Genomic DNA, 72089 nt, shown 5'->3' with positions numbered 1-72089 from the left:
CGTTACTATTTATTAGTGTATTACCTATATATATATATATATATATATATATATATATATATATATATATATATATATATATAGATAGATAGATAGATAGATAGATATAGATATATACGTGGTTCTACTCTGTTGTGTTTTTCTCAAAAGAGGCACGTAACACTGAGTTGCAATAAACAACAAAAATCATATGAAGGTTTTCGAACTGGAATGCATGGTGGTTGTCTGGAAATAACGATTTGTACATTGAAAAGGTTCTTTCAGTTTCTACAGAAACCACCGGAGCATATTCGAAATAGACCATATCACTTATTCCTAGATCACTTTCTAATTTGGGCAGTACAAATTTTGTGCTTGAAAGAATGTCCACTATGGCACACAAAACATGTTAACCTGAGTTTTTTTTTTCCCAATACATCTGTCATTTTTCTTGACACTACCAGTCCTACTTCCCCAGGAATATTTTCTAATGCACTTACTGCATTTTTGATTGAGTCAATTGAAGTTGTCAACTTGTCTCCAGATTTCTCTAGGAAGTAATCACACCTGGTAGAAATCCAAACTTAGATTGAATGTACACAGCTTATCTTGAATTTCAGGATTGGCCAGTATATCTTGTGCAGTTCGAATCGCGGAAGCTTCGGAGGGGCCGACAGAGTCTATCGTTTACTTCGCAGCTTTGAAGTTTTGACAATAGTATTTACAGGCTTCTAGCCACATTCCCCACCTTATAAGAACGGGGCTAGGCGGTAGATGGAGTTCAGGATGCTCAAACTTAAAAGCAGCTACACGTAATGGGGCCTTACTGAACACTTTCTTTACACTTCCTATGAGTTTATCACCATCAGGAAACTGCACACGTATCTCTTCAGCCACTCTGTGGCAACCATGCTCGAGGCACGTAATGTGAATCATTTTCGAATATAGCGCCTGCAGTGAGTTCGCTGCTTTTACCATACGGTGCAGCATCGGTTACAAAGAGCAGCACGTTTTCGTAAAGGACGCCATTAGGCCATAAGAGATGTATTGATTTATCAAATAACTTACTGGTCGTGGAATAATTGACCTTTTCCAGAACTTCGCAATTCAAAAGAAATGTTTTACCCGGACCACCCCCTTGCATCACTCCAACAACAACATTCACTACATTTCGTCCCTCCGAATCACACGTTTCATCCATGGACGTCCATATTTTCTTTCCGTCCACTTCTTGTCTAATACACTGCATTGTTTTCTCGTAAAGTTTGTTCACGTAATTCTTCCTTAATGTCGAAGAATCGGGGAGGGATTTACAAGTGTATTTTCCCAAAAAGGCACGCAATGTCACGTTGTCCACTTTGTTCAACGGAATGTCAGCACAAATAAATGCTTCGCACAAATCTTTCGAAAAAACAGAATGATTTTTGGATGTACCATACTGCGGGAGAAGTTGTTGCGCGGCGTTTGCCTCTCGTTTCGCACGTAACTTACGTCCCCGTGTGTGCTTGTCCCTTGAAACATGCTGTTCAACGGTAAATTTTCTTTCGGCTGAAACTGCCGTATCACACACCTTGCAGTAGAGAACACTTCCATCTGTTGTAATTTTCACCTCCAAATTCACTCACAAATCGTTTAAGTTTGGAAGCAGTACTCTCTTATCTTCGGCATTTTAACCAGATAAACTGCAGAATTAGGCGTCTACCAACAGCTCACCAACAGCGCACCAGTCACATGCCTTCGCTTCATGTGACTAATCGCCAGTGACTGCAGTCTGCGTGAACTAGAATCGTGTAGAGCAATTCTCCTTGCATTTTATTTTGTGTAGGCGGAAGCATTCTGCTTTAATTTATTGTTTTTATAAGAAAAATGAGAATTATGCAGTTAAAAGTAAGAATAAATACTAAATATGCATGTAAAATGCCCAAAAACTGTAAAAAATGCACTTATATACAGAAATGGGCAAAAAATGCAAAAAAAATGCACAAACAAGTTTGTCTTAAATTACTTCTTTTTAATAAAACAGGATTTATAACACAACGAGCAATGTTTATACTAATCCAGAAAAAAGTTGCAAAGTCATCAAGATCCTAACCCTAGTTATCATCTTAGATGTGTATTGTATGGAAACCAAATGGGCCTCTATTTCAAAGTGACCAATAAACCAAAACGGTATTATGGCTATAATATCCAAAAAATGTGGCAAGTATTTGTTATATGATGCTGAATTGGGTAGAATTGTACCAACTTTTTCACAAAAGGGGCTGATGCCAGGTGGTACCAACGGGCCGATGAATGACAGAACGGGCTTAATTTGGTACAATTGTACCAAGTGTGGCAACACTGGGTGTCACTTCATGCCCAAGGTATGCTGGGAGACAGTGCACGTCCGCATTTCGACAGAAACAACAATTCCTAGCCAATGGCTGCAGTGGAAACAATGGTTGGAGATTGGCTTCGGTCACAGGCGGGTGACTTCTACGCAGGCCCGTATCCAAGGGGGGTCTAGGGGGCCGCCCCCCCTAAATTTTTGCTGGCTCCCTCTAAAATTTTCACGGTAGGCTTGCAAATGAACTATAATATTCTTGGATCGGGCCCCCTCTAACTTCAGCCGGGCCCCCCCTCTAAATTTTTGGGCTGGCTACCGGCCTGCTTCTACGACATAGGCATTCAAAACTTGTCAAACGCGATGATAAATGTTTAATCAAACATGGTAACTAGGCCTATGTAGAAAATAGTTTAATGTGTGCAGAAGTAAGAACCAAAAATGTATGGCACTATCTTTACTACTTTTATTTCTATTAACTATGAGACCTTACTTAAAAAATAGCCCTCCTATATACATACAAATTTGTTTCAAATAATTTTAATATTCTTATAACTCAGTTTGATTTAAGTAAAATTAAAATTTTATAAAGAAGCACTTCTCTATTTCCAACTCTCTTCCGGTTTAAATTTTTCAAAATGTTTTCTTAGCAAGCATCTATTAGTTAATAGTTACAACGTTGTCAAATTTTGATATCACTCGTCCAAAGAATAACCTATCTCAGATATCTGGACAGTGATAAATTAATTAGTTAATAAAAATAATGCCAGCACCAATTTTAACAAAGCTGCGCTTCTTTAAAAACATAATAAAAATTAAGGGTATGAATATACATGCAAGGCAACACATAAGTACTTACTTGTGTCCAGTGGCGTACACAGAATTTCATCAAGGCGATACCTCCTTTCAGGTCACGCATATTTTTTGTGTATACGTATAACTTAATATAGTAAATATTTATTTTTCCATAATAATTTGCTCAAGAGGGAAGTTAAACCCGAGAACCGAGGAGAGTTAAAATGAAATTGTATATGAATATGTGAGTTGTGTATTTGTAATATGGGCAAGAACTTCTTGGATTATAGGTACTAGACAAGTTGTCGAAGTAATCTACATTGTTGTTCGCTATTTTATTCATGTATTTATTTATTTATTTATGGTTGATAAAAGGAAAGGCGAGGTTGGAGTTCAACAAAGTAATGTAATAGTAATAGAAATCACCATTTTTCGCACATAAAGAAACTGAAAGGCTTATTTGAATCCCCCCTCTCTCTCACACACACACACATTGAATATATTTTTAAATCAAAGTAATATTATGAAAACATTAGGGCCGGATGAAGGTGGGGGCTCTAGTCCCGGGCCTCTAGGTGAACAGGGGTCTACATTCTGATCAAAATCAACTGGTTATCTAAAAAGAATCATACAGATGCAATCATCATATAATAAAAAATGACCAAAAATATGAAACATATTTCCTTAACTTTCCTACTGTACTTGCACAGAAATGTATTAGGTGAAGTCAGCAGAGGACATACATTTTGTCTAGCCCAGGGCATCCAGATGGGTTACTCCGCCCTGGAAAACACAGTTCAACGAAACACAGTTCAAACATCCTTTTTAAACGGTTCAGCTTTTTTATTCTGCAAAGACGATATGCGATCGACTTCATTTATAAATTGTCTCTTCTCTGTCTAATAATAATAATAATAATAATAATAATAATAATAATAATAATAATAATAATAATAATAATAATAATAATAATAATAATAATAATAATAACTAAATGCACGTGTTTAATAATTTTAAAAGAAAAGTTTATGTCCCTAATTTTATTGGATCCGAGAAATAAACACCTCCCTCAATATATATTAATCGCGCCAAGTGAACTTCGTGGTGGATAAACACCGTGTGCGGTGGGTTTTCTCGGAGTTCTCTCGTTTCCTCCCACTTTCTTCATTTTAACATTTCCTTCATTTCTTATCATCACCGTTTCCTCTAGCCTAGCCTGCATAACCGTGCGACGTACCGCAAATACGGGCGTAATTTTCACCCTCGCATAATTTTCGCATCCCAATTTTGAAGGGCATTTTCTGAATATTTTATTTTCCTCGCGTAATTTGCGCACGCGAGGATTTGACAGTGATTTCTAAGGTAAGAAACCACACGACTTCTTAATCAGTTTTTTAATGTTATTTTTCTACAAATTTAGAATTAGTTGTTTGTTGTCAATTCTTGCTACAAAGAAAATGTGTACCGGTATTTTCGTGTTATTTTGACTGGGGAAAAAATAGATGATGTTCGCTGATGTGGCTAATTTTTTTCCCGCATAATTTTTTACGCACCCTTGTTTCAAAACAACTTTTTTCGTCTAAAAAAGTGCGAAAATTACGCGAGTAAGTACGGTAAATCTTAAAGATTTCATTTCATTTTTTCAATATACATTAATAATTGCAGTCCCAGCTCTTTTTCTTCGTATGTCCTTCCCTTCGAGGTAAACTATTTTTCAAAATGCTGAAATATATTTTTAATTATTTTAAATTAATGGTCTGAATACGAAATTTCATGTTTCTAAGCGTAAAGCAGTCCAAGATTTGAGCATCTTAATATAATAATTGCAATCCTAACCATTTTTCCTCCTACCTCTTTTCTCCCTTTCTGCGTCAAATATTATAAAGAATACTGCATAACACTGAAATATGTGTTTGGCTATTTTTAATGGGAAGCCCAAATACCAAATTTTATGAGTCTAACTTTAAGAGATTCTGTAATAAAGGTAACTTATTATTATTATAATTACAATTCCTCTCCCATCTCCTTCCACGTCGAAATTCCAAAATCCTTCCTTAGTGGCACCTCACGTCACATCCCCAAATTTCAATTTTCTAGCTTAAACAGTTTGGTAGTTTGATCAGTCAAGTCTGTCAAGATTTCTTATTTTACACCTATATAGAGATTGAAAGTATGTTTAATACATGTAAAGAATTTAGATATCGCGTAATAAATTGATTGTGGTTTCAGCAGTGCTCCTAGGTTGTGAATATAAGGCTTTAAATCCATTGTTAACTTTGAGGGTCACATTACTGAAATTGGAGCATATTGGATTCTTGTAATCTTTAAAGGGATCGTTATTTTGGCTTTTTTTTGGGGGGTGGTAAATTATACTTTCAGTCAAGCAGCTACAGCATCATCACTATTTATCCTAGGATTATGCTTCGTACCTCATTCTCTTCAGAATAGAACATTCTTTCGTACCATTCACATTTCCCTATCATGTCCCTAAGGCGGGAAATTTTAAAGACAAATCTGGATTTTTCTGGGGAAAAATCACATTTTGAGCCAGTCTGGACCCCATTTGTTAATGCACAGATCTAAAAAAAAAAAATCAACTAAAAATACTAAGATGTGTACTAAATGTGTGTATAAAATTTCAAGCTTCTATCTTCAATAGTAAAGGCGGGAAAATGAGTTAAGTACATCCCCATAATTCCCCAGATAACCCCAAAAGACCCGGATGTAATATAAAAATTTCCCGAGAATCCCTATTTATCCTAAGGTCATGTTTTGTACATCATTCTCTTTACAATCCAATATCCTTGCAAACGGTACCACTCACATGAGCTTACCATGTCCCCAAGGAGGGAAATGGGGATTTTCGGTGAAAAATCTCTTTTTTTTTAAGTTTGGATCCTACTGGACCCTCTGTGTTAACACTCAGGTCTCAAAGTCAACTGAAAAACACTAAGGGGTATATTGAATGTGTGTACAAAATTTCAGACTTGTATCTTGAAAAGTAAGGGAGGAAAAAATATTTACTAATGTGCTAACAAGGGAGGGTTCCACAAGTTGTCGCTAAAACCTGATTCCCGCATAGCACATCTGATGAAGCACCATTAGAAATGAACATGAACAAAATTTAAGGTGATATGGACCAGAAGGATAGGAGCTACGGAGCTTCAAAATTTGAATATCCAATATATATATATATATATATATATATATATATATATATATATATATATATATATATATATATATATATATATATATATATATATATATATATATCATGAAATTTAGTACGTTTAAAGTAAATATCTTGAAAACTTTTAAGTCAATCAAAACAAAAGTGACACAACATATTGAGAACAAAATGCCCTATCGAAAACCACAAACATTGTTGACATAGGTGAAGCAGTGCTGCCAACTCAGCATAAAAATATTTTATTTGAAATAGCACCATATACAAGTGTGCACAGATTTAAAATACACTATTATCACTAAACATAACAGTGAAGTCTAGTGGTACAGTGTTGCACACTATTGGAGGTACATGTGCTAAAAATACAATGGAGAAGTCTGATATGTGGCAACAAAGGGTAAAAAAGGAATGCATTAGAAACAAGTGAGGATTTTATATTATACTTCTGTAGCCCCGATGAATAAGCAGACAGCTCGCGAAAACAAAATTATATACGCGAGGAAAGAAATACGTGTTTTCTAATTTTGTAAACTGGTTCTCGAGTATCTTGAAAACTGTTATCAATATTTGGAAGAGTAATTTCTTGGTTTCTGTCTTTCGTGTTGAGAGACATATTCTTTTATTTCCTCCCCTACATACCATATGACTATGTTTGTACACTGTAATATTACCATACTCACATTGGAAATGTTTTATTACTACCTCATTTCGCTTTTAGTCGGCCAGGATAGCCGTGCAGTCTAGAAGGCTAGGCAACCAACATATTAGGCATCGCGGGTTTCAGTCCCGCCTCGGACATGTTTTTGTTGTACTTTTCACCTTACATTTCATTGTAATCTTTCCCTTTCATAGTGATTCGGATCCCACTTTACACTCCTACATAGCTTCGGAGGCATCACTTCCTACACAGGGCATCACTTGATTTCGTTTTTCAAATACATCAATATTTTGTGACACTGCTGACATTTTGCAATGTTATACTGTCTGTGTTATGCATTTGAACTAAATTCATAGTATGAGACCCAGATTCTTTTATTCCCATCTGTTGCCACATATCAGACTTCTTCATTGTACACTTTCAGCCCACGTAGCTCCAATAGTGTGCAACACTGTACCACTACACTTCACTGTTTTGTTTAGTGATAATAATGCATTTTAAATCTGTTTACACTTGTATATGGTGCTATTTCAAATAAAATATTTTTATGCAGACTTGACAACACTGCTTCACTTACGTCAACAATGTTTGTGGTTTTCGATAGGGCATTTTGTTCTCATTATGTTGTGCAACTTTTGTTTTGATTGCTTTAACGGTTTTCAAGATATTTAAACGTACTAAATTTCATTATATATATATATATATATATATATATATTGGATATTCAAGTTTTGAAGCCCCATAGCTAATATCCTTCTGGTCCATATCACCTTAAATTTTGTTCATATTCATTTCTCATGATGCTCTATCAGATGTGCTTTATGGCAATCAAATTTTAGCGACAACTTGTGGGACCCTCCCGTGTAAGTATATCACCATAATACCACATAGGATCTCAGGTAAAAATTTACTGAGACATCTCTATGTATCCTATGATCATTGTTCGTAATCATTCTCTTCAGAATAGAACACCCTTTCAAATGGTACCATTCACATGTCTCCATAGTGTATCTGAGGCGGGAAAATCGCGAAAAATGGGATTTTTGTTAAAAATATCCCTTTTTCCTTTTGCCACTCTGGACCTCTCTGTGTTAACACGAAGATCTGAAACAAATTTGAAAAATACCAAGGGGTTACACTGAATGTGTGTGAAGAATCTTCTAGGTGCAAAAGTAAACCCGCCAGAAATGATAAAAAATAGCCCTAACAAAAATGTATTTTTTAAAAGTATGACATCATCACCCGCTATGTCTCGACGCAGAAAGGCGTGAAACCATACTTAACATGTTCTACAATGCCTCCAGGCTTGAAAAAAAAAACTAATAAAAAGGTTTATTAGTACCTTTTTAATCGAATAATGAGGATAGTAACATATCGTATAAGAATATACGATAAAATTTAAAAGGGTTAAAGTATGTGTCTCTCAAGATGCTTAAATCCTTTTGAATTCCACCGAGCCACGATTGGAATCATTGGGTCTACAATTTATGTCACACACGATCCTATTCGTTCAGTTTATACTACCTTTACAGTTCTTTTTGGATTCACATAGTTCCGGTTCTAGTTATGGTATAAGATCCTTTATAATTTGTTAATCAGTTTCTTTGCTGGTAATCTGTATAGATGTTCCATATGGTTGGTTCTTTGAGTGATATTTGGTATTTATTTATTTATTTATTTTATTATTATTATTATTACTTTTTTGAGACTGCGGTAATTCAGTGGTAGAGAGTTCACTTCTGACGTGTGAGGTTCCTGGTTCACCCCAGCTCCCGCCAAGTGTGCTTTATAGTGGACAAACATCGTGTACGTGGATTTTCTGTTTTGTCCCATTTTGTTATTTCACCGTTGTCATCTGTCTCATCTTCACCGTCTCCCTTAGCGTCGGTGCAATTTCGTAAGACGTTAAACTCGAAAAAAAACTTTTTTGTTAGCGTTTCTATAGCAACGTAAATAAATAATAATGATTAAATATGTTAGTTTAAAAGTCACCTCTTATGATGAATTCTCGTACATCGATTTATCAAAATGTAATTGCTGATATGATGAAAGCACTTAACACAGAGATAAGAACAGATTTAGTCGTGAAACACAAGATCCAAACTAATAGACTTCCCGTTGAATTTCTGCTTCCATGTTGCTATTAAAAGAATTAAATTCAATAAATGAATAATGAACTCGAGTATTTAGTTAAGATATATTCTTTAATTTGTATTTTTAATTTGCAAAAAAATATTATAGCTTTATTCTTAAAAATAGGCGCTCTTGTTCCATATTTCGATTATCATTTATCTATTTGAAGATATCACATAATTACTGTTAAATTAGCGGTATTTTAATTTTGCCGGGATGAGGCCTCTTAAGCTGGAAACTTGAAATTTGAACAGGGCATAGGATTTGTGATGTAAAAAATCACCAAGGAAGGATTTTTTTTTTTTGGAAATTCGACGAAGAAGCGTGGAAGAGAGGTGGCAATTATTAACTCAAAATGAGGACACGGTGGCTCACTGGTAGGGCGCTTACCTCTGGCGCGTGGGGTCTCTGGTTCGATCGCAGGCCAAGTACAGTTCTGGTGGACAACATCGTATCCATGGATTTCCTTGGGGTACTCCCGTTTCCACCCACTTTCTCATTCCACCAATTCTTCCATCATCATTCTCTTACTTTTATCATCTCCCTTAGCCTAAAGGGCATTAAAGTGAAATATTTCATTTCATTATCTTAAAATGTGAGATTTGGTATATGGCCTGATTTAAGATAATTAGATAAGTGTTTCAGCGCTTTTTGTCATTGGACCTAGGAGGAAAGAAAAGGGATGCGAAGAAAAAAGAGGTGGACATTACAATTATTATAATATGTCCATATCTCGGAATTTCTTCAAGTTAGAGACAAGAAATTCGGTATTTAAACTTTTCATTTAAAAGTAATTAGATGCGTTTTTAACCATTTTTTATATGAGACATAAAAATTTGGTATTTGGTTTTTACACTTAAAATAATTGAAGTTGTGTTAAAGCATTTTCTGATATTTCTCCTACAAGGGAAGAAAAAAGTTGTGTAGAAAAAAAAAGAGTTGGGGTTGATTTTTTTTTTTTTTTTTTTTTTTTTTTTTTAAAGGATGGCCATATCTCGGAATCCTAAAGTTAAGAAGCAGGGAAATGGTATTTAGGCTTTTAATTTAAAATAATCAAAGACGTGTTTCAGCATTTTTTAAAAATGTTTCTCTCAGAAACAAAGAAAAAACAACGGAAGAAAATTGGTTGGGGGGGGTTGCAAGTGTTACAATAAGATAATCATATCTCGAAATCTCTTGAGATTAGAGATATGCTAGTAATATGATATATGCGTAGCCGTAGGTTGAGCAAATGCGAGGGTCAGGGGGTGAAATCCCCAACTAGCCGAAGGCTAAAGTATTATACGAGTACATAGACAAATTAAATTTTAAAAAATAATGTATAACAGGATTTAGGATTTAGATTTCTGGGATTTCGGCATTTATGGCCATGGTAGCCCGTCACTTTTTCAGGAGTGACGTCATTCGGCGAGCACACTATCCGGGGAAAGGGAAGGAAGGAAGGATTGGTTAAAGAAGGAAGCGGCCTGGGACCTATAAGTGAGGTACCACCCCGACATTTGCCTAGTGTAAATGAGGAAAACCCAGCAAAACCTCATTCAGGATGGCTGCCTTGAAAAAGCTTTTTTCACTTTTTCGACCGAATGCTTCCACCGGAAATCGAACCCGAGACCGCTCGTACCGAAGGCGAGAGCGTTATCGACTATCCTGTGAGGAAAAATAAGAAAGATCTGTATCTGATTTGATTTTTAATGTAATTTTATAGTAAATTCTGAAAATGTATCCAATATGTTTTGTTTTAGAAATGCGAGATCGTCCTGAATGATTACTAATGATTACTATTAATACCGAAGAGCGAGTATCTTATTTCACATGCAGTGAAAGGTAATTCGTATGCATTGGAGAAGAAGAATATATTGTTTTTTCTTTCTTTCTTGTTGTTCTGATGTAGAGATGGCGGGTGGGGAAAAAGGAAATGAGAGGAAACAGAATTAAGGGGTTTCTTATTATCATTATAATCATTAAATAAATAATAATGATTAAATATGTTAGTTTAAAAGTCACCTCTTATGATGAATTCTCGTACATCGATTTATCAAAATGTAATTGCTGATATGATGAAAGCACTTAACACAGAGATAAGAACAGATTTAGTCGTGAAACACAAGATCCAAACTAATAGACTTCCCGTTGAATTTCTGCTTCCATGTTGCTATTAAAAGAATTAAATTCAATAAATGAATAATGAACTCGAGTATTTAGTTAAGATATATTCTTTAATTTGTATTTTTAATTTGCAAAAAATTATTATAGCTTTATTCTTAAAAATAGGCATTTACTTCTTAGGCTTGTTGTAGTTTCTATTCTACATGGGAGAAAGGTACAATATAGCAATGTAGTACTTGTTCAAAAAATTACCTTTTTGATTAATGGGAATTAATAGACCTGCCAGAGCCTTCGTCTCGTTGCACACTATAGATTAGAATCAAGCTTAATTAAGGTGGATCACCACACGGCAGTCAGTACATATTCAGCTCGTTCCCTTAACTACTGCGCAATGAAACGTTACATATTTTAAATATTGTGCTATAAGATAAAGTTATGTTTCAGCTACAATACAAGACACTGATTTATTTGATTGTGTCTTCTGATATCGAAAAAGATAACAAATTAAAAGAAAAATATTCAATTCGTTTTACAATGAGCACACAAGATGGCATTTGATGTTAGATCTTACAAGAAGTGCTCAATTTTATGAAATATTTATTTGAATGTGTAAAGTAATTTAAAGTAACGATCTTATTACAAAATAGATATATTGTTCGACCGTTTTTCGTGTTATGTTTCGCATTTTATTTAAATATTAATTTACATTTAAGGAAATAGATTGTGAGAAGAAACTTGCGCAGAACGCCGTAATGCGTTGTTACCAAATTTGTACGTTTAATTCCTGGATTCTAGCGTTGCAGTTTGAATTGAGGTAAGGGAACTTAGCTGTGAATTGAGGTAAGGGTCAAAAACTAATTTCTCCAGTAAGCATCCAAGCAGAATCCCATGATTACTTCTTTTATTACCTGGCACCACTAAACACTCGACACTACCTGGCAACCTGCTGCACTATTCAAGCAGTTTGTATCATAGCACCGAGAACAAATAGTGATCCACCTTAAAATCTCTAATTATTTATATTTAAGAATTTATTTATTTATTTCTAGTTTGCCCGCGAACCACCTCAAACTTCAGGTCACATTTATGCAATTATTGAACGACTTTCTCATACACACACAACAATGTGTTAATTTATATCATTTGAGTGGCGAGCCAGCTGCACAGCACAGCTAGCGATGTTATTGAGCGTGAGCCATCACAAGTGGTGAGACCTTTTACCATTACTGTTACTCACAGACTGAGAAGTTCCGCTTTTATAATTAGGATTGGCGGCAAATTGCGAGCATCGAGTTGTGTCTTGAAACTGGTGGAATTATTTCCTTTTGGCCCAAACGAAAAGGCAGGAATAACATTTAACATATTTATCTCCTACGATTGCTTACGAGACAACAGTTGAGGCTGTTTCATCTCGGAAAGGTATTATGAAAGTGATGTTTCGTACAGTAGTAGATATAACCCGTTACCGGGGGGTGCCTAGGCCCTCCCAGTTTTTTGAGTGACAAAAATAGTCTTCTACCAATAGAGGTTCACAGGACACTTCTTGGGTAACATTAATAGTGGTGGTTAATTACAATTTTTCACGATATAAGTCGCAGTGTCTTGTGACTAATCACCGTGCCTCTAAATGCCTACAATTTATTAATTGCTGACTAGTACTTCATATCTAACTATAACTGGTGAAAGAAATTATTCATTTTTTATTCCTAGTTCCTGTGAACGAATTATGTAAATGGATTTCAAATTAAAATGATTTGCGAAAACTCATGATATACCTATCATAGTCTGGATTCTGGCTGATCCCCTCAGTTTTATCTTCTAGAACCGCCACTGGTTTCGTCTCGAAATTCTTACAACGAGCACCTAAATTTCTTAGAATTGACAGCTGTTACGCGAACGGAATACCTTGACCAACTTGAACAATTCTTTTTCCTAAATCATTATTGGTTGAGTAAGATTCGACTAGAGCTATTACATTTAAATATTGACAAGTTAAGTAAGATCAAAAGTATCGTAGAAAAGTATTTTTTTCCAAATTCGGCTAATTTTAGAGCACATGCGCGACAGGAAGATATAAACCGATTGTATCTCTTTTTCACTCCTTTTCAGTCTCCTCAATTTGCAACTTTTCTGCGCTATTACGACTTGAAAAACAATTTTGCACTTTTTTCTGCCGGTAAACTTATTATCATCAAACATTGAATGATGTGGAGATGCTTTCAAAAGTTATGTTCGGAAACAATGAAAGTTGAGTTCTACAATGAGCTGAAACCATGTGATATGCCATCAGATAGGGCACATTTCAATTCAAGGAGATGGACTGCATTAAAAGTTCATTCTCGTATTTAATATAAATGTAACAAAGAGAGTTCTGTCGCTTTTTGTTGAGGTCTGTGTTCCATTGGCCCTTACACCGTGAGTTGAATGCAAAGGCGAAGGTCAGTTGTTGGTGTGCATATATTCAACATACAACCTGGTTGTAGCAGTTGAGCGTGCATAAGAACAGTGAATATGGGACCTCCACAGAGCGTCATAAGGGCATGTATGCTGTACGAGTTCAAACTGGGGTCAAACGCCGCTGCAGATGTGCCAGGCCTTTGGTGAGGGTGTCGTGACTACGCGGTGGTTTAACAAGTTTAAGGGCGATGATGAAACACTCGAAGACATATCACATGCCGGAAGACCAACACATGTACAATATGAAGATCTTCAGGCAGCAATTGAGGCGAACAGTGGCCAGACATGTGAGGAACTGGGACTACAATTCAGTGTGAGAGGAGAAACCATTGGGCAGCAACTCCATCAACTTGGAAAGTACTACAAGTTGGATCGGTGGGTCCCACATGATTTGACTCCGCACCAGAAGGCAACGCGAGCAAACATCTGTGTTTCTGTGCTATCTCGTCTGAGGAAGGAGCCACATCTGGACAGGGTGTTGACATGTGATGAAAAGTGGATCAGGTACGAAACTCCCCGGTGCCATCATCATTGGTTAGCATCCCATGAACAGGTTCTAAAACAGCCGAAACCAGCACTACACCAAAAGAAGTTTCTCCTGTGTGTTTGGTGGACTGCTCGTGGTATCGTGAATCGGAAACTGCTACCAGCTGGTTAGAGCATCAATGCAATTGTGTACTGTCAGTAGTTGAGACGTGTTCAAGAAAAACTTAAAACTCTGGAGCCAGCACTTCTGAATCGCAAAGGGCAACTCTAAGCCCTACGTGACTAGGATGACCCGGGACATCATTCTATACCTGGGAAACACTATTGCATCCGCAATACTCCCCGGACATTGTACCGTCCGATTATAACCTGTTCCATTCCTTGGACAATCACCTTAGAGAACGCCAAGTCAAATCCCTAGTAGAGTTGCAAAATGCGCTTGATACCTTCTTCGCTTTAGGGCCCACCAAGTTCTTCCGCGATGGAATCTATGGCCTTCCACAACGTTGACAGAAGGTCATTGGTGTTGATGGGGATTATTTTTGATCTTCCAGGTATGTCTTAGGTGACATATCGATATTCGAAGTTGGTGGGTGAAAAAGCGACAGAACTTTCTTGGTTACCTTTATAAATCTGTGCACTGTGATCTTTAATAAAGAAGCAAGCTTTAATAAACGTTTAATACTGGATTACTCTGGGAACTTACTGGATAGTACAGCAGAATTATAGGCTAATATATGGATAATTGAAGAACAAAGTGAATTCAAATATTAGTTTTTTCCGTTTGTTAGCATATAAAACTGGAATCCCCTTCTTTACGCTGTAGTCAAAAACAAAATGAAAAATAAAAAAGAAATCTTCAGTTTAACGTCTCTCGCTTATAATCTTTACATAAAATAATTAATATGATCAATACAAAATTAATTATGAAATGAATGATTAACTCAAGAGAGAAAATCTACGGATAGAATGTTATCAAATGACGCTTACATTGTCTAAAATCGATCCAGGGAGTCTTTTTACTAGAGATGGGCGCTCTATCATTGAATCAATGCACACCTCCTCCTTCCTTCCCTCAAGCTCTTCACTTTTCACTGAATCACAAGCACATGCGAAAAAATAATAACACTAATAACTGTCGGGCAAGAGTGACAGAATAGAGCAGTGGTTCTCAACCAATGTGTCGCGGCCCCTAAGGTGTGTCGCAAAATTATAGAATTTAAAAATCATGAAAAATTTAATAATAATTAGTTAAAAATCGAGACAGACTGTACCAGTCAACACCAATACGGGAGCAATAATGCTCAGTGCTCGTAGAATCATTATAAAAACTAATTGGTTTCACTATTTTTTTTAGTTTTACGTCCCACGTATATGCCGGCTAGGCTAAAGGAGACGGTGATGATGAAATAATGAATGAAATGGTAGGATGAAGAAAGTGGGAGAACTACGAGAAAACCCACGCACACGGTGTTTGTCCACCGCAAAATTTTCTTGGCGCGAGCTGGGATCGAACCAGGGACCCCAAGCACTAGAGGTGAACGCTCTACCAATAAGCCACTACTTCCCCCTTGGTTTCACTGTTATAATAATAATAATAATAATAATAATAATAATAATAATAATAATAATAATAATAATAATAATAATAATAATAATAATAATAATAATAATAATAATATCAAACAAGTGTGTCGCGATGACGTTCAATAAAGTGTGTCGTCAGTTAGAAAAGGTTGAGAACCACTGGAATAGAGCATCGGATACTGTGGATGCCCTTTAAACAAAGTGCAAAGTTAGTTACAAATATATAATTTATATATTGTATATCACCTCGTTGAAACAAGATTATGCTACTATGAAATTTGTAAACGTTAGGTATGAAAATGTGAATAATGGATATTTAACAAAAAAAAAAAAAATGTGAATTTGCATTTCACAAGATTCTTCCTTAGTAAACATCCTTACATTCATTATAAAATATTTTTATTAACAAAAAATGTACGTATGGAAATAATTAACTAAGAAGTTAATAATATATTAGGTAATAATAAGAACCTATTAGAAATTTTGAAAAGGAAGAAAGAAATTTTAAGAGACTCATAAATAGTAATTATCCTAAGGACTCAATGTTAATATTTTTCCTGAGTATCCTGACCACAGTGGATCACGTTTATAACAATGATGATAAAATCAACAAAAGGATGTCGAAACAAGGTTAGCCTTTTATGATATTCCATTTTCTTTCTTTCTTTCTTTTTCTTTTTCTTTTCTTTTTTTTATCTTCAAATTGCAAAATGAACAGAAATCATATTCTTGCACGAATGTACAGGGTTGAAGAGAAGAGGAGGAGATACCGGAAATGTGTAACACTGATAAGTCTTTTGTCTCCTTCTTCCCGGATAAGCAACCAGTGACATCAAGAATGCCTACACAACGCAAAGTTTTGTCCCGGTGCAGTTTTCTTTACGGAAATAACGAAACCGTATGTGTACGTGAAATAGACACTAATTTCATGCGGATGAATGCAATTTTATGCTTATTTTAGCACAACTACACCCAGTTTTTTTTAAAGTGTTGTTGTTATTGTGATATTAACGAACTTATTTTAATACTACTACTAGTATTATTATTTCTTTGTGAAATTGTAAAGAAAGTAGATTTGGTACTGCCAGTTACAACATGTTTCACATAGTAGAATACTATAAAACAGTATGGAGTTCGTTAAAATAAATAGATTTAGTTTTGTAATTTCTTCTCTCTTTTTTCCTTTCTTTTATTCTTCAAAACAACTTATCTTTAATAGTTGACATGTGGAAACAATGTTACGTAATTTGTTTTAAAAATGTTTGTTTTTAAAGGAAATTTTTTATTCCTTTTGCTGAATCATGTGAATTTTTCAACTAAAAAAAAAAAATTAAGTGTTATTATAATACTGTTTAAATGGAATGTGGAACCAATAGACCGTGCTATGATTTTCTCTTTCAATATCTACATGTACTTTTTCCGCTTTTCATTCTTTGAATTTACCTATACATGGCATATTTTACGAGCAAGTATTGTGTATGCACTGATACTTTTCTTTTTAAGTAGTCATTTTTTTAAAATGCTTTGGCTTTGAAATTAACGTGCCTCGTCATTGACAGAGAAATTTTATATAACCGATCTTTTTACTTTATTTAAGTCGGTTAGGTGTATAACAAGCATTCTGTTAGCAAGAGAAAAATTGGCGTTGCGAAGTTACTGCTATTTTTTTTATGGCATGGTTAAAAAAAAAAGTTTGGTGCAGCAGCAGCAGCACAAGTTAACTGATCCATGTAATAATAATGTTAGGAACAGCGTAAAAAGAAATGCGACGATATGTTACAACAAATGTTATGGAATAGATATTTATATTGTTCTGCTCCTCTTGTTACGAAGATAGACAGACGCAGTGAGGGAACTTCATTGTATAGACATGTATATATATATATATATATATATATATATATATATATATATATATATATATATATATATATATATAAGAACTTTAACAGAAAGAATCGACTTTCGCCTACAATAATTTGTGGCCGCCAAGAAAAAACTTTCACTGCTCAGAAAAAGGAAAAGGGAAGTATAAACGACTCTATCGATACGAACTGAATATACTTTTTTAAAAAGTATTTTTGAGCTTTTTTTTTGTCCTCGGTTTTAATATCGTTAATCTACGACCCCTCCCACAGCACCACCTTCCTGAAGGAAGAAACGAAAACAACAGCTTATAATTGAAGATGCGACAGACAGACTTAATTGGAAACGACACGTGACAACATAACCTTAAAGCCATTTCAATGCTTGTATATTTCCTTTCATTTTGCCTGACATGGTGCAATCTTTTTTATTTCTTATTTTTGCTTTAGTTTTTACTATTATAAATTTAGTTCATTGAAAATCTTTACACGCAATAAGTAAAATCTATCAGAGAATTGAAAGTTGAAGTACTTATTTTGACCCAGATATGGAAGGAAAAAAGTCCAGTGAATATATATTCATTTTGTATTTCATACATATTATTCTCCGAAAGCACAATCATTGATAATTCATTTTAATTGGTTACTTAGCTAATGCAAGTATTAAGTTTTAGTTATTTTCGAGGAAGTTGTTGAAAATAGTTAATTAGCATTGTCAATTACATATAAAAAGTAACTTTTCTTAACTACATACACAGTTATTATTTTATTACATATTCATTTTCAGATTAAATGTTTTGCATAAGAAAATGTCTACTTCATTATGTATAGTACTTTGCATAAGAAAATGTCTACTTCATTATGTATAGTACTATGTATGTATTTTAAAATGTATACAGATTTTTTTAATTGCACTTTGTTTTTACATTCAATATTGAACATCAAGTTCAACACCTACAGAGGTGTTATTTAAAGTCACAGATATAAATCCACGTCGACTACACAATTATTTAATTCTGTCAAATTGTATATCCATCTATCTATATTTTCTAACGCTCAATGTTCATTGTTTGTGAAAATCCTATAAAATGACTCCTGTATCCCCCCCCTCCCAAAAAAAAAAATAAAAACAAGAACAATCTGTATGCAGGTTCCTGACTTTTGGACATCTAGGACAAATATTTTGTTGCAACTCCATTGATTTTCTCTTTGTATCAAATTTTACTAATACCTCCAAGGCTTATCTTAAGATAATTTTTAAATACTGTTTATCGGCTTCGAACATGCACAAATCACACCGTCAACAACACGCTGTCGTTTTTTATCAATTACGTAGTTGGTAACTATTCCTTTTGTCGGCAATAGAAGTTTTTTCTGCCTTAATTTTATTGATCCATCTTCGAACTTCGCTCACGTTGAATACTGCCTCACTGTATACACATATCTCAGTGTCTGATCTGGTTCCATAAGTAATTTCTAGTTAGTAATACTTTTTTTTTTTACTATTATTACTTATAATTTGTTGTGTGTAAACCTTCTATAGGAATAAGAACAAAAGTTTGACAATAAGCATAGAAATAAAAGCATTGCAATAAAAATAAGGAAGTCAAAATAACCGTTAAAAGTTTTGTTTCTGCTACCGGTACTACGTACCTAGGTAAATTCTAATTACTTTTCTCATTTTCGTCTCCCTTCATGACCTACATGTATTCCTCTCAAGACCCCCTTGGGATTCCAACCCCCCATTGATTAACCCCGATTTAAGGTTTTAATACTGTTGTCTACTAAATATATATCAAATTTCAATATGCAACCAACCATGTACAGTACAAGGTCCAGGAGATTTTCGTAAATTACGTTTCAGATTGTAAAGGTACGATAGGCTTGAAGAATTGGCTGAATGTGAAAACATCTTACAACAAATAGTAAAAAATGCTATAATAAGCTTTAAAAATAATACAAATAATGTTTTCATAAAATGTACAAAGAAATATTATTTTATGGGTAAAATAAGGAATTGGGTCTAACTCTACAAAATTCTTAGGGACGATTTATTATAATGGATTATAGCTAGAGGTTTACTCGGATATCCGCATCGTTATAACTTTTTGCGGATATATTTTTAGTACCTGTGCGGATAGCAGACGAAAATGCAGGTATTTGCGAGAAACTATGAATTTTGATTATCATTCATCTAAAACAATATTAATTATTTACATCTTGTATTAAAGTATGATTACCCTTTCGAGACAAATAACCGCCAGAATAAAACTGAATTTCTTTAATTATTTTATCCTTTTCTCTGCTCTTAAACTTTTTTTTAATAACTATGAATTGCTAATATGATTGTTTTGCAGTTTGTCTGAGTTGGATTATTGTTCTTTCTGGAGGGTCTTTTAATCTCCATTTTACCTCTGCATTCAGAGAAAAGCTACTTATGCCTTATGAGTTAGGAAAAATAAATAAAAAGGATTTGCTCTAAACTCAATTTATTCATATAACCATCCAAAATCTCACATTTTTAAAAGTCCAGCTCTCCTTAGGTCAGGTTTCCAGATTTTTGAATGTCAACTTGTATAACCAACATAAGTCAGTTCCCGTCCTTAGAAGAATTACACAATGTTGTCCTACAACGAAAAAAAATTAGAAAATATTCCCATTAGAGAGAGGACCGTAGCCAGCCCAAAAATGTAGGGGGGGCCCGGCTGAAGTTAGGGGGGTCCGATCCAACCATATGATAGTTCATCACCATATTATAGTTCATTTGCAAGCCTACCTTGAAAATTTTAGAAGGGACAGGAAAAATTTAGGGGAGGGCGGCTCCCCAGACTTTCCTGGATACGGGCCTGGCTAGAGGGCCCGACTCTCCGATTCTCTGACTTTGGTGGGGAAAATTACTGTATTGCCAGTCCTGCATTTACGTGGCTGCCCAAAGCATATACTACTAACAAAATGGAGTTTCTTGGATCGGAGTTTAGCTTTCCTTTCACCACTGAGGCAATGTGAGATGTGGACTTACAGCAGAGTCGTGTTTAACATTTTTGACGTCCCCTCAATATCAATATACATCGGTATAGAAAATTTGGAATAGTAGAGGAATGAATAATCAACATTTAAATGGAATTAGAAGAAAGTAAGCTACATATAGAATAAATAAAATAATATATAACTTCCAGTTTTAGTTAGTAAAATTAGCCTACGGTTGATTTGATTATTCACCACTTCAAACTCCCAAGCTCAAAAATATCTAATAATGGAAGTTTATCTCAACAATGATGTGCTCGCAAATTTCTGAAATATTCAGAATTGGAGTATGCAAACACACTAGGCCGAGTAGAATCCAAATATCGTAATGTGTTCAATTTTTAAATCTCTCCCAAAAAAAAATCGAACCCTGTGCACTGTGCCCATAAAAAGTTCGTTGCTAAATTTCCTATGTCTCTCTGTGTGTGTGTTATCTGCGAATTTTACAATTTTGAGCCCTGCATTCGATAGAGCATCAAAAACTATTTAAAGAAGTGATGGAATTTCTCGCGTCACTCTTACCGTTCCCGAGATATTGGGCAAAAAAGTTCTGATTTTGGCAGATTTAAGGAGCCATATCTCGGGAACCGTAAGTCATAGAGAGATGACATTTGGCGATTTTTTAAAGTTTTGAGCATGTGATTTCGTAAAACAACATATCGCAGAACGTTTTAACAGAACTCGTAAACGAAACATATGGAGAGAAAAAATTAGTACTCAAGGAAATTATAAATGGATAGACATATTAGAGGAATTGCTTAATGAGTAAAATAATAAAATACATAGAACAATTGGTATAAAGCCTGCAGAATTTAATAAGAAAATTATTTAAAGTATCTATTGAAGCTTTCCTGGCGGCGTATTGTGAACAGCTCTTCTCGGGCTAGCAGCCAGGTAAATACTGTTATTAGTGTTATATCTTGCTTAGCAAGATATAACAGTATTTACCTGGCTGCTAGCCCGAAAAGACCTGTTCACAAAATTATTTAAGTTCGTTCTGGCAATGTTCTTGGAGCTTTCTTAACTGGTTTTTTTTTTTTTTTTTTTTTTTTTTTTTTAATCCATCTCAACCGAACATCTGTCTCTCTGCACTTCTAAATTAATCTTATACTTAATCAAATACTCCAGGGACTCGAACAGCGAAGCTTAAATATGCTCATGCCTTTTAGAGGAACTTGAACATCGATGTGTTCGGCACAGCCACTACAACAGCAGGGAGAGCAAGTTTCATTTCTGTTTCATGAGCGAGCTAAGTGGTAAAATTGAGTTAGATTATGCATCAAACATGCAGTTTACACTGAACTAAAATTGTCTACATCATAACTGCTGGTTAACCCATCAATCATAAGAATAAGTAGTAAAAAACAAATACTCTTACCATGAGAAAAGAGGTTTCCAACCAGTCATCAAATAGCAGAAGTATATTTACTCACTTAACGATATGAAAGTCATGTTTTGTGATTTATTATTAAGATGTTTTATTTGCACATTAAAGACACTTATTTTCGCTTATTTCTTTTTTTTTTTAAATTTACTCTTTTTTTAAGTTCTAATAAAACGTGTCACTTCACTTCGCAACTTTTCAGAGTTACTTGTTTCATTGTTTGTTTGTTTCTGCGGCACAAGAAAAGAAAATATCTCCATAACGTTTTCATTTCACGTGAGAAAATACAACTAAATCATATGTGTAAACAGAATGTATCCCACGGAAAATTAATCGTCATAATATGATGAATAATATACCTTGCTCTTAATAATTTCAGTGGTGTATCACAGAATATAAGAGGCTCGAATCTTGTACAAAACTGTAATCTGGTTTCATATTGTGTAAAGTCTTCGTACTTTTTTTTTAAAGAATGAATACTTGTAACTACCTAAGCATGGGCGCCCGAAGGGGAAAGCAGGGTGGGGCCCGAGCCCCCTTCCCTGGCTCACGAAAATATATTACATTCTTAAGATTTTCTTAATGCAAATAAAAAAAAAAAATACCAAACGTAATATAGCAACCAGGAATTTGAGCCCCCCCCCTAGAAAATTTTCTTCGGGCGCCCATCTACCTAAGTAAAGAAAAACTGTTTTCATCAATCCATTTAATAGACGCATATATATTGGAGTGAAGGAAAATCTGCTTCTTCTTATTTCTAACGGACTGAGTTTTCTGTGGATCTCCAAACGTGAGAGCCGATCCTGAGTGAACCCTCCGATTTTACTTGTGTTTCCAGGAAATGTACATATTTACTTGGATCGAGACTTGGACGTTAAAGTCCCCATCCTCAGAATTATACAAAAATCGGCGATACTGACTTCGAGCTACGATGGAAGACCACAATACAAACTGTCAGTTTGTATCGAAAATGTAAGAAAATATTTAATTTATAAAAAAGAGAAACCATGAATGAATAAATACTTTGGATGATGGTCTAAATTTGATCTGTACTAAATTAGTTAGCTTAAATCTAAGATCTCTTCATATTCCTCCAAGTGCCTGACAACTACCAAGCCAGAACTACTGTTACTCTTGAAAAAACTCCAATCTTTGTGTATCCCTTTATTATTATCTTTTCCGTATATCTCTTGTAGTTGTCTTATGTCAGTAATTTTCTTTGAACTCACATTCTATCCTAAATCATAATCTTAAATCATATTTCTTCATATCTTCATAAACTATCCATCATCTTAAATCACAATCATCTATAAACAAACTCTTTGATATCATATCTTTATTTGCACAGGCTGCTTCTAATTTTTTCTTGGTGACAGCACGCAAGGATCTTATAAAATAGAGGATCTGCCCTTACAACAAAATCTTGAAGCCATACGTCACAGTTTCGCCACCCCTACCCAGCCCACTCCGCCCAATGGGATCGCAATGTTTTGAGCTACCAATCATGGCGGAAACGAAAGTAGCCAATCAGACGATGGATAAACGAGAGTAGCCAATCAGACGTGCCGATTCTCGGTTGTTTTTTTTGGCTTCATTGATTTAATAGGATGAAGATAAATATGGGCAGATCCTCTATTTTATAAGATCCTTGACAGCACGTAACACATTTGTAAACACTTTTTGCTCAACTCGTCTTCCAACAGAAAAAGGATAGATCATGTATTGATTTCTGTAGACATCAGGTTTCCAATTTTTATTTACTTGGTATGATTAACGTTAGTTTTCCACGTACAGGGTGTTTCAAAACAATACCGACAACGTTTGGAAGGTGATTCCTGACACCAAGACAAAAAATATTTTTATACGAGGTGTGGCAATTAAATAACGAGACTGCACACCTCCTGTCGCGCAGGATCGTGGAAGGGAGGTAGCAAATGATGTGTTGTTGATCTTGAACCTTCATGAGCAGCCACTGTTTGTTTCATGATTCTGAAAGCTTTTCTTTTCTTTGCAGGCTTGCATGAAGAGGACAGAGTTCTGTAGTAGTGCCGGAATCATGATGAACAGTAAAGTTGAGCAGGCATTAACATCAAATTTCTGGTGAAATTTTAAAAAAAAAAAAAAACGACGGAATGTTGTGCAATGTTAAAAGAGGTGTATGGTGATAATACTATGTCACGTGCGCGAGTTTTCGAATTGCAAAAACTATTTTCAGAAGGTAGAGAGGAGGTTGAAGATGATGAATGACCCGGCCGCCCTTTGAATTCAAGAACGGACGAAAATGTTCAAAAAAGTAATGCACTTGTGCGGAAAGACAGACGTCTGAGCATTCCGATGATCGCAGACATGACGAACACTAACAAAGAGACAGTAAGACAAATTTTGCATGACAATTTAAACATTACAAAAGTTTGTGCAAAAATTGTCTCGAGAAACCTCTCTCAAGAACAAAAAGACATTCGAAAGATCATTTGCCATTTGCTGTGACGTCATGGAATGACTCAAAGCAGAACCAGACTTGCTAACACTTGTCATCGCATGTGATGAAACATTGATTTTCCAATATGACTCCGAGATTAAGCGTCAATCCATGCACCGGAAGACTTCCACATCGCCAAGAATGAAAAAGCACGAATGAGCAAGTCGAAAGTGAAGGCAATGCTCATCATTTTTTCGATATCAGGAGTATCATCATGACTGAATGGGTGCCTCAGGGTCAAACGGTAAAATCAGACCTATTACAAAGAAGTCCTAATCAAACTGAGGGAAAGAATAAGGAAGAAGAGACCGGATTTGTGGAAGAACGATGAATGGATCCTCCACCAAGACAATGCACCTGCCCGTAATGCCCTTTCTGTGAAGCAGTTTCTAGCATCCAAGTGCATTCCTGTGCTCGACCATCTTCTGTATTCCCAGACCTGGCTCCCTGTGACTTTTATCTATTCCCCAAAATGAAAAGTGCATTGAAGGGAACACATTTTCAGTCTGTGGAAGAGGTGAAACGAAAAACGGCAGAGTTGTTGAACAGTGTGACATCTGATGACACAGCATTGCTTTGAACAATAGAATACACGTATGCAGCGGTGTTGTATATATAGGGGAGGGGAGTATATTGAAGAGGATAACAGTCAATTGTAACTTTCTTTGCAATGCATCACATTTATGACACCAGTCTCCTTATTTAATTGCCACACCTCATAGACCAACATGAGTGCACAAATGCTTACTTTCGGAGTTATGGGCTGCCGAAAACATGAAAAAATGAACTTTTAAAGATCCATAGCTCCAGAACTATGGGACCTAACGTAGTCATGACAAGATTTCACTGAGGAAATTGTATGTGCCCTATCCAAATATCCAAGTTTCAGAATCCTAAAATACTCAAGCTACAATTTTTATAGGTGGAGTTTGGCATATAAGTTGAAGTACTCACAAACTACCTCTATAAAAATTGTTGTGGAAATTCCGCAGGATTCTGAAACGTGGAAATTTGGATAGGGCACATACCAGTTCCTAAGTGAAGTCTTGAGCCGACTACGGTATGTCCCATAGTATTGGAGCTATGGACCTTACAAATTCATTTTTTCATGTTTTCGCATCCTATAACTCCGAAAGGAAGCATTTGTGCACCCATGTTGGTCTGTAATTTTTGTCTTAACTTGGTGTTAGGAATCACCTTCCAAACATTGTCGGTGTTGTTTTGAAGCACCCTGTACATAATCAAACTGCTGAATACAGCAAATGATAAAGCAAAGAATTTAACATGTCTTTAATATTTGAAGAAGCAAAATATTCATAGAACGCGAAAATAAATAAATAAATAAAAGGAGCTATCTATAATTTTCTCCCATGCAAAATTTACGAAATGGCTCTTATGATGTTCTTCCCCTGCACTATTCATTTTTCATTTTTTCCCCTTTTTGTTGTGAAGGGCAGAATAACTTTCTATTCATCTTAAAATTAATGATAAACTAAACTTTCTAAATTAAATCAACTTCGGTAATTCCGGATCAAGCTCTTGCAATCTATGACAGTAAATTTATTAAATTATCCTTTTATTTTCATTATTGACAAGTTTCCAAACATTGCAGTCATAATAAGTGTTTTAAACTTTATTAAGATATAAGTCAAATCCAAACAACCTTGATTATGTTTTGCCATAATATTGAAATTTCAGTATTTCATCATTTTAGAGAGTATGAAAGGAAAAGGACAGACAAATAAATGTACCCTTTGTCTTCGTTGTTTAAGGAACCAAGCGTACGAGTAATTTGAGTATTTGTTCATTTTTTACTTCAGTGACATACTTCAAATGACTTCGTTTGAATCTATGCATCATGATTTTTGTGATTGAAACATATGAGGCAATATCAAGCAAACAGAATGGTTTCAGCATTTTAATGTTTAACTATAATAGGTATTATATAATGTTAAGTAAGCCTCCGTTCACGTTCAGTACGTTCGTAAAGTGAAAGATTGACAATGGCACTGAAATAACATTGCCAGCCTGTAGCCAGTAACAATTCTCCAATATAAAGTCCAATGTAAAGTATAAACACTGTAAAGAAGGTGCCAGTATAAAATTTAATAGGCACACAACTTCTTTCCCTAATAGCATTCCTGACTTTTAATTATCTTAGTCAAGCCTTCAAGGCGGTCTGTTGGCTTGCATAATCTTGCACCCTAACCAAGTCTATAGCAAGCTTGCTAATTCCTCGATTGCAACCTTGCTTCAGACTTACCAGTAATACAGGCGTAAAACTAACTTAAAATTAATATTCCTTTAAATTGACTCATCTGTCAAGCATGACTTAAAATTTACACATGACAAAGCCATACAAGAGAAAATCTTTGAGATTTAGTCTATCAAGGGAAACTAAGGGCAAACTTCGGCTTACCGTAGACGTGCTTGCTTACTAGGTTACGCTTTCTATTCTCATATTATCCTGATTTTTTTTTCATAAATTCAAATTTACGAAGATGTAAAGAAGATACAAGGTCAGCGTACTTATTTCTTCGACTGCAATTACTTACCGCATTCAAATCAACTCCGTTTATTATTTTCATAAATAATATTATTTTCACAAATTACCCTTTTTAAACTTTTCTGAAAGTAGTGAATAAAAAGAAACAAAATCGTTGAAGCCTTATTTGACAAGTTCTGGATTTTTTTGGCAGAAATGAATAATAATACATTGTTGAATAATAATATATTGATTTGTAAGTGTGATCAAGTTGATGAGGTTATTTTCAGAAAACTATATATTTCGATCTTTTCCCCTATTACTGTGGAAACAACTAACGAATCATAGTTCACGATCACAAGTTGTGCCTCATTTCCGCAGAAATATTAAACAACTAAGTTGTATTCATTTTAATAACTATCTGTAGATATTAAATTGACATACACCATCTCTGATACTTTTGTGCCATTGGAAAGTGTTTTATATTGAACCGAATCAAGATGCAATTCTGACAAGTTATTGCTGTGGAAATTCTTAGTTCGCTCAAAGTAAGATTTAAAATGAACTAAACTCCATAAGTATTGCAGTGCATCAACAGCTACGGGAGACTAGCTTGTATTTAATTGTGATATTTGGTGCATATCGCTTTCCATTGTCGTTTGTTTCAGGCTTTCAAGAATAGGAGTTTGATACGTCTTAATTCGAGGAAATTCCCCATTAGTCACAATGCTACATTAAGGCAAAAATCATATTAAATAAAACTACACTATTTGCAATACAATTGTTAAAAATATACAAGTCCACAATGATCTTAGCGCTATTGTACTTATGAACCGGAGGTCGGAAATAACAGGTTTCAAGAGTAATTTGCAGATATTTTTATAATTTGCCGCCTTACAATTAAAAGATTGCAAATTGTAAACAAATTACTCCACTCTGATCATTAAATTGATACTTTCCCAATAACTGACGAATGAAGTACTACTGTAAAAAAATAAATAAATAAATAAATAAATAAAATAAAATAAAATTAGCAGGAAGTCACATATGAGTGGATCATGAATCACAAATAGTGCTATGATTTTCAAAGAAGTCTGTGCTCAAAATAAAAATAAAAAAACCGTTAAGACAACTCAAGTAGGCCCTACACGTTACTGAAATGTCTATCTCATTTCATATACTTTTTACAAAGGTACAAATGTTGAGAACTTTCGAAAGAGTTAGAAAATAAACGCTACTAATTTGTAATTTGATTCGTAAATTACTTGGGTGTAAGAAAGTTCTCAGTGAGGAAAAATAAATAGGAAAATCAATAAATAGGAAAATAGTAATCAAGTTTAATAAAACAAATAAAAAATAAATTTACAAATTACAAATCTTGTTCGAATTGCCTTCCTTGATTGCACGCACTTCAATCGATGTCATGCCTTGCACGTAACCAGTTTCGTGGAACTGAAGCTTTATGGAGGTGGCACGATACCATGGCCGACGCAAAGTCCGGATTTAACTCTATGTGGGTTTAACATATAGGGTCACGTGAAGGATCTGGTAAATCACACACCGGTAGAATCCGTAGAAGAGTTGAGAGAGAGGACCTCGGCAGATATCCAGCACATAAAAGACGCATTCATCACAAGTGACAATGATTGAAGTACGTATTATGCTGCGTGTTTCTATAGGGACAATCAAGGGAGACAATTCAAACAAGATACATAATTTGTAAGTTTATTTTGATATGTTTCATTAAACTTCATTCCTTTGCATATTTCACATTAATTTTTCTACATTGACAACTTTCTCATGCTCAGGTGAATTTAAAAATCAAATTACAAATTAGGGGACTAGTTTGTTAACAATTTTCAGTTTTTGTTTCTAAGTTGGAAATTTTTTAAGAAAATAATCATAAAACTGCAAATTGCTCTGAAAGCACTGGTTCGGTTAAGGATATATCCCCGGTTCATAAGGACAAATTTGTTAAAATTAGTTGTAAAATAACCCTTTCAAGGAATAAGTCGAATTACCAATCACCCTGTGTGTAGATGATGATAAACTTACTTTCACTGAACACATTGCTGCTGTTACAGAAATCATCTGTGCGAATGTTAAGAAGGTTGTACAGATTTACAAAAATTCAAAATGTAAGAGCCCTGCCTAGTAACCAAGCACATGTCGGTAACTCTAAGTTGACCCTTAGTTTCCCTTAATAGACTTAACCTTAGGTATTCTCTCTATGTATGACTTTGTCAATGTCAATTTTAAATCAAACTTGACAGGTGTATACATTTAAAGGAATTTAAAGGAATTTTACGTATTATTGGCAAATCTGAAGCAAGCTTTCAATCGACAAAACTAGAAAGTTTGTTATAGCCTTGGCTAGGTAGCTTTGCAGTCGTGTAAATACAAGCTTCTACAAGCCTACAGACTTAGTCTTGAAGGCTTGAGTAAGACTATTAAAAATCTGGAATGCTACTATAGGGTAGCTACATACTATTCGTACAAGGTTTAGATTTCTCCTCTAGTGGAACATTGTTCGTCTACTTCGTCTATGGCCAGTTTCACACACCTTTCTAAGATAGACTCTGTTCTCAACTTCTTTTTAGCCACTGTTGGTCACACAGTAATAGAGCTTCGTAGGTTAAATTATAAATCTATCATAAGAACTCATGAGAACACTTAATAGAGAATCATATACCAGTATCACTTATTGGAGAAGAAAAAAGGTGATAGGGCCTATTCTGTTTCTTCAAAAAAAATAGTAAGTGGAAAATTAAACTAACACTTTGTTCTTCCTAAACTTAACGTCTGTGTAGTATTCCATTCACTACACGGAATACAAGTCAATTCTATGTTCCTAAATCTAGACTTGAAATTGTCCAGCAGTCTCTCATGTGCAGGGTTTCTTCTGCATTCAAGACTTCCACGTATCATATATCTTTACACCTGAAAGAATTTTCTGGTCCGCATTGTGTAAGATTAAGTTATAAATATTGTTATGTAAACATTTGTTAATGTTTTTTTTATATTTATATTCGCTTTTTTGCTATTATTATTTATTAATGTTAAACTGTATGTTTCAGTATAAAATAGCCATCAAACTGTTTCTGAAACTATATATATAAATAAATAAGATAATACCTCTGAGGAATGTAGCTAGGAAAGGTACCCATTCAGACTACTCAGCGAAAATAAAATTAATATTGCGTATCGTTACCTCAGTTTCAGTCTAAAATCCTTCCTGCTTGAACACGTATAATAAATAGACTTAGGTAAATAGATTATACGATCTTTTTTTTTTCAAGTAAAATATATTTAAAAGAGATAAAACTCCGGTACATTGTGCATGTCCAGTTAGAATAACGCTGAAATGAGGATAGAAATTTTAAACAATTCGCGTGCAATTGCGTGAATGTTTTAGTGGTGAAAATGAAATTTTAGCCTGCGTGTATGTAGTGTAGAGAGGCCGGGCGAACAATATTTGCATTCATTCGTAAGATAATGGCATTGGAAGAAGAGAATTTATCCGTTCCTCAGAGGTCAAGGCCCTTGTCTTCTTTCTCCGGAATATAATTTCTCCTGCAGAACAATTTCCCTTTCTTCCTCCTTTCCCCTCTCTCACTGACGGGATGACACAAATTCTAGATTCATTGAATCGCTCCTGGCTACATGAGATCTTGAACCTGATTTACGACTAGCCGCCGCTGCAATGAAAGGATTATTATTATGTACATGGTTGCCATATGATTACAATATCAACCAAATAAGTATGTTCCTTCTTTCAATAATGCAATTCTTCATTGATCTCAAATAGGAGTCTTAAGGTACGGATAGTGTTGTTTAAGAAGACCGTCACCTCCCTTTGAAAGATTATTTATTCGTAATCTCAAATGATGTATGTACTTTGGCATAAAATAAATACATGAAGTAACCAAAGACGTTTCACATTTATTTGATTTAGTTCTGTAATTCCCAACGTGAGGCGCACATCCAACTGGGAATTAATTCGAGAATTTTAGTACATAAACAGTGAGGACCAATTTAAAACGCTTGCGGGCCAAAGGAAAAACAAGGAACATACCTGGTGACCATTTTCCATCCCAGTGGGGCAATGTTAGCAGAATGTGCATAAATTATGCATTTTCTAAATCTTTGTTTTGTTTTACGTATCCTGCTTCTTGAGTTGAATTTCAGTTTAGCGTCCCTTTCAGCAGCGAGGCTATGTGGGATGTGGACCTACTGATTAACGTGGAATCCGAACCACATGAGCTCCCGCCGGGAATCGAACCCGGTATCCTGCTTCTTGTTCCGTATGTTTAGGCCAATTACAGCCGTCCTGGGCTGTGAACATTTTAAACAACTCTACCAAATCTACATTTTTTTCTAAAATAATAATAAATGGAAAATTGTAACACCGGATCCCATGTTAAGCTGGGAACGGGTGGCTCAGTGGTAGAGCGTTCACCTCTGGTGCGTAGGGTTGCTGGTTCGATCCCAGCTCACGCCAAAATGAATGAAATGGTGGAATGAAGAAAGTGGGAGGAAACAGCTTTGTGGTAGACAAACACCGGGTGCTGGGTTTCCTCGGGGTTCTGCCATTTTCTCGCACTTACTTCATTCCACCACTTCATCCTCATCACCGTCTGTCTCCCTTAGCCTACACAGCATAACCGTGGAACGTAAAACTGAAAGATTTCATTTCATTATTCCCCATGTTAAGCTTTACATCCAGTCTCACAGAACCTCGGTGTTGAAAAGGATGCTGATCTCCCAATTAATCAATTAAAACAATATATAACTGATATCGAATTAGAAAAAAAAAATCGGTTGTAAAATCATAAACAAGTCGTCTTTAACCTTCCTATACGCTCTTATTGATCAATGTTATAACATTTTAGTTGCTTTGAAAATGTACCTTGTTACAGCGTTAAGCATTTTTGTTTTATTATTATTATTATTATTATTATTATTATTATTATTATTATTATTATTATTATTATTATTATTATTATTATTATTATTATTTCCAGTTATTTCGATTAATATATTACCATATTTCCTTGTTCTTTTTGTTGTTTGATATATTGATATTTTTATTGTTACATTTTATTTCTTACATTTTGTATTGATCTGTTTTACTACAAACAATTTTAAAAAGAATACAAAAATCCAATCAATATTATAAAATTGAAAGTGACTATGTTTGTGTCTCTTAATCTCTTGAATCGCCCAAGCGGTTCTGGCCTGGGAGTATGTTTAGCTATTTACTTTGACGGTACAACTTAGGGGAGGGGGAGGAGGGGACAGAAAAAATAAATAAAACAATAACTCTTGAACTACCCGAACGATTTTGATCAAATTTTCAATGTAGATGAGGTTCAGGACTGGAATGACTTGTATCATTTCACTTTGACGGAGCAACGTAGGGAAAGGGATGGAGGGGGAGATATACAAAAATCAATAAATATAAAAATAAGAGTGACTATGTTCGTGAATTACTTACTTTTGAACCACCCGATCGATCTCAATCAAATGTTCAACATATATGAAGTTCAAACCTGGAAAGTTTCTTTTAATCATTTCATTTTGACAGTAGATCTTAGCTGATGGGAGGGGAGCAAGGGAAATATATGAAAATAAATATAACTTATTAACTCTTGAACCACCCTACCAATCTCAATCAAACTTTCAACATAGATAAGGTTCGGACCTGGGATGTTTTCTTCACTCCACTTTAACAATGCAACGAAGGGGAGGGGAAGGGGGAAGATATATATGTCAAAAAAAGTAAAAATAAAAGTGACTGCCCTTGTGACTTCCTCACGTTTAAACCACCAGACCGATCTTAATCAAATTTTGAACATAGATAAGGTTTAGATATGAGGTGGTTTTTATCATATCACTTTAACTGTAGAACTTAGGGGAGGGGGAGGCGAGGGGAGAAATCTATAAAAATAAATAAAACTTAATAACTCTTGTGACTCTTAATCTCTTGAACCGCCCGACCGATCACGATCAAATTTACAACGTAGATGTGGTTCTGGCCTGGGGGTGTTTTTAGCTATTTACTTTGACGGTACAACTTAGGGGAGGGGGAGGGGGGACAGAAAAAAATAAATAAAACAATAACTCTTACCCACCCGACCTATCTCGATCAAACTTCCAACATAGATAAGGTTCGGGCCTGGGATGTTTTCTGCATTTCACTTTTACAGTGCAACGAAGGGGAGGGGGAGGGGAGATATATATTTTTAGAAAAAGTAAAAATAAAAGTGACTGTCTTTGTGACTTCATCACGCTGAAACCACCCCCAACGATCTTTAAACAATTTTCAACATGCATGAGGTTCGGACCATCTAAGGTGGTATTTATCATATGACTTTAACGGTAGAACTTAGGGGAGGGGAGAAATCTATAAAAATAAATGAAACTTAATAACTCTTGAGCCATCAGACCTATCTTGATCAAATGTCAACAGAGATACAGTTCGGGACTGGGATGTTTTCGTTATTTCACTTTTACGGTGGAACCTAGGGGAAGGGAAGGGGAAGGAGGATATATATATATATATATATATATATATATATATATATATATATATATATATATATATATATATATATATATATATATATATATATATATATATATATGTAAGAAGTAGGAAGAAGAAGAACACAACTAATCGATGATTTGAACAATAGAAGAAATCATTGGGAGTTAAAAAAGAAATCTGAAGACCGAGAAACATAGAAAAAACATTTCCAGACCTAAACCTAAGAAAGAAAAAAAAATTCAATAGTTTCAGGACCTGTCGACAGACAGAAAAAATGAAATGAAATGAAATCTTTGAGTTTTACGTCCCACGGTTATGCCGGTTAGACTAAAGGAGACGGTGATTATGAGAAATGAGTGAAATGGTGGAATGAAGACAGTGGGAGGAAACGGGAGAACCCCGAGAAAACCCACGAGCACGGTGTTTGTCCACCACAAAGTCCACACGGCGCCAGTTGGGATTGAACCAGGGACCCCAAGCACCGGAGGTGAACGCTCTATCACTAAGCCACCGTGCCCCCTGTCGACAGACAGAATACTTAATAATAATAATAATAATAATAATAATAATAATAATAATAATAATAATAATACCAACTAGTACGCATGACTGTGTGAACCAGGGGCGTCATTTGAGACTTCGCTTGGGAGGGGCAAGAGCACCACTGACATAAGAATCTCACGTTTTGTACTAGTGTATTAGTAGACAATCTATTAAAGCATATGTATTCCTCAAACTCTTGGGGGGGGACAATTGTCCCCTCCTGCCCTCCCCTGTGCTGAGTCCCCATAGTTCGAAAGTTTACTGAAGTTACTGAATCGTTTCCCAACTGACTTACAAGGGGCAATGAAACATTTCTCGGAATTTCGTTGTAACTATTTATTGCCACAATATAGGTACACATTCAATTAATCGCTTTCAAAATAAAATCCTTGAGAACATCATGGCTACCAACTGTACGGGTTTTACCCGTATTGTATGGGTTTAACAATTCAGATACGGGTATACGGGTTGCTATTCAAAATGTACGGGTGAACTAATAATCTTGACACTGGTTTACTTTTATTGGTTAGAAGCAACAATTCGATCATTATTATTATTTAGCAAAATAAATAACTAAATTAAAATAAAAAGTTTTATTTGCCTATCCTACTGTGATCAGAATCACAAAGTACCGGTAAGATACGAACCAAGTGGTAACTTTGTATAAGCTCAATAGAATTATCTAGCTTCCATGCAACCAGCAATTTTGTTTTCCGATGTTCAGTTAATTGGCGCCACGGTAGCTATTTCTAGCATGACATTTCCCCGTGTGCAGCCTACATAGGGTACTCCTCTGTTATATAGCTAAACATAGATGTAGAAAAACAAAAACAAAAATCATACATGGATGTGTTTAACTAAAATAAGTTTCTAATTTAACGAAATTGGAGGACCCAAGCTGTGAATGTACTGGTGAGCGGGTTTGAAAAGTTGGCAACCCTGGAGAACATACATACTTGTTCCACCACTCTTGCCATTGGTGCAAACAACGCTGAAAGACCTGTTTCGATATGCTCGGAAGTTCAACCGTCGCGTTGGTTTGGATCAGTAGCGTCATTTCAGATTTGGCTTGGTGGTGGTGGGGGGGGGGGGGGACAAGACTCCTTGATATACGTAAAAGTTCGCGTTTTTCACTGACTTACTACTATTCTATTGATAAAATCTATATAAATCTCACTCAATGGGGGCAATTGCCCCTCCCTGACACCCCTAAATGACGCCGCTGTTTCTGTTAGTGCATAACATAACTAATTGGATATATTCCGTATATTATGTTTCTTCTGGTGCTCTATTTTTATACATTAATATCGGATTTCATTCACACCTCATATTTTGCCCCACTTATCTTAATTACAAAGCTTTGCATTACCTTCCCCAATAACAAATTGAGTTATCATCGTCATATTTATTTTCCAATTATTGACAAGTCTCTTGCCGCAAACTGAGAAGCTTCCATGCAACATCGTCCTCAGCTACAAACAAACTGACAAGCTTCAATGCGCGACGATCCTTACCTACAAATTGGTAAGTTCCCATGGATCGTCTCCAGCTGAAGCTGAGAAGTTTCCATGCGCGACGGTTCTCAGCTACAAACTGAGAAAGTCTTCATCCCGGCGAAATGAATATACCGCTAATTTTACAGTAATTATGTGATACTTCAAATAGATAAAAGATAATCGAAATGTGGAACAAGAGCGCCCTAGACAATATTATTTTACATGAGAAACCGTTATCACGACTCACTTATTTGCTTTCGATTTCGAGCCCATTTTGAAAATCGGCATTTATTTTCGCGTTTCTAAACGGCTGAAAACGGAAAGCTACTAGGTGACTTGTGGTAACGGTACCTCATGCAAAATAATATTGTTTAGGGCGCTTTTGTTCCATATTTCAATTATCTTTTATCTATTTGAAGATATCACATAATTACTGTAAAATTAGCGGTATTTTAATTTAGCCGGGATGAAGACTCTTAACTACAAACTGAGAAGCTTCAATGTGCTATGGTTTCAGCTACAATTTTATTTGAAAAGTTTCCGTGCATTACGGTCTTCAGCTACAACCTAAGAAGCTTCCATGCATCACTGTCTTCAACTACAAACTAAGAATTATCCATACACTACAGTCTTCAGCTATTCCTTTGTCTTGTTCACACTTAGTGTCTTAATACACAAAATACTACCTAGCTATACATAAAAAAAAGTACTAATTTACATTTTTGAGCTTCAAAAATCGCATATATTAAAATTACAAGCTAAATACAATTTTTATTAAGAGTAAAACCGTCAAAATGGCATTAGCGGGCGTCAAGCGTGCACCCAGAAACTTATTGGGAGGAGTCCAATACTACGCGCCACTACGTCTTTGTAGTATTGAACGGGTATTATTCTACGCTCGAAAAGACGACAGGTAATTGTAAAATACTTGCACCTATATTTTCAGAAAAAGTGATAGAACTAGAATGTTTTTATAATGGAAAGAGTACAGATTGAAGTATAAGATCAATTTTCATGCTACATCAATCATTTCCCTGTTAAACAACTATATAGTTTTATTGAGAAAGTGTACAAATAGCTATGTGTTGGGTTAGGATTTTTTTTTGGGGGGGGGGGAGGGTCCGGTTCTGGTGGACTCCCCTGGCCTTTCTGGCAGACACATAAGAACTATAAAAGAGTCGATTATCGCGATCATTACAAAGAGTTAGCTTCTTTGTATTGTCACTAGAAGACACAGCTGAGATTGATCTGTGCTTTCCTAGCATTATGTTACCCTTACATTCGGCCTGCGAGGAGAAAATTTGATTTCGTTTGTTCGCACAATATAATGATATTGTTGGTATACAGTTCGTTTTGTTCTGATTATGTCCCCACCCCCCTTAAATATATATATATCTTAAGAAACTTTTAAAGGAAATTAATATCATGGATATCACTGATCAATCATTATCCTGTTTATTAATTTCAAAGAAGCATAGCTTACCGAAACCTCATTATATATCATACAGCGTGTTCGGGAAGTCTCCATACACTTGATTCGTGACATATTCAAAGCCACAAAGAAAAATATTTTATGTGAAGTTTGCAGCATTGCTTTGTTACCGCCTCGAGTGGAGTTTCTTCCTGCAATCCGGTCGGCCAGGTGACCTTGAAGTGATTATAGATTATATTATGTGTTTCTTTTTTTCTTTTTCTTTCGAAAGGATTTAACTGAACTCACGCTGGTGCATAGAGACTTTCCGAACGCCCTGTATTTACTCCAAACACACAAATAACATCAATTTTGGCCATGAATCGATTTTGTTAATGGCGGTGATCCATCCAGTTAATTCCAAGACGTAGACAAACACCCCATGTATTTCTTTGGGAACAATTATGAAAATCATCCTTGGTTGATAGACTATCCGCAATGCTGTTGAGATTACCGTGTTAATATAATGTTCAGGATGTAAAATACTAATCTGTCCGTGGAATACAACGCTAAAATGAAACTAAACGACATTGAACCAAACTCTTTGGTGTACACTTGACACTACTACATATTATTTAAAGTTACGATGATATGGGAAATATCTGTCATCCAAACTGTTTCAAATATATTCTATAACATTCAGCGTTTAAATGTGAACAATATAATAACCTACAAGGGGATGTTATTGTGATATATAGAATGAACAGTTGCTCACATCTTGTATCCAAACGTATATCTCCCCCCCCCCCTTTTCAAAAATATCTATATTATATTTGTCTTCCCACGGGATGTTTCACTTCTTTTAATGCTCAAATATTTTAAGCTATTAGTCCACTACTGGGACAGGTTGCAGTATCCGTTCCCCTTCCCTCTTCAACAAAACACATCTTTTCTTTCAAAAGCCTATTAAATTTAACAAAATTTGCCTTTTCAGCGATGAAGATACGGAATGTCTTTTTTTAAAAAAAACTCTTTTATTGGCAGTTTTTTCCAGAAAGAAACAGCATGTAAACATATGTGAGAGTGTCACAAAGAATAAAAGGAAAATATTCCCCCCTATTTTTTAAAATCGTATATTTTTGTCTCTTCGTTTTGAAAAAAAAATAGAGGGCGGAATGCTCTTCTAGAGAGCGTCTTGACAAGCATTCTGCCTGGTATGAAAACGCCTAAAGTTATTCATATTTCATATGTGTGGAGAGAGGAAAATGTTGAAGGAATCTGTAATACATAGTTTCTTTTCCATACTGGGAACAACAGATAGCAGGGGATGACTAGTATCGTTATGGAAAGAGAGAGAGACTTTTCTGGAAAGTAGGAGAAGGGTGCGGGTAGGCTTATGTATATGCATGCATATGTGAATGACTGTCTATGTATTTGTGTGTGTGTGGGGGGGGGGATGCTTGTAAGGGTGCAGACAAGCAAATGAAGGAACGACGAGGACAGGATAGCAAAGGAAGTATGTTCCTCTTTCTTTTTTGTTAACTTTTTTGCTAACTTTTTTTAAAAAGGAATTAACCACTCGGGTCTGTTTATCATAAAACTAGGGAAATTGAATATATATGTAGAAACAAGCCGGAAGTTTAAGAGATAATTATAATTGGCAAGTCCCGGGATTTTATGCGTCGTTCTATTTTTTTTTTTTCTCTCTGTTTCTAGATATAGGGACAAGGCTGTAACAACTTCCTAAGTCAATTTTCATATCTTATTTCTATCTTTTTTTTTCTCTCTATGCTCATATTCGACCTTCGTTTTTTTTTTTTTTTTTTTTTTTCTGATCTAAATTGCACTTTGCAGCTTCTGACAGAATGAGGGAACATTCGTTTGAGACTTTCATATGCTTCACTCATTTTTTTTAAAGTTCCGCTTTTACTTTTAACTTCCAGTTGCTACTTTTTGTCTTTTTGTCATCTACTATTTTAGTCCTTTTCTTCTAAGCTTATTTTCTTCTTTATCTTTTAGCAGCGAGAAAGGCTAAGAGGAAAGATTCTTCCGAAGTTACCGATTCTATTAGCGTGAAAACAAGGAAGAAATCGCTTAAGTATGATAGCGGTATATTTTTTTCCCTTCGGTTTCTTAAGTAACGATATAGGCCTGCAATCACTGAGCCTTGATGGTCGAACTTCAAATGGTAAAGTAAACAAATATCGCCTCGCTCCCTTTCGGGACAGATCTCGAAAGCCCAAAGGCTGAGTGTGAGGTAAGATTCCCTCACTTCCGCAATTTCGGCAAGTATTGGAAGTGGTGATTAGCACCACCCTTACCCAGGTACCCATTTTGTAGATACTGGGGAACCCCTGACCTGGAATGGAACAATTAAACGAGAAAATTTCATGACCTCACCGGAAATCAAACCCTGGTCATCCAGTTGATAGGCAGATACCTTATTGGCAACGCTACCGTCCCTCTGAGAAACCCTAGGCAACCCTCATAAATGTTGTAGTACTAGTAGTCGCCGGGAGATACGGTACTTGTGGTTCCACTTTGATAGCCAGTGCAGGAAAGTTTACATTCTGTTCCAACTTCCAATAAGCATAACATCATACCCACTACTCATAGGCGTAGCAAGAACTTTATATTTGGGTGTGCACAAATAAAACCAATTAGGTCTTGTGCCTTTTTAATATCTTTGTAGCTTTGCAATACAATCACTTGGTTCTTTAACTGCACTAACGTTTTTAAAGGAATATAAATTCACTAAATGACATTGTTGAAAATTTCTGGATGTAACTATGTAGTAGGAAGAATCAAATTGCATAGAAAATTACACAAAATTTCATAAATGTTCCAAACAAATACACAAAAATGCACATAAAATATAACAAGAGACCTGTGTCAAAAGACACAATGTTCTTAAATTCATCAATAACTTTATCTACATCAAGAGATAAAGCTCTTTCCTGTTTCACAAACAACAAGAGCAGAGTTTCCAATCTATCCTGCTTCTGAGTTGCTCCTAATTTACTTTTAGCTTGAGTAAGCTTAGGGAAAGCTCTCTCAAACGTGGAGCTTGGGACAGGTATAGAAGACAAGCGCTGTGTTACATAATAGAATGCAGTAAATATATTCTTTCTCCAACCACTGAAACCACTCCTGTAGCATAACAGAATATTCCTTAAGTACAGATTATTTTCCTTTCAAAAGTCTTTCTTCACCCTTCAAGTCAACCAGATTTCCCACGGTACTGATGAACCCAATAGTTTCTTGACTAAATCTCTCATCAATACCAAAAAAAAAAAAAAAACTGAAAATCTTTGAGTTTTACGTCCCACGGTTATGCCGGTTAGGCTAAAGGAGACGGTAATGATGAGTAATGAATGAAATGGTGGAATGAAGAAAGTGGGAGGGAACGGGAGAACCCCGTTAAAACCCACGCACACGGTGTTTGTCCACCACAAAGTTCATTTGCGGGGGCTGGGATCGAACCCGGGACCCCAAGCACCAGAGGTGAACGCTCTACCACTAAGCTACCGCTGCCCCTCACAAAAAACTGAGTCTAAAAGAGAATAATAACAAGAAATTCTCATCTCCTCTTCCTTTGTTTCGTACAAATACTGCGAGCTGACTGATTTGTCAAAAACTCTGCAATTTTGCGCCTCTTCATTGGAGGAATTGATATCTCCAAACTACAGTATTACAGATCTTAATAGATTCGTTGTAAAGTCCCATGAATTAAGATGAGTTTCTCATGTATTGCACAGCATTATGAAGCGATCTCACACTAGATACAGACGAAAGTAGATTTACATCTGGACTTTAGACTAACTTGCTAATTTTCACGATCATTTGGACTAGATATAGCATTATGAGACAAAACACGAATTCAAACGATCTGACTTGTTTTAGTCCATTCCCTTTAAATCTCACATCACCCTGATGACTATTTTGAGTAACTAATTCTAAAGCCAAAATAATTGCAGAATAGGTGTCCTTGTCACAATAGAAACATCTTCAGTACGGGATGGTCATCTCGTTGTTGAAAAAGATTTCATTGTTTTCAAACTTAGACCAATTTCCTGGCATACACGTTCAAAAACTACATGTTTTTACAAACTACCTTCAATGATAGAATAAAAGAATTGAATTGTTTCAAAAAAAATGAAAGTAATTATTTTGGGGTTGCGAGCTGCATATTTTCGAAATACACTGAACTCTAGCCAGAAGGCATTGTGAACGGGGTTACGAGTCATGACCTACATATAGCACAAAGTAAACTCCAGCTGTTTTCGGCCCTGGTAGCCGAGTGTGCTAGCGCAATATACTAGTAAGGAAAATCGTTGCTGTCGTGGGTTCAAATCCTGCGTTAGGAAAGTTTTTCTTACTATTTTTATTTTTTTTATAATACTTCTTTCGTTAAAATAAGATTAAAATAATATTCAAAAAGTGATTTAACGATTATTTTCTAAATTTTCATTAAAATTCTTTCATTAAAATAAGTTTGCCCTTGTACTTATACAGATCCATAGCAAAAGTAATAATAATAATAATAATAATAATAATAATAATAATAATAATAATAATAATAATAATAATAATAATAATAATAATAATAATAATAATAATAATAATAGGAACGGGTTAGAATGCAATTCAGTATTCGTTTCCGTGCGATGTTGCCAAACCTAATGCCTTCTGGCTAGGGCTGAGTGTATTTCGAAAATATGCTTGCGAGCTACATGAGTCCATAAGTACAAGATTTAAACAATGAGAATAGCAATGAACGCACATTATTGAACTGTTCTTTCTCTTACACTTTATTTGCACCCCAGAAAATGTCCCAGACATTGTTGAGGCTCCATCGAAGCAAACTGAAAAAAACATTTTCCCAATCAACACCGAACTCTGACACTACTAGTGGTAACGTATTCATAAATGTGCATCTACAGAAGATAACGAAATGCCACTAAATTTTCAACAGGTTTATTGGCAGCAAAAAGTCCAAAAATTATAGATATTAATTCATGACCACAATCATTCGTTTCATCAGTAATAGTGGACACGTTTGTACCAAGTAATTAAATTTTCAACTTCCTTACAGGTACATTTTTCAAGCTCCAAATTATATGATTCTAAATTTTGGGGCTTGAGAAACTACAATTTTTTGGCCTGTTAATTAAGTGTTCCTTCAAAACGGGGTCATATTTGGAAATGAAATCAAATACATCTAGAAACAACCTCCTATCGTATGCTTCTTTATTCTCAGTATGGCCTCCTTTTGTACGACAAAGAATTATGTTTATTAGCCTCTCCATGTTCCTCGATTTTACAGTCTTTTTTGTTCTTGCTTGTAAATAAACTCATCTAATTGGACGTTAATTGGTTTATTTTTATTGTAGTTTGACGAAGAGCTTAAACTTTGCTGGTGTCTTAGATTTTTCATGATTTCGAAAGCATTAGTTTGCTTTATGCCAATTTCTAAAACCTCGTGTAATGAATGAATGCTTGATTAATATATATATATATATATATATATATATATATATATATATATATATATATATATATATATATATATATATATATATATATATATATATATATATATATATATATATATATATAAACTTTCTTTCCCATCTATTCTACTTCTAGAGAGAACGATCAGGTTTGGTTGGTACGGTCTTAATTTCACTCTTACATCAAATTCTGTTCTGTTATGTGGTAATGCACTTACAGGATTACAAGCATCCGCTGATATGTCAACAGGCTTACCGGTGTTTGTTCAACGTCAGGAGCATCGAAACAGGATGGTTTGTTATTTACAAGTTCACTGATACCACTGGCGTTTGAATTTTCAACTGTCTGCTTTCGATCGTGATCACGTTCGTTTTTTTTTTTTTTTTTTTTTTTTTCACAACAAAACGGTCCATTTTCTTTTAAAGTATAAATTCACTATTTAAAGGGAAAAGTACGGTAAGTCTACACGAACGAAATATCACATCCAACAAGAGGCAATATTCATTAAATAATGGCTCCTTCGATCATTCCGAGATATGAACTTGCAACAGAATACAAAAACACAATACAAGGAACTAAACTAGTAAATAAAGAGATTAAAATACAAGCCACCTTCGACATCCATAAATAACTTCCAAATATAGGGCATTATCAAAATGTTCACTGATAAGCTTTCTGTTCCACAGGAAAAAAAAAAAAACAATAATTAGTTGTTTTTAACAATGGAGGAGAAGGTGATTGTTGGCAGCAAATATGTTACTGTAAGCATTGTTGTTATTGTTATATGTATTGTTTCACTGTATTATATTAGTTTTTTATTTCGAGTGTTTAGGAAAGAAACAACCAGTTTCCACAATTCTACAAATATATGTAAGTTTCAAACCAACATTGAAGAAAGGAGGTGGAATTCGGAGGTATACTCAACGAATTCAGCATTTTCAATAATCTGTACTTTTAGTAATTTTGCCCCGGAAAAAGAAAGATGCCGCTTATATTTCTCTTACTGAAATATCTGCTTAATTCTCTTTGATAAAGCAGCTCATTAGGGTGTGCCCTGCACAAGCCGTGGCTAGGCCTATGCCACTACTACCAATTGGAATATTAGAATAAATAGACGATGAACTTGAGAATTTCGAGATGTGCCACTCATAATACTGTATATATTGTCTGTTTCGATTAAAATTTCTACTCTTAAAATAACAGTCAGCATTTATACCACTGAGATTTCTTTCCATTAAAAGCGCTTGACAATTCTTGATAAACTTCAGTATTGCATGTTTTCTCATGTGTGTGAACCTGGCAGAACCCATTTTCGGAAATTGAAAATAAAACATGTAGATCGTTTGTTCATCGTTTGTTCACGATTGTTCACATAAAATTTTCGTTTGTTCACAATTTATAAACATTTTATACGAAAAACAAAATGGGCGGTGCCAACTTCACGCAGCAGAACCCATTTTCAGAAATCGAAAATAAACCATGCAGATCGTTTGTTCATCGTTTGTTCACGATTGTTCACATAAAATTTTCGTTTGTTCACGATTTCTAAACAATTTATACGAAAAACAAAATGGGCGGTGCCAACTTCACGCAGCAGAACCCATTTTCAGAAATCGAAAATAAACCATGCAGATCGTTTGTTCATCGTTTGTTCACGATTGTTCACATAAAATTTTCGTTTGTTCACGATTTATAAACAATTTATACGAAAAACAAAATGGGCGGTGCCAACTTCACGCAGCAGAACCCATTTTCAGAAATCGAAAATAAACCATGCAGATCGTTTGTTCATCGTTTGTTCACGATTGTTCACATAAAATTTTCGTTTGTTAACGATTTATAAACAATTTATACGAAAAACAAAATGGGCGGTGCCAACTTCACGCAGCAGAACCCATTTTCAGAAATCGAAAATATACCATGCAGATCGTTTGTTCATCGTTTGTTCACGATTGTTCACATAAAATTTTCGTTTGATCACGATTTATAAACAATTTATACGAAAAACAAAATGGGCGGTGCCAACTTCACGTACCTGAAAATTATTGCAAATCGAAAATTAACCATGCAGATCGTTTGTTCATCGTTTGTTCACGATTGTTCACTAAAAATTTTTGTTTGTTCACGATTTATAAACAATTTATACGAAAAACAAAATGGGCGGTGCCAACTTCACGCAGCAGAACCCATTTTCAGAAATCGAAAATAAACCATGCAGATCGTTTGTTCATCGTTTGTTCACGATTGTTCACATAAAATTTTCGTTTGTTCACGATTTATAAACAATTTATACGAAAAACAAAATGGGCGGTGCCAACTTCACGTACCTGAAAATTATTGGAAATCGAAAACTAACCGTGCAGATCGTTTGTTCATCGTTTGTTCACGATTGTTCACTAAAAATTTTCGTTTGTTCACGATTTATAAACAATTTATACGAAAAACAAAATGGGCGGTGCCAACTTCACGCAGCAGAACCCATTTTCAGAAATCGAAAATAAACCATGCAGATCGTTTGTTCATCGTTTGTTCACGATTGTTCACATAAAATTTTCGTTTGTTCACGATTTATAAACAATTTATACGAAAAACAAAATGGGCGGTGCCAACTTCACGCAGCAGAACCCATTTTCAGAAATCGAAAATAAACCATGCAGATCGTTTGTTCATCGTTTGTTCACGATTGTTCACATAAAATTTTCGTTTGTTCACGATTTATAAACAATTTATACGAAAAACAAAATGGGCGGTGCCAACTTCACGCAGCAGAACCCATTTTCAGAAATCGAAAATAAACCATGCAGATCGTTTGTTCATCGTTTGTTCACGATTGTTCACATAAAATTTTCGTTTGATCACGATTTATAAACAATTTATACGAAAAACAAAATGGGCGGTGCCAACTTCACGTACCTGAAAATTATTGGAAATCGAAAATTAACCATGCAGATCGTTTGTTCATCGTTTGTTCACGATTGTTCACATAAAATTTTCGTTTGTTCACGATTTATAAACAATTTATACGAAAAACAAAATGGGCGGTGCCAACTTCACGCAGCAGAACCCATTTTCAGAAATCGAAAATAAACCATGCAGATCGTTTGTTCATCGTTTGTTCACGATTGTTCACATAAAATTTTCGTTTGTTCACGATTTATAAACAATTTATACGAAAAACAAAATGGGCGGTGCCAACTTCACGTACCTGAAAATTATTGCAAATCGAAAATTAACCATGCAGATCGTTTGTTCATCGTTTGTTCACGATTGTTCACTAAAAATTTTCGTTTGTTCACGATTTATAAACAATTTATACGAAAAACAAAATGGGCGGTGCCAACTTCACGCAGCAGAACCCATTTTCAGAAATCGAAAATAAACCATGCAGATCGTTTGTTCATCGTTTGTTCACGATTGTTCACATAAAATTTTCGTTTGTTCACGATTTATAAACAATTTATACGAAAAACAAAATGGGCGGTGCCAACTTCACGTACCTGAAAATTATTGGAAATCGAAAATTAACCATGCAGATCGTTTGTTCATCGTTTGTTCACGATTGTTCACTAAAAATTTTCGTTTGTTCACGATTTATAAACAATTTATACGAAAAACAAAATGGGCGGTGCCAACTTCACGCAGCAGAACCCATTTTCAGAAATCGAAAATAAACCATGCAGATCGTTTGTTCATCGTTTGTTCACGATTGTTCACATAAAATTTTCGTTTGTTCACGATTTATAAACAATTTATACGAAAAACAAAATGGGCGGTGCCAACTTCACGTACCTGAAAATTATTGCAAATCGAAAATTAACCATGCAGATCGTTTGTTCATCGTTTGTTCACGATTGTTCACTAAAAATTTTCGTTTGTTCACGATTTATAAACAATTTATACGAAAAACAAAATGGGCGGTGCCAACTTCACGCAGCAGAACCCATTTTCAGAAATCGAAAATAAACCATGCAGATCGTTTGTTCATCGTTTGTTCACGATTGTTCACATAAAATTTTCGTTTGTTCACGATTTATAAACAATTTATACGAAAAACAAAATGGGCGGTGCCAACTTCACGTACCTGAAAATTATTGCAAATCGAAAATTAACCATGCAGATCGTTTGTTCATCGTTTGTTCACGATTGTTCACTAAAAATTTTTGTTTGTTCACGATTTATAAACAATTTATACGAAAAACAAAATGGGCGGTGCCAACTTCACGCAGCAGAACCCATTTTCAGAAATCGAAAATAAACCATGCAGATCGTTTGTTCATCGTTTGTTCACGATTGTTCACATAAAATTTTCGTTTGTTCACGATTTATAAACAATTTATACGAAAAACAAAATGGGCGGTGCCAACTTCACGTACCTGAAAATTATTGGAAATCGAAAATTAACCGTGCAGATCGTTTGTTCATCGTTTGTTCACGATTGTTCACTAAAAATTTTCGTTTGTTCACGATTTATAAACAATTTATACGAAAAACAAAATGGGCGGTGCCAACTTCACGCAGCAGAACCCATTTTCAGAAATCGAAAATAAACCATGCAGATCGTTTGTTCATCGTTTGTTCACGATTGTTCACATAAAATTTTCGTTTGTTCACGATTTATAAACAATTTATACGAAAAACAAAATGGGCGGTGCCAACTTCACGCAGCAGAACCCATTTTCAGAAATCGAAAATAAACCATGCAGATCGTTTGTTCATCGTTTGTTCACGATTGTTCACATAAAATTTTCGTTTGTTCACGATTTATAAACAATTTATACGAAAAACAAAATGGGCGGTGCCAACTTCACGCAGCAGAACCCATTTTCAGAAATCGAAAATAAACCATGCAGATCGTTTGTTCATCGTTTGTTCACGATTGTTCACATAAAATTTTCGTTTGATCACGATTTATAAACAATTTATACGAAAAACAAAATGGGCGGTGCCAACTTCACGTACCTGAAAATTATTGGAAATCGAAAATTAACCATGCAGATCGTTTGTTCATCGTTTGTTCACGATTGTTCACATAAAATTTTCGTTTGATCACGATTTATAAACAATTTATACGAAAAACAAAATGGGCGGTGCCAACTTCACGCAGCAGAACCCATTTTCAGAAATCGAAAATAAACCATGCAGATCGTTTGTTCATCGTTTGTTCACGATTGTTCACATAAAATTTTCGTTTGTTCACGATTTATAAACAATTTATACGAAAAACAAAATGGGCGGTGCCAACTTCACGTACCTGAAAATTATTGCAAATCGAAAATTAACCATGCAGATCGTTTGTTCATCGTTTGTTCACGATTGTTCACTAAAAATTTTCGTTTGTTCACGATTTATAAACAATTTATACGAAAAACAAAATGGGCGGTGCGAACTTCACGCAGCAGAACCCATTTTCAGAAATCGAAAATAAACCATGCAGATCGTTTGTTCATCGTTTGTTCACGATTGTTCACATAAAATTTTCGTTTGTTCACGATTTATAAACAATTTATACGAAAAACAAAATGGGCGGTGCCAACTTCACGTACCTGAAAATTATTGGAAATCGAAAATTAACCATGCAGATCGTTTGTTCATCGTTTGTTCACGATTGTTCACATAAAATTTTCGTTTGTTCACGATTTATAAACAATTTATACGAAAAACAAAATGGGCGGTGCCAACTTCACGCAGCAGAACCCATTTTCAGAAATCGAAAATAAACCATGCAGATCGTTTGTTCATCGTTTGTTCACGATTGTTCACATAAAATTTTCGTTTGTTCACGATTTATAAACAATTTATACGAAAAACAAAATGGGCGGTGCCAACTTCACGTACCTGAAAATTATTGCAAATCGAAAATTAACCATGCAGATCGTTTGTTCATCGTTTGTTCACGATTGTTCACTAAAAATTTTCGTTTGTTCACGATTTATAAACAATTTATACGAAAAACAAAATGGGCGGTGCGAACTTCACGCAGCAGAACCCATTTTCAGAAATCGAAAATAAACCATGCAGATCGTTTGTTCATCGTTTGTTCACGATTGTTCACATAAAATTTTCGTTTGTTCACGATTTATAAACAATTTATACGAAAAACAAAATGGGCGGTGCCAACTTCACGTACCTGAAAATTATTGGAAATCGAAAATTAACCATGCAGATCGTTTGTTCATCGTTTGTTCACGATTGTTCACATAAAATTTTCGTTTGTTCACGATTTATAAACAATTTATACGAAAAACAAAATGGGCGGTGCCAACTTCACGCAGCAGAACCCATTTTCAGAAATCGAAAATAAACCATGCAGATCGTTTGTTCATCGTTTGTTCACGATTGTTCACATAAAATTTTCGTTTGTTCACGATTTATAAACAATTTATACGAAAAACAAAATGGGCGGTGCCAACTTCACGTACCTGAAAATTATTGCAAATCGAAAATTAACCATGCAGATCGTTTGTTCATCGTTTGTTCACGATTGTTCACTAAAAATTTTCGTTTGTTCACAATTTATAAACATTTTATACGAAAAACAAAATGGGCGGTGCCAACTTCATGCAACAGAACCCATTTTCAGAAATCGAAAATAAACCATGCAGATCGTTTGTTCATCGTTTGTTCACGATTGTTCACATAAAATTTTCGTTTGTTCACGATTTATAAACAATTTATACGAAAAACAAAATGGGCGGTGCCAACTTCACGTACCTGAAAATTATTGAAAATCGAAAATTAACCATGCAGATCGTTTGTTCGTCGTTTGTTCACGATTGTTCACAAAAATTGTTCGTTTGTTCACGATTTATAAACAATTTATACGAAAATCAAAATGGGCAATGCCAACTTCACGTAACTGAAAATTATTGGAAATCGAAAATAAACCATGTAGATCGCTTGTTTATCGTTTGTTCAAGATTGTTAACTTAAAGTTCTTTTTTTGTAGGGAAATTTTCTATGAGCGAAATTCACTCAGCAAACTTTACGTACGGGGTATAGGCATAGTTGTTTGTCCTCGAAGCAGGCCCGGAACTAGACGGAGGGCTAGGAGGAGCCTGGCCCAGACCTAAACTTTGGCTGCAACACGTAAGAATGATATTAGCTTAAATCACTTATACAATGCCTTATCTTTAATTTGGCAGCAGAACGAAGTTTGTATCTCAGTTCCGTGATGAGATATTACCGCATAAGCATAAGTAGTCGTAGTTGCGTGGCCGCCATATTGATGACGTAATTTCAGGCGGTTGCCCACGTGGGACTTTTTAGGACTTTTGTGTGGAGTATCAGGGGAGTCCATAGAATGTGCTGAAATGAAAATTTGATTTCTAATTTTTTTTCCGTCTCCAGCCCTAATTTTCCTACACTATAACGGATTTTGTACCTCAAGAATTTCTGTAGCCCACTGTACACAGAACCTATCTACATAAGGCTAATTTTCTTTGAAATTTTACTCCATTTCTCTAAGATTTCCTGACCAAAATATTTATTATTCATGACTGAAAATCACAATAATTATTTTATTAATAGCTATATCTCAGTTCATGTTCAGTAAGGACCAGTAAAAAATTTAACTTACGTCAAGTTGGCGACCACACTTGTAGCCACCACACTAATATTAACAAATCTTTTTGTGCTCAATTTGTGCTAATTTATGCTGCAGTTATCAGAATTTGTGCTACAATAGTTACGGAACTAAGTGAAAAAGAAAGTTGGTCGCCAATTTGATGTCAAGATAGCGACCACATTGTGAAAAACAATTCATACCATAGAGATATTAACAAATTATTTTGTGCTCAATTTGTGCTGATTCATCCAGCAGTTATTAACATTTTTTTGCTGCAATAATTACAAAAGGAACAAAAAACAAAACAGGTTGGTCGCCAAACTGACGACCAGTTAGCTACCACATCGCGGAAAAACAATCCCAAACGCACTATACCAACAACTTATTTCGTGCTCAATTTGTGCTAATATATCTGCAAATTTTCGAATGTGTCCCGCAATAGTTACACAATAAAATAGAAAAGAAAGTTGGTGGCCAAATTGACGTCAAGTTAGCGACCACATTGTGAAAACCAACCCCTACAATACAGATATTAACAAAAAAATTTTGTGCCCAATTTATGCTGATTTATGCTGCAGTTATTAGAAGTTTTTGCTGCAATAATTACAGAATGAAGAAAAAACGAAACCGGTCGGACACCAAGATGACGTCCGGCTAGGAAGGGAAATATTAAAATTTCAGCACCACCCATTCTACACTTGAAAGATGAAATTAATGCTTCCGATGGAAGTGTCTCCCGATGCTTGTATTTGTGCAGCACAAAGCAGAATTTGTGCTCGCACAGTTAATTAGATACAAGGTATTAATAAAAAGTAGAGGGAATTATTAAAATTTCAGCGACCACCCTTTCTACACTTGAAAGAGGAAATTAATCCTTCCGATGTAAGTGTCTCCCGATGCTTGTATTTGTGCAGCACAAAGCAGAATTTGTGCTCGCACAGTTAATTAGATACAACGCATTAATAAAAAGTAGAGGGAAGTATACAATTTCTGCGACCACCTTTCTACACTTGAAAAAGGAAATTAATGCTTGCGATGGAAGTGTCTCTCGATGCTTGTATTTGTGAAGCACAAAGCAGAATTTGTGCTCGCACAGTTAATTAGATACAAGGCATTAATTAAAAGTAGAGGGAAATATTATAATTAAGCGACCGCCTTTTCTACACTTGAAAGAGGAAATTAATGCTTGAGATGGAAGTGTCTCTCGATGCTTGTATTTGTGCAGCACAAAGCAGAATTTGTGCTCGCACAGTTAATTAGATACAAGGTATTAATAAAAAGTAGAGGGAAATATTAAAATTTCAGCGACCACCCTTTCTACACTTGAAAGAGGAAATTAATGCTTGCGATGTAAGTGTCTTCCGATGCTTGTATTTGTGCAGCACAAAGCAGAATTTGAGCTCGCAAAGTTAATTAGATACAAAGCATTAATAAAAATAGAATGAAATATTAAAATTTCTGCGACCACCTTTCTACACTTGAAAGAGAAAATTAATGCTTGCGATGGAAGTGTCTTCCGATGCTTGTATTTGTGCAGCACTAAGCTGAATTTGTGCTCGCACAGTTAATTAGATACAAGGCATTAATAAAAAGTAGAGGGAAATATTAAAATTTAAGCGACCACCCTTTCTACACTTGGAGGAAATTAATGCTTGCGATGCATCGAGAAACACTTCCATCACAGTGGCGACCAACCTGTTTTGTTTTTTCTTCATTTTGTAATTATTGCAGCAAAAAATGTTCATAACTGAAGTCTCATATAGCTTCGATGCTGAAACTAAAATATATTAGTATCCCCTAAAAATTATTTTAATTTGATTTGAGTTCAGCATCCCTTTCAGCATCGAAGCTATATGAGACTTGGATCTACAGCTTAGTGTGGGATCCCAACCACATAAGCTCCCGCCGGCAATCGAACCCGGGTCTCCCACGCCAAAGTCGCATATACTAACCGAATAGCCACGAGGAGCTCCAGAAAAAGGCGAATGTGTATTGTATTGAATTGTCAATAATACTCAAATATAATCTTGTTCGCTTTCTTTTACTGCGGAGCTCCCTCGTGGCTAAGCGGTAAGCGTACGTGCCTTTTGCATGGGAGACCCGTGTTCAATTTCCGGCGGTAGCTCATGTAGTTCGGATCCCACGTAAAGCCACAGGTCCAAATCTCACGTAGCCTCGCTGCTGAAAAGGATGCTGAACTCAAATCAAATTAAAATAATTTTTAGGGGATACTAATATATTTTCATTATTGCTATTATTATTTCGAATATAACTTCCAGTAGACCCGTGTAGCGTAGCCACTAATGCTCTCGTCTTCGATGCGTGGGGTCCCAGGTTCGATTCCTGGTGAGGCACTCGGTAGAAAAAGCTTTTCCAGGCCAGCAATTCACAATGAGGGTTTCCTGGGTTTTCCCATTCACACCAGGCAAACGCCGGGGTAGTCCTATCTTACAGATTCCTTTCTTCCTTCCCTTTCTCCGGATAGTGTGCTCGTCGAGGGACGTCATCCTTCTTACGTAATGAGCTAAATGGCCAAAGCCCAGAAATCTAAATCCTACATCCCTAAATATAACTTCCCTTTTCCACTTCGAAATCCAATGAGAAGTTAGTTATCTTACAGTGCAATTAGAATTCTAACCGAATTCTTGCACAAAGAACGTAAGAATCTGCACTGGGTAATATTTTCCTTCTCTTTTTGTGTTACATTGTTTTTTTGTATGTATTGTCATCGGTGATTTCAAATTTGAAATCCGTTTTCCTGTAATGCTACAGTTTTCATGCAATTTCAAACTTGTAATCTTTCCGGAGAAACTTTGGCATGTTGCGTAAATGTTTTTACTTCTGTGTCAGTAGTTTATCAATTTGTACTGTAATCTGAAGTAATCCTGTCATTGCTCTCAACAGCCAAAACCAACAACTACTAGTAGTAGTACTATAATAATAATAATAATAATAATAATAATAATAATAATAATAATAATAATAATAATAATAATAATAATAATAATAATATCAACAATGGTTAAAGTAATTTATTGACGTTAACTAGGAAGAATAATCTTTTAAGACGTGCCTGAAGTTGGCCCCCTCACTTCTCCCAAATTACACCAAACGTCGCACCAAACAAACTTGGCCTCCCAAAAGGTTTCTATTTGTAACACGTACACTAATGAAGAATTAACTTTAGTCGTTGATGCACTAAGAAGCACTAACGATTCACTAACGATTGACATTAAATTATCGTTAGTGCATCATGTGGGGGCCAAGTTCGTGGACGTCGTTAATACTTCATTAGTGTAGGTGCTACCAGTGAAAATCTTTTGTGGGAACAATTTCACGCTGGCCCAGCCTCTTAAAGCACTAACGAAAAAATTAGTGCCATTCGTTAATGCATCGTTAGTGCTCCTAGATATCACTAGCAGTTTTGATAGTGCTTCACTATTAATGCAGTTATGGCCAATTACATATTATGAAACTCACAAAAGAAATTTATGGGATATTTTTCATTGCGCAAATTTCCGCCAAATTCAAAAGCACTAATGACCTCTTCTAGTGCAATCGTTAGTGCATCGTTAGTACTTCTTTGTGCACAAACTCCTAACGTTAGTGCTTTATTAGTGTAGGTGCTACAAGGAAAATATCTTTGGTAGTCAGCGTGAACCCGATCCCCACTTCAAGCATTCACGAAACAATTAATGCTATTCATTAGTATAAAAAATTAGTGCTATTATACATCGTTAGTACTTGTAGAAAACACTAACAGTTTGTATGAAATTTGATATTTCTGAAGTTGTACCCCAACCAAAAATCTTGAATAAATCCCAAAATGTGATAACACTAACGTTAGTGCTTACTGCGTGTACTAACGATGAAATAACGGTTGCTGTTAACCCCAAGCTCCTACGTATATTTGTATGGAATGTGATATTTCATATCCCTCCTCCAAATCTTAAATAAATCCCAAAATATGGTAACAAAAACGTTAGTGCTTAGTGCGTTTAAGTGCACAAATGATACACTGGCGGTTGCCGTTAACTCCATGTTTCTACGTTAATTTGTATGGAATGTGATATTTCATATCCCTCACTCCAAATCTTAAATACATCCCAAAATATGGTAACAATAACGTTAGTGCTTAGTGCGTTTTAGTATAATAATGATGCACTAACGATGTGATAGGTTTGGTGCAGATCTGTCTGCATATTGATGGGTATTCAATCTTAAATAAAAAAAACTCTGCAATAACTCGTAAAGTGCGATAGCACTAATGATAGTTCTTGCACTAACGTCCATTAACGATACACTAACGATGTGCGACATTTGGCGTAGTTTGAGAGAAGTGGGGAGGCCAACTTCAGAGCCCCGTGAAGTTAGCGACCAAAAGTTTAATAAATCGATATTTTTTTTACAGTTCTGAGTAGCACTCAAAGAGTTCTAGAGTTCTTGCTAGGTCAGACCAATAGTTCTGGGTAAATAAAGATTTTATAGCGATTTTAAAGTTTCGCTGCTAACTTCACGGAAAACCAAAAATCTTAAAATATAAATATATACATACATTTTTTTTAGAGTTCTGAATAGCAAAGAGTTCTTGCTAGGTCAGACCAATAGTTCTGGGTAAATAAAGATTTTATAGCGATTTTCAAGTTTAGGTGCTAACTTCACGGAAAACCAAAAATCTTAAAATATCTATATATTTTTAAAGTTCTGAGTAGCACTCAAAGAGTTCTAGAGTTCTTGCTAGGTTAGACCAATAGTTCTGGGTAAATAAAGATTTTATACCGATTTTAAAGTTTCGCTGGCAACTTCACGGAAAACCAAAAATCTTAAAATATAAATATATACATACATTTTTTTAGAGTTCTAAATAGCAAAGAGTTCTTGCTAGGTTAGACCAATAGTTCTGGGTAAATAAAGACTTTATAGCGATTTTAAAGTTTCGGTGCTAACTTCACGCAACACCAAAAATCTTAAAATGTCTAAATTTTTTTAGAGTTCTGAGTAGCACTCAAAGAGTTCTAGAGTTCTTGCTAGGTTAGACCAATAGTTCAGCGTAAATAAAGATTTTATAGCGATTTTAAAGTTTCGGTGCTAACTTCACGCAAAACCGAAAATCTTAAAATGTCTATATAAGAGAGTATAAAAAGTTAACGGACTGATTTCATTTTGTTAGAATAAAAAATAATTAAATTTTCATTGGGCTTAATTCAACCATTCTTCAGTGTAGTATGTAAAAATATTTTTAGACAACACTACTTGCATTTAATATGCGATAATTTTGTATAAAAATAATAATTGTACCTTTTACTAGAATGAGATAATTTCTAAGGCGGAACTATGTGGACCACTTGATGGTCACCTTAAGCTACTACTTCCGCTACGTATACAATTTCAGCTGAAAACAATTTATTTTATTATATTCTCAATGTAAATTTCATTTTTTTATATAAAAGGAATAAACAATAAACTGAAACAATATATATATATAGTATTTTTTATGGTATTTGCTGCAGAGTTCTTGTTGACATTGTTAAACACAAGGATTATTGTTGACATTGTTAACAAAAAAAGTCGGGCGGAAAAATTTCTTTTTTAAAATTATAAACAGGTCACAAAATATACGATAATGCCCATTAGTCAATACTCGAAGATTATGCTGTTTCCTATCCGGGAATGGTTAACTTTTTATTTTATAGCAACTTAAATCAACAACTGAGGAGCTTGTTTCTAAAATGTACTATATCACAGTTAGGAATTTTTAAAGGAAATAGAAAAAACAAATATGATCATTAAATTTTGCTGTAGAATGGTGATTCAGTTTCATGTAGGTAGAATATTTTACAATTTATTTTATGATACATAATTCGGTGAATACATGTAATTAGTAATACTTAATAAAATATTTAAAATTTTAGAAATTATGGATATGGTACCTTCTGGTTTTATATGTGGATGTAGTACATTTTGGTACTGTACATTTTGGTGCTGGGTAAGACAAGGTGACCAGACGTCCCGTTTTAGCCGGGACAGTCCCTTTTCTCTAACCGTTGCCCCGTTTTTTCTGATTCTCGAACGGGGCACCTAAATGTCCCGTTTTTAAGTAAAAATGACCTAGGTGTCCCGTAATTATTATTCAAGATATAAATCGTAAATGGAAATTCTACTCTCTTCCGTACCAACACTCGTTGCCAAGGTTGAGTCGTGTGTAGAACTTCTGAATTTTGAAATGGGAATTGAGTATTCGTGGTTCAAGTGGGAATTCTGAGTGTTCAAGTAGTTAAAAGAATTGTTGGGTAGAACTTGCAATCGGGAACCATTATTTGTTGTGTGGTACACGTAAAGTTAGAAACGGTGTGTTATCAATCTTATTTGTGTATTTTGTAAATTGAGAACACTGCTGAGTCCCAAAATGCAATCTGGAAGTCAGATATCCCTCGTCCCCCGTAACCGATTCGTATGCGTCCCGTTTTCGGAAGTGAAAATTCTGGTCACCTTGGGGTAAGAGTTCCGAGTAGCACTCGTAAAGTTCTACAGGGTTCTGTTGGTAGAATGGTTAAATATTTATTTCTAACAATTTAAATTAACAATTTATGCGCCACTCGCAAACAGACTCTGAAAAAGGTGATAGAACTCTTTTATTTCGCAATGAAATAGAGTTCCGATGAGAGTTCTCACTAGCACTACTCAAGCTCTATTAAAATATTCTATAAGAATTTAGATTAACAATTTATGGGAAGCTCGCAAGCCGACTGTGAGCAAGGTGTTAGAACTCTTTTATTTCGTGATGAAATAGAGTTCTGATGAGAGTTTTGAGTAGCACTTGTCGATTCCTATGTTTTGGGTAACATTGTTTAAATTTTATTAGGCACGTGTTATATACTTGTTAATCATTTGCACCGAATGCATGTGTGGTAAGTACATTATGACGAAACATTTATTTCCCATTTATTCCCTTATTTCGCGAGAATTGTTCTAAATTTTCATGAGAAACTTTAGAACTCTTCAAGTGCTATTGACAATTCTAAATACATAAAGACATTTTAAGATTTTCGGTTTTGAATGAAGTTATCAGCGACAATTTAAATCGCTATACAATCTTTATTTACCCAGAACTATTGGTCTAACCTAGCAAGAACTCTAGAACTCTTTGAGTGCTACTCAGAACTCTAAAAAGTATAGACATTTTAAGATTTTTGGTTTTCCGTGAAGTTAGCAGCGAAACTTTAAAATCGCTATAAAATCTTTATTTACCCAGAACTATTGGTCTAACCTACCAAGAACTCTTAGAACTCTTTGAGTGCTACTCAGAACTCTAAAAAAAAATTAGACATTTTAAGATTTTTGGTGTTGCGTGAAGTTAGTAGCGAAACTTTAAAATCGCTATAAAATCTTTATTTACCCAGAACTATTGGTCTAACCTAACAAGAACCCTAGAACACTTTGAGTGCTACTCAGAACTCTAAAAAAATATTGATTTATTAAACTTTTGGTCGCTAACTTCACTGGGGTCAATTACCGGCACGTTCTTTTACCTTGTCAAATGCATCTCATATTTGCCAGATGGTGATTGTTGTTTTTATTTTCTCAAATAACTTTTAACAGGACTAAATGATGTAATTAAAAATATATGGTTTCACAAGAACTAAGAAAGTTGTTTAATTTTTCTTCTTAAATATGATTCGTCTGTATACGTTCTTAACACACTCTTTTTCCAGTCTTCCAATTGGATCACGGCTTCTTCAACTAAATACAGATGCATAACTAAGCCTGATGTCTTCTGCTACATATGTGGCTGTATCAAACTTCCCGTCAAAACCGGAATCTGGTTTGTCAAAGTTTATATATAAAAATAATTTTAAATTCTCCTGGAGACTTTATTTGCAACATCCACCATATTTCTACGTACGTGAAGATGTTACTATCCATTCTCTTTTTGGTATGAATTGTTTATAAATCGTGAACAAACGAAAATTTTATGTGAACAATCGTGAACAAACGATGAACAAACAATCTGCATGGTTAATTTTCGATTTCCAATAATTTTCAGGTACGTGAAGTTGGCACCGCCCATTTTGTTTTTCGTATAAATTGTTTATAAATCGTGAACAAACGAAAATTTTATGTGAACAATCGTGAACAAACGATGAACAAACGATCTGCATGGTTTATTTTCGATTTCTGAAAATGGGTTCTGCTGCGTGAAGTTGGCACCGCCCATTTTGTTTTTCGTATAAATTGTTTATAAATCGTGAACAAACGAAAATTTTATGTAAACAATCGTGAACAAACGATGAACAAACGATCTGCATGGTTTATTTTCTATTTGCAATAATTTTACGGTACGTGAAGTTGGCACCGCCTATTTTGTTTTTCGTATAAATTGTTTATAAATCGTGAACAAACGAAAATTTTATGTGAACAATCGTGAACAAACGATGAACAAACGATCTGCATGGTTTATTTTCGATTTCTGAAAATGGGTTCTGCTGCGTGAAGTTGGCACCGCCCATTTTGTTTTTCATATAAATTGTTTATAAATCGTGAACAAACGAAAATTTTTAGTGAACAATCGTGAACAAACGATGAACAAACGATCTGCATTGTTTATTTTCGATTTCTGAAAATGGGTTCTGCTGCGTGAAGTTGGCACCGCCCATTTTGTTTTTCGTTTAAATTCTTTATAAATCGTGAACATACGAAAATTTTTTGTGAACAATCGTGAACAAACGATGAACAAACGATCTGCATGGTTAATTTTCGATTTGCAATAATTTTCAGGTACGTGAAGTTGGCACCGCCCATTTTGTTTTTCGTATAAATTGTTTATAAATCGTGAGCAAACGAAACTTTTTTGTGAACAATCGTGAATAATCGATGAACAACCGATCTGCATAGGCAATTTTTGATTTCCAATAATTTTCAGGTACATGAAGTTGGCACCGCCCATTTTGTTTTTCGTATAAATTGTTTATAAATCATGAACAAACGAAAATTTTATGTGAACAATCGTGAACAAACGATGAACAAACGATCTGCATGGTTTATTTTCGATTTCTGAAAATGGGTTCTGCTGCGTGAAGTTGGCACCGCCCATTTTGTTTTTCGTATAAATTGTTTATAAATCGTGAACAAACGAGAATTTTATATGAACAATCGTGAACAAACGATGAACAAACGATCTGCATGGTTTATTTTCGATTTCTGAAAATGGGTTCTGGTGCGTGAAGTTGGCACCGCCCATTTTGTTTTTCGTATAAATTGTTTATAAATCGTGAACAAACGAAAATTTTTTGTGAACAATCGTGAACAAACGATGAACAAACGATCTGCATGGTTAATTTTCGATTTGCTATAATTTTCAGGTACGTGAAGTTGGCACCGCCCATTTTGTTTTTCGTTAAAATTGTTTATAAATCGTGAACAAACGAAAATTTTATGTGAACAATCGTGAACAAACAATGAACAAACGATCTGCATGGTTAATTTTCGATTTGCGATAATTTTCAGGTACGTGAAGTTGGCACCGCCCATTTTGTTTTTCGTATAAATTGTTTATAAATCGTGAACAAACGAAAATTTTATGTGAACAATCGTGAACAAACGATGAACAAACTATCTGCATGGTTTATTTTCGATTTCTGAAAATGGGTTCTGCTGCGTGAAGTTGGCACCGCCCATTTTGTTTTTCGTATAAATTGTTTATAAATCGTGAACAAACGAAAATTTTATGTGAACAATCGTGAACAAACGATAAACAAACGATCTGCATGGTTTATTTTCGATTTCCAATAATTTTCAGGTACGTGAAGTTGGCACCGCCCATTTTGTTTTTCGTATAAATTGTTTATAAATCGTGAACAAACGAAAATTTTATGTGAACAATCGTGAACAAACGATAAACAAACGATCTGCATGGTTTATTTTCGATTTCTGAAAATGGGTTCTGCTGCGTGAAGTTGGCACCGCCCATTTTGTTTTTCATATAAATTGTTTATAAATCGTGAACAAACGAAAATTTTTAGTGAACAATCGTGAACAAACGATGAACAAACGATCTGCATGGTTAATTTTCGATTTCCAATAATTTTCAGGTACGTGAAGTTGGCACCGCCCATTTTGTTTTTCGTATAAATTGTTTATAAATCGTGAACAAACGAAAATTTTATGTGAACAATCGTGAACAAACGATGAACAAACGATCTGCATGGTTTATTTTCGATTTCCAATAATTTTCAGGTACGTGAAGTTGGTACCGCCCATTTTGTTTTTCGTATAAATTGTTTATAAATCGTGAACAAACGAAAATTTTATGTGAACAATCGTGAACAAACGATAAACAAACGATCTGCATGGTTTATTTTCGATTTCCAATAATTTTCAGGTACGTGAAGTTGGCACCGCCCATTTTGTTTTTCGTATAAATTGTTTATAAATCGTGAACAAACGAAAATTTTATGTGAACAATCGTGAACAAACGATAAACAAACGATCTGCATGGTTTATTTTCGATTTCTGAAAATGGGTTCTGCTGCGTGAAGTTGGCACCGCCCATTTTGTTTTTCATATAAATTGTTTATAAATCGTGAACAAACGAAAATTTTTAGTGAACAATCGTGAACAAACGATGAACAAACGATCTGCATGGTTAATTTTCGATTTCCAATAATTTTCAGGTACGTGAAGTTGGCACCGCCCATTTTGTTTTTCGTATAAATTGTTTATAAATCGTGAACAAACGAAAATTTTATGTGAACAATCGTGAACAAACGATGAACAAACGATCTGCATGGTTTATTTTCGATTTCCAATAATTTTCAGGTACCGGAAGTTGGTACCGCCCATTTTGTTTTTCGTATAAATTGTTTATAAATCGTGAACAAACGAAAATTTTATGTGAACAATCGTGAACAAACGATAAACAAACGATCTGCATGGTTTATTTTCGATTTCTGAAAATGGGTTCTGCTGCGTGAAGTTGGCACCGCCCATTTTGTTTTTCATATAAATTGTTTATAAATCTTGAACAAACGAAAATTTTTAGTGAACAATCGTGAACAAACGATGAACAAACGATCTGCATGGTTAATTTTCGATTTCCAATAATTTTCAGGTACGTGAAGTTGGTACCGCCCATTTTGTTTTTCGTATAAATTGTTTATAAATCGTGAACAAACGAAAATTTTATGTGAACAATCGTGAACAAACGATAAACAAACGATCTGCATGGTTTATTTTCGATTTCTGAAAATGGGTTCTGCTGCGTGAAGTTGGCACCGCCCATTTTGTTTTTCGTATAAATTGTTTATAAATCGTGAACAAACGAAAATTTTTAGTGAACAATCGTGAACAAACGATGAACAAACGATCTGCATGGTTAATTTTCGATTTGCAATAATTTTCAGGTACGTGAAGTTTGCACCGCCCATTTTGTTTTTCGTATAAATTGTTTATAAATCGTGAACAAACGAAAATTTTATGTGAACAATCGTGAACAAACGATGAACAAACGATCTGCATGGTTTATTTTCGATTTCTGAAAATGGGTTCTGCTGCGTGAAGTTGGCACCGCCCATTTTGTTTTTCGTATAAATTGTTTAGAAATCGTGAACAAACGAAAATTTTATGTGAACAATCGTGAACAAACGATGAACAAACGATCTGCATGGTTTATTTTCGATTTCTGAAAATGGGTTCTGCTGCGTGAAGTTGGCACCGCCCATTTTGTTTTTCATATAAATTGTTTATAAATCGTGAACAAACGAAAATTTTTAGTGAACAATCGTGAACAAACGATGAACAAACGATCTGCATGGTTAATTTTCGATTTCCAATAATTTTCAGGTACGTGAAGTTGGCACCGCCCATTTTGTTTTTCGTATAAATTGTTTAGAAATCGTGAACAAACGAAAATTTTATGTGAACAATCGTGAACAAACGATGAACAAACGATCTGCATGGTTTATTTTCGATTTCTGAAAATGGGTTCTGCTGCGTGAAGTTGGCACCGCCCATTTTGTTTTTCATATAAATTGTTTATAAATCGTGAACAAACGAAAATTTTTAGTGAACAATCGTGAACAAACGATGAACAAACGATCTGCATGGTTAACTTTCGATTTCCAATAATTTTCAGGTACGTGAAGTTGGCACCGCCCATTTTGTTTTTCGTATAAATTGTTTATAAATCGTGAACAAACGAAAATTTTATGTGAACAATCGTGAACAAACGATGAACAAACGATCTGCATGGTTTATTTTCGATTTCTGAAAATGGGTTCTGCTGCGTGAAGTTGGCACCGCCCATTTTGTTTTTCGTATAAATTGTTTATAAATCGTGAACAAACGAAAATTTTATGTGAACAATCGTGAACAAACGATGAACAAACGATCTGCATGGTTTATTTTCGATTTCTGAAAATGGGTTCTGCTGCGTGAAGTTGGCACCGCCCATTTTGTTTTTCGTATAAAATGTTTATAAATTGTGAACAAACGAAAATTTTATGTGAACAATCGTGAACAAACGATGAACAAACGATCTACATGTTTTATTTTCAATTTCCGAAAATGGGTTCTGCCAGGTTCACACACATTGTTTTCTCATAGCCAACGCTATCATCAGGTGTTTAGCAATTGACATATGCAAATTGTTTGTAGGGCTTATCATAAATATCTCAGAGTATGTTTCATTCTAGAAACAATTGTAAGATGCATACATTCCCGCCACTATGCGGGAAACTTAAAACCTTAATGGTTATGAGTGTGATTTTTGGAGTTCCGAGTTGGCAATAGTGTAAATAAAATTGTTGTGATAGTAATAATCGCTTTTCATGTCTCAATGATACCTCTTAACTAGAACACTGTACACAGCCTACCCACACATGAGTTAACACGTGTTTTTCATCGCTTTTCATTCTCTCTCTCTCTCTCTTTATTTTTATATACGAGACTTTTTTTTAAAGTAAGTGTCGTTTTGAAATAATAAATAAGTATACTTTTTGTAACAATTTTATTGATACATGAAAGTCTTACCTTAATCTACATAGTTTCCAGCAATATAAAGGCACTTATCGTATTGTATAAGAAGCTTTTATATACCATCCTCATAGAAGTCTACCGACTGACTGATTTGACCATCACTGCAACACGGCCGTTTTGACCCGTGTCGCCACGTTTGGCCTAATCCTCGTTTCGCCTAACCAATTATCTGACACTTTTATGACAGATAAATGATAAGATTCGTGTCCGCTATTTTAGGCGAAAAAAGGATCCTCGTTTGGCCTAATCCTCGTTACGCCTAAAATGGCGGACAATAAGAAAAAATCGTGGAAATTCAACTAGAGGGAAATTATAAGAGAAAATTCCCTAGTATATGAAGAATTAAGAAATGTAAAATATATAGATTAATATTATATTAACTATTTGCGAGGAGCGAAGATACCAAAACTCCTTTATTTATTGTATTTACTATGATCATGTAGAAAAAAATATATATACGAATATATATATATATATATATATATATATATATATATATATATATATATATATATATATATATATCACGTTCTCTATCGATCCAAACGATTTATGGTATGAATTCGAAATCTTAAGAATAGATTTCATCTCAGCTTCATTCTTCTATTGAAACCAGAAGTAGTAAGAACTAGTACAACTACCGGTTTCAATATTGATTCCTAAATATTAAAAATCGTAAGAGATAACGAGAAATCGTTTTTGATGAGAATTCAGCTTCCGATAAACAGGTTGCATGCCTAACATTATCACTCTATTGCTGCCGGAAGTTATAAATATATTTCCGGTTTCAATATTGAATCTGCATAATTTGGAAATGTTTTCATTATACGTCACTGCGATTAATGTCTTACACTGGCAACAGAATGCCGTGAGTGGGCCATAAAAACGAGTAGCATGGTGCGATAAGTCTAGATTTCAATCTCATCACGCCGATAGTGATCTGTAATTTGGTGCCAGCCCAACGAAATCATGTCAGGTTGGAACTGTACAAGATAATGGAGACTCCATGTTGATTTGGAGTGTTTTTCTATAAGCAATGTTTTGGACCTTTGGTACATGTACTATGCTCTCTATTGTATCGAAGTACGAAGATCTCCAGAGTCAACTATGTCTTTATTTATTTCTGTCATACGAGTGAAAATGGAGTGTACCAGATCCCGGTTGGTCACCATCTGGTTGGAGGAGCATTCCACTTCTTCCTGTTAAAAGACACCGAGAAGCCCGGATTTCAATCTCATTGTACATCTCAGAGACTTATGCTATGGATATTCCAGGTAGTATGTGAAACGAGTGGAAATTCAACTCAAAAGTTGTAATTTCAAAAGTAATAATAAGAATTGAGATATACAGGGTGACCGCGTGACTATGTTACAAAATTTAAGGGATGATTCCTGACACGGAAACAAGAAAAAAAGTTCAAATAAACTTTTGTCCAACGTACATAATTTCGGAGCTACAAGGTGCCGAAAGCGTGGGAAACTGACATTCAAAGCTCTATAGCTCGACTGTGGTGAATGATAGAGCTAATGCGGCATGGTCACGTCAAAGACACCGAAGCTGCTGTATTCAAAAATGCTTAGGTCGAGATCGTGCAATTCGTGCACAAGGGATTCCCCAAAGGAGCGTAGGGATTCCCGGATAATCTGTCAAGAAAGATGGGTCGAAAAGGATACGGATGAATAGCTGTCCCAACTGCTAGCAATAATGCGTCTGTACTAAGTCGATATCTCGCACAAGCACAAAATGGCGAACAGTTTTATACGTGCCATGTGTGGTTGCATAACGCGCACTAAATAAGAATGGGAAACATGAAAGGAAAATGTGAATAATTTAGTACAAATGTTAAATACATGATATTACGCTGTCCTATCATTGAACATACGAATTTAATAAAAGGCAATAGTCATGAAACGTTCTAAAATGTTGTAAAAGGATCACACTATTAGTCTTTCTTCCATGTATTGTTGTCATTGAAAACAAATAAACAAAACTGAGCGAAACAACCATAATGCAAAAGAGGTTGTTTCCTAAAAACAAAAGTCACAAGAATGGGAATAATGTCTTCAATCAACATTTTACAGCAGGATTGAATGCAGCCAAGAACATCATCAATTACCTGTAAACGAGACAAATCTCCCAATTATCCTACAATAGATGATGGACATGGCGTCCCTCTACTTCAACACAGGCGTTACAGCGTCGCAGTAAGATCTGACGCATCCGCTGTAACAACCCAGGATCTGTTCTTATAGTATCACAGACAGCGAGTATTCGTGCTAAGTTATTCTACGTTGTCTATAGACGTTTCATAGACAAGTGTTTTGACATGACCCCACAAGAAAAAATTAAGTGGATGCAACTCTGGGGAACGTGCATGCCAATTACAAGGACCGCCTCTTCCAATCCATCTGTCACGAAACGTTTGATTCAAATACTCTCGAGCACTAACTGAAAAGTGGGCTGGGGCGCCATCATGTTGAAACCACATCCGTTGACGAACACCGAGAGGGACATCCTCTAATAACTCTGGAAGTATGTCTCGCAGGAATCTCGTATACACTGGTGCAGTTAATCGTGGTGGTAGTAAATATGGACCTATTATCTGATCACTGATAATACCCGCCCACATATTTATGGCGAATCGGTCTTGGTGGCCCCTTTCCACAATTGCATAAGGATTTTCGTCTGCCCATACATGACTATTGTGACTATTAAATATCCCGTCTTTCGTAAAACAAGCTTCGTCGGTGAAAAGCAGGTAGGAAGCAAACTGTGGATCAATTACAGAGCGTTGGAGAAACCACTCTCAAAACCGAACGCGAGGTTGAAAGTCAGTTGGACGTAAGGCCTGAACCCTCTGCGGGTGATAGGGGTGTAACTGTTGCTCGTGTACTACTTTCCAAACAGTATCTTGTGCTACTCCCCTTTCACGTGCTACTTTCCGGGTACTTACTGTTGGGTCTTGGGTGAAACGGTCAAGCACTTGTTCTTCAAAGTTCGGAGTACTTGTGGTTCTTCGTCTTCCTTGGTCGTAGTATTGAGGTTGTAAATTCCCCGTGTCTCGTAAGCGTTGAAAAAGTCTGGCAAACATAGTATGGGCTGGATGTCTTCTTTCTGGATACTTCAGTCGATATAAACTATTAGCTTGTCGACTGTTACCATTTGCTTGACCGTATACAAATATCATGTGCGCAAGTTCTGCTATCGAATACTCCATTTGATCTCACATTCGAACAAGCAAAGCACAAACTGCACTAAGGAACTCGTACTCTACGAACAAAACCATATGAAGAATGACCTTCCACCTTCAACAACACCTTCTAGTAGGGTTGTCTTATACTTTCCTTACCTTCGATTGTTTTCTACGACAGAAGGAAGAACAAATGCTTGTGATCGAACCTGCAAACTGTGGTGTACTTCAGGTGATAGCACCGTCTGTGAAAACAAAATATCTTCTAAACGATAACAATACGACATGTTAAGCATTTTAGACAAAATCTCGGAATTAGTCCTGCAAAACATCGGAAGCAGCGACTAAAACAAACGTTCTGATAAATTGTTTTTCCTTGTTCTTTTTCAATGTTCGGGTAACGCACATTACGGCTAATGATAAGAAACGGATATTTTACTGTTGTTCTCTGGCAGTGGTCAAATTAACATGGGATGGCGGAAAAATCCCCCTCTCGTAAAAAGTATCCTCGGCTCGTATCATCAAATGAAATAAAGTTTCTGCCTGGAAGAAAGCACCCATATCCCCCGGTTTTTCCCCTTAGTTTTACTTGCTTTCAATGACAAAACTACATGAAAGAAAACAATGATAGTGTGATGTTTGTACAACATTTTAGTACGTTTCATGATTATTCCCTTTATTAAACGTGTCTATACGTACAATGAACAGGACAGTGTACTATCATGTATTTACCATTTGTACTAAATTATTCACATTTTCCTTTCATATTTTCCCCACTCTTATTTAGTGCGCGTTATGCAACCACACATGGCACGTATAAAACTGTTCGCCATTTTGTGCTTGTGCGAGATATCGACTTAGTACAGACGCATTATTGCTAGCAGTTGGGACAGCTATTCATCCGTATCCTTTTCGACCCATCTTTCTTGACAGATTATCCGGGAATCCCTACGCTCCTTTGGGGAATCCCTTGTGCACGAATTGCACGATCTCGACCTAAGCATTTTTGAATACAGCAGCTTCGGTGTCTTTGACGTGACCATGCCGCATTAGCTCTATCATTCACCATAGTCGAGCTATAGAGCTTTGAATGTCAGTTTCCCACGCTTTCGGCACCTTGTAGCTCCGAAATTATGTACGTTGGACAAAAGTTTATTTGAACTTTTTTTCTTGTTTCCGTGTCAGGAATCATCCCTTAAATTTTGTAACATAGTCACGCGGTCACCCTGTATTTTTCTTCTTCGTTAGTAACACATTGAGATGTTTGGATTATGGAATTATCCAAAGAGCAATTTGTCAGCGGAGCGATTTGTCATAAATTACTCATTTCGATCACAGTTGTCCATTGTTAAGTTATGAGCAAATTTAGGGATCTTCTGTCAGATCTAGCTCGAAATATTTACAAATTTCATACGAATTATAATTGCAATAGAATCACAATTGGATTCCTTATAATGTATTAACAGTTTCAAAAAACATTGAAACTGGAATGAAATCCTCTGAAAGATCAGCAAAACCTACAATAAAATAACTTTTGCATCATAAAAAGAAAAACACAAACTATATTTCCTTTAACATACCGATTAGCAGTACCATTTGACAATCTATATATATAAAAGAGAACGCACAAATCCTTTGTTACCTCATCACGCTAATACGGCTGAACCAATTTCTTTTATTTTTGGGGGGTTATTAGGATTTGGACCCTAGATGGTTTTTATCATATCACTTTAATTTTTAATTACCAGTGTCTTGAGATAATTGACCATTCAAGTGTCCATAACGTACAAATCCTTTGTTAGCTCATCATAGCTAAATCTAACCGTATTTATATGCAACCCACATGACCGTGTCACTCGGCGGGTTAACATAAATGACAGGCGATATAATGTTAACATTCTTCTATGGTTTTTATCATATCACTTGAAAGCGAAAAAGTAAAAATTATCTAAGTAACAAAGTTTATTGCGTTCCAGGGTGACCGCAGCGAAGCGGGGTGAACGCTGCTAGTATCAGATATTTGGAAACAAACTGCAAACTAAAAGTTACTTTTGAACAACACTCAAACTTGAACAAAATTAATAACAGGTATAATTTGTTGTTTTTCTCTCATCTCAAATATAGCCACTATACAGTTTGTGAGGGCATTAATATTCTCAAAATGGAACGGAAAAGTAACTGTAGAATTATCGAAACATTTTTCCGAAAGCAAATAGTTCTATCACAAATTAGTAATGGGAAAACTAATTTGTATTTCTCAGTTCTTCACATAGTAGGGAATATTTTTTTTCGAAAAATTTCCCTCCAGTTTTATCTCCACATTTTTTTTATAGTAAGCCATTTTAGGCTAAACGTGGATTAGGCCAAACGAGTATCCTTATTTCGCCTAAAATGGCGGACATACATATTATCTTTTATCTATCATAAAAGTGTCAGATGATTGGTTAGACGAAACGAGGATTAGGCCAAACGATGCAACATCGTTTTGATCTTATAATCGTCGTCGTGGCGCTGACTACCCAAGTGCTTCTTCAAATGCAGGAACACGTAATAATAAATTTATCAGATAATGACAAAATCGTAAAGTGTCTGTTTTCTTTCTCGTTTTAGTCCACTTAATGCATCAAGTCTTCAGTGATGACAGAAGGTCGCCCACTTCTTTCCTCATCATGAACATTCGTACGGCCATCTAACCCACTTCCGTACCATTTTACCGTTCATAATGTTTTCTCCATTCACTTCACTAATCTGGCAATGAATTTCACCATTGCACAAAGAAAACAAATCACAGTGCGCATTTCACAGTCTTTGGGATTCTCAATTGGCAGAGGCGTTTTGACTACTCACAAACAAACATGAACACGGTCGAATGTTTTTATAATGGCGTCTGTGGCTTGCCAACAAATGTAGGTATACGGCACCCATGCCGACTGCAGCGCTACAAGGGCCGAATTTCGAAGTGATACTTACTTTGAAAAGACGCCTCGTATGGATATATATAACTTTTGAATACAAACATGTTCTTCAATGTGATTTTTGAAACTGTATAATTGAAACTAGAATCAGTGTTTTACATATAGTGTATTCACTTAGGACTTGCATTTCCTGATTTCGCTTTTAAATCTGGAGTGACAAATTCAGTAACACGTCTACCTACCAACAAGAGACGTTAGTTGGGGAGAGCAGAGAGCATTTGTTTCTGTCCCCTCAGTTGGAGAAACATGATTTTTAACATATTGTATACTAATATACGAGAAGAAAACGTAAAACTCTTACGATATGGCGGTGGACAATCTTGCCCCCCCCCCCGGCAAAATATGAAATGACGCTACTTCTACCAAGGAGCTTCGAACACCCAACATCTCTTACATAGGCATATGTGGAAACAAGAGAGCTACAAAAGTAGCCACTAGCAGATCTAGAAGGGTCGTTTGGGGGGAGGGGGATTGCATCCTGGATGATTAATGTAGACTTGAAATACGAGTTTTACATCACGTCAGAATAAAGTAGTACATCAATTTATATACTTCAGAAAGGTGTCTTTTGGGGTACGGTTCCCCTCTGCCTTCCCCAGAGATCTGCTAGTCAAGATAGCCGAGTATTTAGCTAGTAGATTAAGAACATGATATAACAGTAAAGAAGGAATTCTATGAATAATGATGTTAAAATAATATCATAGAAAAAATAGCCGTTTATAGCTTTTATTTTGTTAAATGAACTTTTCGAAGCTCAAAAATGTTTCCTGATCAGAGAATGAGGTATCAGGAAGATTTTATATATATATAAAAAGCAAACAAAAAGAAAGAAAGAAAGAAAGAAAAAGGAAGAAAGAAAGCTTTACATATGTTTTCTTACGATATTTTTTCTTGCCTGCCACATTGAATTTAGACAATCAGTAAAACACATGTATCAAGATGTATAACTTCTAGGTATATAATAAGATGGTTAGGCAACCAAAAACAGTTTGGATATATGGTGGTTGCATAACATACACTTGATGGCAATAACTGCAACCCCAGTTTGAAAATAATCAAACCAGCCAGCCCCGGACTAAACATAGGAATCACAAGTATTGGATGTTGTAAATGCACTTCCTTAATTGCAGAGAAGCACGGTGGCTCAGTGGTAGAACGCTTACCTCTCTGGTGTTCCTGGTTCGATCCCCGGCCAAGTTAATTTGTGATGGTCAACATTGTGTCTGTGGTTTTTCTCGGGGTACTCCCGCTTCCTCCTATATTATCATTCCACCAATTCTTCCATCGTCATTCACTTGCTTTACTCAACCGTCTTCCTTGACCTAACGGGCATAATCGTAGGACGTTAAACTGAAATATTTCATTTCATTTTAAGTTCTTTCTCAACTGTAGAATCCTCTACAGGGAAACAAAAGAATAAGAAAGTCGTAAAAAGTTCCAAAGATGCAAATATTTTCTTTTTTCTCCCAAAATATACGGCGTTTAATGAAAATAACTCCCCTCTTCCCCCCCCCAAAAGAGCTGGTTTCTTTGCATCTATATGCCATACAAGTCGTTTATCCGACAAAACTACTCCGTTCATTGATATCCTTTAGCTGGGAGAAAATGTATGACAGCAATTGATATTATTTAGACGAGTTGAGGACGCCATCTTTCAATGATTAGTCCTGCAAAGACAAAAGAAAAAATATGAGACCATTATTTCTATTATACATAAATAAGGACATATTCCATGATATACCAATATAACTGCATATTCCTTTCATCAAATCATATGTCAATCATATGGTTTGACAAAATGGTTGACATGTCAAACCATATGTCAAAATGGTCAACCAGTGGGTTTCAGTTGGTCAACTTTTAAGAGTAGAATCATCTTCCGAAGAAATATGAAAAAGCACTGGCTCTAGAAAGATGTCGTTTTCACTGATCGATTGCAAATTTTCTGTAGATTGTTCAGGTTTAATTGGATATTTGAAAAAAAAAATGTCCGTTATTTCTTTATTACATTTTTAGGGGTACACTGAAAGTATTGAAAGTTTAAAAAGTAAAGCATCATATCCTACGAGTTATACATTCCAACACCACACACTTGTGTACAGGTTTAGTATATCTATCTGGCGTTCCTTTTATGGCCAAATGATAATGAAAAACGAAGAATAACCATTTCTCCAGTCTAAGGATAAATGCATACCGAAGATACCTCGCAATCGAGGTCGAGGTTTAAGTCGCGGTCGATACTGGACACAAACACATGGATTCAAATGGGTAAGCGCATGCCGGACATGTAAGCTACATCGCGGCCTAGAGGTCGACCGCGAGGGTGAATTAGCGGTTGCGATGATAAACAACCGAGTTTGTTTTTACATCGATGTTCAGCAGAAGCATTGCTGTGGCTCGCGTTCTCATTGGTTCTCCCTTAAGCGCTGCACGGAATAAAGTCTTCATTTGCTTAGAATTTCGTCTGCAGAGTATTGGTGTGTCTATGCTCGAGAAGATTCGCTGCACTATTAAATTTGATTATGAAAGACATATTAATAGAACTAGTGAGGAATGTCCCATCAATATGGGATAAGATACACAAACAACATCATAATAGACACCTTTTAAATAGAGAATAGAAGAAAAAGCAACTGAAATGGGAATGTCATATAAGTTATTCATATTTGTTTGAGATTTATACTATAGCTTATTATTATATAAGGCAGTGGCGGTTAGAGGGAAGAGGCTTTCGGGCTGAAGTCTGTAAATTGTGGAATTTCTAAAGAAAAAAAGAATCTACTGTCAATCATATCTATGCTTAAAAACTCCACGTCCCCGTTCCTCCAATTCCGAGATTAATAAAAACGGGTTTCTTCTAAAT

This window comes from Thermobia domestica, chromosome 5 (genome assembly GCF_964235325.1).
Source record: "Thermobia domestica chromosome 5, izTheDome1.hap1.1, whole genome shotgun sequence".
Classification (NCBI taxonomy): Eukaryota; Metazoa; Arthropoda; class Insecta; order Zygentoma; family Lepismatidae; genus Thermobia; species Thermobia domestica.
This window is presented reverse-complemented; position numbering follows the sequence as displayed.